At 39.8% G+C, this 68125-nt stretch overlaps 1 pseudogene; it reads right to left on the minus strand.

Moving 5' to 3' along the window:
* Nucleotides 1–15218: 15218 nt before the first annotated feature.
* On the minus strand, nucleotides 15219–31598 carry LOC101009196 (annotated as a pseudogene).
* Nucleotides 31599–68125: the final 36527 nt, after the last annotated feature.

Here is a 68125-nt window from a genome sequence, read left to right on the forward strand (position 1 = left end):
ATAACATAAGACAGAGGATTAGTATGGGAATTAGGAATGAAAGCATCTGCTGTACTACAGACAGCAGCCATACCGGTGGTCTGGGGGTTAAGGGGGCATTAAATTGTTGAACCTCCTTTTTGATTTTGTTTAATGTTTGGACATTGGTGTCAACCAGGCCTGATTCATTTACGTAGTAGCAACACTCCTCTCCTAGGAAGAGGCATGTTCCCCCTCTTTCAGCAGTAAGAAGATCTAATGCCCGTCTATTTTGTGCTGCTACCTGGGCCACTGAGGTGATTTGATGTTGTAAAGAGGCTAAGCTTTCAGCTGAAGCCTCTATGGCTGCCTGGACCTGAGTGGAGAGGGTCTGTGTGGATTGAATCGAGTGGGTGAGGGCCCCTGTTCCAAGTCCTGAGGCTACTAGGGACGATGCTAGGGAAACCCCGATAATTAAGGGAAGAAAAACAGCCCACTTTTGGATGTTATTGCTGGAGCTGAGCTGGGAAGCTAGTTCAGACAATTCTCCTTCACTATATAGGGTTAAGCTAGGCACTAAAGATACCGGAACGCAAAGGGACTGGGTGATGGAGGCATGGTTAAGAGTTTTAGAAAGAGTTTGGTTACACCAAAAGTAGCCTCCAACAGGGGCCGTCTGGGTCCTGCTGGGAGCTTGTGTGCGATCACACCACAAAGAGTTTGGAGTAGAGTAGCAAAAAGGAAGGGTTTGACTCTGTGGATTACGGTATAATGGGACTTGAGGCAAGGATGTTGCTTGAGAGGAGCTGGTAGAGTCGGTGGTGATATTGAAAGCGGTTGGTAGTGGGACTGCCACTACGGGAGCTTTAACGAGTGTAGTGCAAAGGAAGCAGTGGGAGAGGTTCCTTACTCCAGCAGCCTGGGTTAAGTCCCTGGTGAATAAGTGTTAGCCATGAGAATGGGTCCTCATTGTTAAGGGGGTTTGGGGGGCTTAACAGCTTCTGTATTTTCTCTTCATGAGATTTTACAACTGAGGTTAAATTTTGTAGGGCCTGTACACTCTTAGGAGGATATACTTGTTTACTCTTAGGGAGGGGTACTTGTTGTATATATACTCTCTTTATTTGGAGGGTTGCGGTGGGATATGAGGACCAAGATGTTGCATATAGTCCACCTTTAACTCCCTGAGCCCACCAGAGTTCCCAGGGATCCTTAATAGTAGGAATATATCCTCCTGATGTTCTATTTCTTACAAAAGGTCGATCATTGGGGGTGCAAATGCCATTTGCACACATTAAACCTATCTCATGCATGTTGCAATAGTTGTATGGACACCCCAGGTTGGTTTCTTGCCAGTAGTTCTTACAAGTATATTCTGTTTGGTCGTACAAGAAACATATGACTGGGTGGCCTGTGAAGCCATTTGGCTGTGAACTCAGGTGAAAGTTAAGGAGGAGGGCAGCTTGACAGCCCTGAGGGGAGCAATCTGCAAAAATTTTGCATTTATAAGCCTGGTTGGTCATAGGATCAGGTTTCAGTTATAGAAAATCTCCATACAAATTTAGGATTAGTAAGGCTAGCAGGAATAATTACAGTGAACCATAATATTAGTGGTAACAAAGGTGTAGAGGGTAAGTTCAACATTGCTGAAATCATAAAGGGCACCTTACCAAGCTTGTGGCTCCTATAAGAGTAAAAAGTTGGGAAACCTACTGGTCGGGGAAGGGTTGGGAAGGAAGGTTTCTAGAGGGTCTAAGTGAGGGAAATTCAGTTGTTGGAGATGGAGAATAGTGAGAAAGCTGAGAGAATTTCAGAAGAGCGTGAGCTCATTTAGTTTGTATTAAGTCTGGCTATTCTCAGACGTGGTGGTGACAGTTCATGGACTGCCACTGAGTCTGGAAGGGGTGGGGCTCTTTTCAATTGAGTAAGGTGGACCCAAGAACTGTGGCCTAAGAGTTTGGCTGCTGTGGAAGTGGTAAGAATTACTGTGTATGGACCTTCCACTTAGGGTAAGGCCTTTGGCGCAGGTCTTGAGTAAAACCTGGTCGCCTGGGTGAAAGGGCTGAGGGGCTCAACTTCCTTGTGTAGGGTGGGGAAGTGACCTCACGGTTCTCTAAGTAATTGTCTTAAGAGAAAGGTATGGAAGGTAGGGTGAACGGGCGAGGGAGAAGCTAGGAGTTCTTGTGGCAGTGAGAGGGGGCCGCCTCGTATACCACCCACCAGCGACTGAGGCCTGTGGGGCCTCTAGGTAGCCTGTGAGCTGGGTAAGTGCAAGGGGAAGCAAGGTTACCCACGCATTGATGTGTGTCTCTATGGAAAGTTTGGTTAGTAGTTGCTTGGATGAGTCCATTTGTCCTGCTCAACCTTCCAGATGACTGGGGATGGCGGGAATATGTAGCTTCCAGTAATGTTGAGAGCAGAATCTGTCAATAGCTGGATCATCACTTGGAAATAAAAGTCACAAGTATCAGATTGGATTGACCGGGAAGCCCAAAACAAGGAATGATTTGTTCTATGAGAATGGAGGCTACAATGGATGCACTTTCTCCTGTGGTGGGGTAGGCTTCTATCCATCCCTGAAAGGCATCTACCAGGGTGAGTAGGTAACGGCTTTTGTGCCTAGGCATGTGGGTGAAATCAATCTGCCAATCCTCCGGGTTGATGTCCTCTGCTGATGGCTTGATGGGCGTTGCGTATTCCCCCTTGAGCATTTGCCTTTAGGCAGATTAAACACTGTTGGCTAATTCCTCTGAGGTGAGAAAGAAGTGATGCACACTCAATGATGGGGGTTTAAAAGTTGGGGCCTTGGTGTCCAATGTGTAAAGAGTTGTAAATATCTCTCTTTAAGATGTGTTGTGTTTGAGCTCAGGGACGACACGGTTATGGATAAGATCCATTGGTCGGGGTAATAGTTGCATGTGGGTTCTGTGTGCTTGTTTTTTTCTTCTTGAGGAATAAGAAGGGGTATATTGAGGAGTTAAGAAACATAGGGATCGAGGGTTTCTGTAGATAGTGCTATAATTTGCAGTGGTATCAGCCAAGTTGTTGCCTTTGGGCAATGGGTTGGTAGGTTTTGATGTCCTCTACAATGAACTATAGCTACCTCTTTAGGGGAGGTTAGAGCATCTAGCAAACCGCTGATATGTTTCCATTTATGATAGGGTTCCTTTGGTGGTTAAAACCCACGTTCTTGCCAGAGGACGGAGGTGTGTGTGCTCTCATGTATGCATACTTGGAATCAGTATATATATAACTGTTTTCCTCAGAGAGATGGAGTGCCTGCTAAGGCAGTGAGTTCTGCCTTTGTGAGGTTGTGCTCTAATGATAGAGGCTTTAGCTTCTATCACCTGTGTAAGCGAAGTGACTACTGCATATCTCGCCAGGTTCGTTTCCATGGGGTCAACTACAAACCCCGTCCACAAAGAATGTCAGTTGTGGGTCTGGGAAGGGTTGATCCCGTATGGGAGATGGTTGGGAGAGCTTAACTGGATAATCTCTGGGCATGAATGTTCTGGGGTGCATGGCTGGAGTAGGCAGGAGAGTAGCAGGGGTTGAAAGAAGAACAGGTGGCTATTTTAATGTCAGGATTTCAAAAATAGGACATGGAATAACTGTATGTGGGAAGGAGTGAGATGACTGATGCATTTGTGGGAAATTAAGCCTGAAGACATGTGTGGAATGGACCATAAGGAGCCTCCCTAAGGTAAGTTTTATTTTTTTATTTTATTTTTTTATTTATTTTATTTTCTTTTTCTTTTTTATTTTTTTTTTTTATTTATTATTATAATTTTAAGTTGTGGGTACATGTGCATAATGTGCAGGTTTGTTATGGTATACTTGTGCCATGTTGGTGTGCTGCACCCATCAACTTGTCATTTACATCAGGTATAACTCCCAATGCAATTCCTCCACCCTCCCTCCCCCTCCCTCCCCCATGATAGGCCCCAGTGTGTGATGTTCCCCTTCCTGGAGTCCAAGTGATCTCATTGTTCAAAGTTCCCACCTCCATGAGTGAGAAGGCGGTGTTTGGTTTTCTGTTCTGTGATAGTTTGCTAAGAATGATGGATTCCAGCTGCATCCATGTCCCTACAAAGGACACAAACCTCATCCTTTTATGGCTGCATAGTATTCCATGGGTGTATATGTGCCACATTTTCTAATCCAATCTTGTCACTGCATTTTAACATTTGGGTTGGGATTCCAAGTCTTTAATAGAATAGTGTGCCGCAATAAAATTACACGTGCATGTGTCTCTAGAGCAGCATGATTTATAATCCTTTTGGGTATATACCCAGTAATGGGATGGCTGGGTCATATGTGGTACATCTAGTTCTAGATCCTTTGAGGAATCACCATACCTGTTTTCCATAATGGTTGAACTAGTTTTACAGTCCCACCAACAGTGTAAAAAGTGTTCCTATTTCTCCACATCCCTCTCCAGCACCTGTTGTTTCCTGACTTTGAATGATCGCCATTCTAACTGGTGTGAGATGGTATCTCACAGTTTTGACTGCATTTCCATTTGGCCAGTGATGATGAGCATTTTTCATGTGTCTGTTGGCTGTATGAATGTCTTCTTTGGAGAAATGTCTGTTCATATCTCACCCACTTTTGATGGGGGTTGTTTGTTTTTTCTTTGTAAATTTGTTTGAGTTCTTTGTAGGTTCTGGATATTGTATTCCTTTGTCAGATGAGTAGATTGCAAAATTCTCCCATTCTGTAGGCTGGCCTGTTCACTCTGGATGGTATTTTCTTTTGCTGCGCAGAAGCTTGCTTAATGAGATCCCATTTGTCAATTTTGGCTTTGCTGCTGTTGCTTTTGGTGTTTTTAGACATGAAGTCTTGCCCATGTCATATGTCCTGAATGGTACTACTCTAGGTTTTCTCTCTAGGATTTTAAGTGGTATTAGGTCTAACATTTAAGTCTCTAATCCATCTTGAATTAATTTTTCAGATAAGAGTAAGGAAAGTGATCCAGTTTCAGCTTCTACTCTATGGCTAGCCAATTTTCCCAGCACCATTTATTAAATAGGGAATCCTTTCCATTTCTTTGTTTCTCTCAGGTTTGTCAAAGATCAGATGGCTGTAGATGTGTGTGGTATTATTTCTGAGGACTCTGTTCTGTTCCATTGGTCTATATCTCTTGTTTTGGTACTCAGTACCATGCTGCTTGCTTACTGTATTCTGTAGTATAGTTTTGAAGTCAGGTGTTTTTACGCCTCCAGCTTGCCTTTGACTTAGGATTGTCTTGGGATGCGCCTTTTGGTTCCATATGAACTTTAAAGTAGTTTTTCCAATTCTAAATAAACCCTACTGGTAGCTCTGAGGGATGGCATTGAATCTATAAATTACCTTGGGCAGTATGGCCATTTTCACGATATTGATTCTTCCTATCCATGAGCATGGTATGTTCTTCCTTCCATTTGTTTGTGTCCTCTTTTATTTCACTGAGAGCAGGCTTGTAGTTCTCCCTGAAGAGGTCCTTTACATCCCTTGTAAGTCGGATTCTAGGTATTTTATTCTCTTTGAAGCAATTGTGAATGGGTTCATTCCTGATTTGGCTCTCTGTTCGTCTACAGCCACTGGTGCAGGCAACGTTTGTGATTTTGCACATTAATTTTGCATCCTGAGACTTCTGCCAGTTTCTTATCAGCTTAAGGAGATTTTTGGGCTGAGACGATGGGGTTTTCTAAATATACAATCACCTGCAAACAGGGACAATTTGACTTTCTTTTCCTAACTGAATACCCTTGATTTCTTTCTCTTTGCCTGGATTGCCCTAAAGGCCAGAACTTCCAACACTATGTTGAATAGAGTGGTGAGGGCATCCCTGTCTTGTGCCAGTTTTCAAAGGGAATTTTTCCAGTTTTGCCCATTCAGTATGATATTGGCTGTGGGTTTGTCATAAATAGCTCTATTATTTTGAGGTAATGCCCATCAATAATCAATTTATTGAGCTGCTACATGAGTATTGCTGAATTTTGTCAAAGCCTTTTCTGCATCTATTGAGATAATCATGTGGTTCTTGTCTTTGTCTCTGTTTATATGCTGGATTATGTTTATTGATTTGCTAATGTTGAACCAGCCTTTGCATCCTTCCAGGGATGTTTCCCACTTATCTTATGATGCTTGATGTGTTGCTGAACTGGGTTTTCTTGCTAGCATTTTTATTGAGGATTTTTGCATCGATGTTCATCAGGATATTGGTCTAAAATTCTCTTTTTTGTTGTGTCTCTGCCAGGCTGTGGTATCAGGATGATGTTGGCCTCTCATAAAATGAGTTAGGAGGATTCTCCTCTTTTCTATTGATTGGAATAGTTTCAGAAGGAATGGTACCAACTCCTCCTGTACCTCTGGTAGAATTCAGCTGTGAATCCATCTGGTCCTGGACTTTTTTGGTTGGTAGGCTATTAATTATTGCCTCACTCTCAGAGCCTGCTATTGGCTATTCATTCAGGGATCTTCCTGGTTTAGTCTTGGAAGAGTGTAATTGTCCAGGAAATTATCCATTTCTTCTAGATTTTCCAGTTTATTTGCATAGAGGTGTTTATAGTATTCTCTGATGGTAGTTTGTGTTTCTGTGGGGTCGGTGGTGATATCCCTTTATCATTTTTAATTGTGTCGATTTGATTCTTTTTCTCTTTTTCTCTTATTAGTCTGCTTAGTGGTCTGTCAATTTTGTTGATCTTTCAAAAACTTTCAACTCCTGGATTCATTGATTTTTGGAGGGTTTTTATGTCTCTATCTCCCTTCAGTTCTGCTCTGATCTTAGTTATTTCTTGCCTCTGCTAGCTTTCTCAATGTTTGCTCTGTTCTAGTTCTTTAATTACATGTTAGAGGTCAATTTTAGATCTTTCCTGCTTTCTCTTGTGGGCATTTAGTGCTATAAATTTCCTCACACACTGCTTTTAAATGTGTCCCAGATTCTGGTATGTTGTATCTTTGTTCTCATTGGTTTCCAAAGAACATCTTTTATTTCTGCCTTCTCATTTCGCTATGTAACCCAGTAGTCATTCAGGAGCAGGTTGTTCAGTTTCCATGTAGTTGAGCCGGTTTTGATTGAGTTTTAGTCGCGGAGTTCTAGCTCTGATTGAGTAATTGTGGTCTGAGAGACAGTTTGTTATAATTCTGTTCTTGTACATTTAAGGAGGAGTGCATTACTCCACCACGCGGGTCAATTTTGGAATAAGTAATGCATGTGGTGCTGAGAAGAATGTATATTCTGTTGATTTGGGGTGGAGAGTTCTATAGATGTTCATTAGGTCTGCTTGCTGTAGAGATGAGTTCAATTCCTGGATATCCTTGCTAACTTTCTGTCTCGTTGATCTGTCTAATGTTGACAGTGGAGCGTTGAAGCTCCCATTATTGTATGGGAGTCTAAGTCTCTTTGTAGTCTCTATGACTTGCTTTATGAATCTGGGTGCTCCTGTATTGGGTGCATATATATTTATAGGGATAGTTAGCTCTTCCTGTTGAATTGATCCCTTGACCATTATGTAATGGCCTTCTTTGTCTCTTTTGATCTTGATGGTTTAAAGTCTGTTTTATCAGAGACTAGTATTGCAACCCCGCTTTTTTTGTTCTCCATTTGCTTGCAAATCTTCCTCCACCCCCTTTTATTTTGAGCCTATGTGGTCTCTCATGTGAGATGCTGCCTCCTGAATACAGCAGACTGATGTGTCTTGACTCTTTATCCAGTTTTGCCAGTCTGTGTCTTTTTTTAATTGAGCATTTAGTCCATTTACATTTAAGGTTAAGATTGTTATGTGAACTTTGATCCTGCCATTATGAGAATAATCCGGTTATTTTGCTCATTAGTTGATGCAGTTTCTTCCCTTAGCCCCCTGGCTTTTGGTCTTTACATTTTGGTGCATTGCTGTTTTTGCAATGGCTGGTACCTGAAGTTGTTCCTTTCCATGTTTAGTGCTTCCTTCAGGGTCTCTTGTAAGGCAGGCCTAGTGGTGACAAAAATCTCTAAGCATTTGTTTATCTGTAAAGGATTTTATTTCTCCTTCCACTTATGAAACTTAGTTTAGCTGGATATGAAATTCTGGGTTTAAAATTCTTTAACAATGTTGAATATTGGCCCCCACTCTTCTGGCTTGGAGAGTTTCTGGCCGAGATCTGCTGTGAGTCTGATGGGCTTCCCTTGTGGGTAACCCGACCTTTCTCTGGCTGCCCTTAAGATTTTTTTCCTTCATTCTTCACTTTTGGTGAATCTGGTACTATGTGTCTTGGAGTTGCTCTTCTCGAGGAGTATCTTTGTATGCTCTCTGTATTTCCTGGATTTGAATGTTGGCCTGCCCTACTTCAGGGTTGGGAAGTTCTCCTGATGCATATCCTGAAGAGTAAGCTCAACTTGTCTCACTTTTCAGGTACCCTTAACCAGACGATTTGTCTTTACATAATCCCATACTTCTTTATGGTGGCTTTCGACCTTATTTTCCGCTTCATTTCATTCATTTGATCCCTCAACGCTGATAATTTTTCTTCCAGTTGATCGAAGTCGGTTACTGGCTTGTGCATTTGTCACCGCATTTTCGTGGTTCAGCGTTTCTCATCTTTCATTTCGCTAGGACCTTTCTCTGTATTACCACCATCGAGCCATCAATTTCCACTTTTTTCAAGATTTTAGTTTTGCGCTTGGTACGTAATTCTTTTAGTTTGAGAAATTTGATGGACTGGTTTCTCTCATCCTCGCTGCTTCATTCTCCGTCCAGTTGACCTGCTGTTGACGATGAGCTGCGCCCTTTGTCGGGGAGATGCTTCTTATTTTTGAATTTCCCGCTTTCTGCCCTGCTTTTTCCCCCATCTTTGTGGTTTTATCTGCCTCTGGTCTTTGATGATGGTGATGTACTGATGGGGTTTTAGTGTAGGTGTCCCTTCCTGTTTGATAGTTTTCCTTCTAACAGTCAGGACCCTCAGCTGTAGGTCTGTTGGAGATTGCTTGAGGTCCACCTGGTGACCCCTCTGTTTTCCTATCAGCAGCAGAGGCTGCAGAAGATAGAATATTTCTGAACAGCAAGTGTACCTGTCTGATTCTTGCTTTTGAAGCTTCCCTCTTGTGGGTGTACTCCACCCTGTGAGGTATGGGGTGTCAGACTGCCCCTAGTGGGGATACATTCCCAGTTAGCTACCAGGGGTCAGGGACCCACTTGAGCAGGGGAGTCTGTCCTTCTCAGATCTCAACCTCCGTAGCTGGGAGATCCACTGCTCTCTTCAAAGCTGTCAGACAGAGTCGCTTTGTGTTCCGCAGAGGTTTCTGCTGGGTTTGTTATCAGCATTGTGCCCTGACCCCAGAGGTGGAGTCTACAGAGACAGGCAGGTTTCCTTGAGCTGCTGTGAGCTCCACCTAGTTCGAGCTTCCCAGCAGCTTTGTTTACCTACTTAAGCCTGAGCAATGGTGGGCGCCCCCTCTCCCCAGCCTCGGCTGCTGCCTGTCGGTAGATCACAGACTGCTGTGCTAGCAATGAGGGAGGTCTGTGGGTGTGGGACCCCTCCGCCAGGTGTGGGATATGATCTCCTGGTGTGCCTGTTTGCTTAAAGCGCAGTATTGGGGTGGAGTTAACCCATTTTCCAGGTGTTGTGTGTCTCAGTTCCTGGCTAGGAAGGGATTCCCTTCCCCCCTTGCACTTCCCAGGTGAGGCAATGCCTCGCTTCTGCTTCAGCCTCGCTGGTCGGGCTGCAGCAGCTGACCAGCACCGGTCAGTCCGCTCTCCCCAGTGAGATGAACCCAGTACCTCAGTTGAAAATGCAGGAAAATCACTGGTCTTCTGTGCCGCCTGCTGGGAGTTGGAGACTGGGAGCTGTTCCTATTCGGCCATCTTGCTCCGCCCCCCCTAAGGTAAGTTTTAAAGCTTCTTTGGTTAGTTCTGCCGCTGCAGCAAGAGCACGTAGGCAGGGCTGCCATCCCTGTACTGTGGTGTCTAGTTGTTTGGAGAGATAAGCGACCGGTCTGAAGGTTGTGCCTATTGGCTGGGCCAGGAGACCTGTAGCTGTCTTGTGACGTTCATCAGTGAAGAGGTAGAATGGGTACAGGGGGTTGGGTAAGGAGAGAGTAGGGGCGGACAGGAGACATGATTTAAGGCGTGTGAAGTGTGTAGCTATTAATTTTGGGTCTGATAGGGGTCCTGTTGGGGATTCCTTGGCAGCTTGGTAGAGGGGTTTGGCCAAGACCCCAAAATTTGGGATCCAATGTTGGAAGAATCCTACAAGACCTAAGAAAGATAGGATTTCTTCTCCGTTAGATGGGGGGGTGAGACTCTGAATGAGACTTAATCTATCTGTAGTCAGCGATTTGGACATTGGGGTAAGTTCTATGCCTAGGTATATAACCTTGGGAAGGCAAAGTTGGGCCTTTTGTTTGGTAATCCTATAGCCCAGCCTACCTAAGAAGTTAAGTAGGATGGCAGTATCCTGTAAGGAAATGTCATGTGAGGGGCTACATAGAAGTAAATCATCAACATACTGGATAATGGTGCTGGAGTGGAATGGGCACTGGGCTAGGTCTTTAGCCAATGCCTGCCCAAAGAAGTGGGGGCTGTCTCAGAAACCTTGGGGAAGAACCGTCCAAGTGAGTTGAGTAGACACATGGGTTTTGAGATCTTCCCAAGTGAAAGCAAAGATAAAGTAGCAATCAGGATGTAAAGGAATAGAAAAGAATGCATCTTTTAGATCAAGGACCGTGAAGTGGGAGGTCTCAGGAGGTATGCGTGAAAGAAGGGTATAGGGGTTAGGGACTACTGGGTGTGTTGGGATTACTGCCTCATTAATGATACGTAAGTCTTGAACTAGTCTGTAAGCTCCTGAGGGTTTCTTAACAGGGAGGATGGGGGTGTTGCATGGAGAATGGGTGGGGATTAAAATCTGCTGTTGAAGTAGACGGTCGATGATGGGTTTAATTCCTTGCCGGTGACGCAGTGGGAGAGGGAACTGAGGGTGAGACGGGAAGTGGGTAGAGTCCTTCAGGTGGATAAGGACTGGTAAGTGATGTCGAGCAACAACTGGGGTAGATGTATCCCACACCTGAGAGTCAACTGGCACCGGGAACACCGGGGAAGGTGGATTGGGGCCCTGATTATGGGTACACAAAGGCATTATTAGGGTAATGTTGGAGCTGGGGAGAGGATGAGAGGGCAGGTTAATGGAAGCCTTGAGCTTGGTTAAGATATCTCGTCCTAAGAGAGGGGTGGGACAGGAGGGCATGATGAGGAAACAGTGGGCAAAATATGCATAGTCCAGGCAACAGTTTAACATTGGGGTCTGGTGAGGGTTAGATGGCTTACCATCTACCCCCACTACTGAAATAGTGGAGGGTTGGCTAGGTCCACTATAGGATGGCAAAACTGAGTAGGTAGCCCCTGTATCGATGAGAAAAGAAATTGGCTTACCCGCTACCTGTAGCGTTACCCTGGGCTCGGCGAGGGTGACTGGGGTCTCTGAGTGAGGGCACCGTCAATCGTCGTCGAGGTGTAGGAGCTGGAAGGAGCCTTCCGACCTTTGAGGAGAGGCACCATGTTGAGGTGCAGGGCCTGTCCTGACAGCGGGGCAATCAGACTTCCAATGCGCTTCTTGATGGCATACCGGACATGGCGCAGTAGGTGAGCGAGGATTTGGGCACTTACTGGCCCAATGCCCAGTTGTGCCACACTTGAAACAAGGATTGGACGGTAGATTCCCCTTTGTCTGAGGGCACTTATCAGCCCAATGCTTGGGGTCTCCGCATCTGAAGCAAGCGCCCTTAGGAGACTTGCCCTGTGTCTTCCCTGCTGGCAGAGTGGGCAACGCTGGTTGGAGGGCAGCCAGCAGAGCTTGCGCCTGAAGCACAGCCCTTCTTTTCTCCTTGTCTAGCTCTGCAGCCTCAGCTGCTGCTTCTCTGGAGTTAAAAACTTTAAAGGCCAATTTTACTAAGTCCTGTATGGGGGTTTGAGGCCCATCTTCAACCTTTTTTAGCTTTTTTTGAATATCTGAGGCTGACTGGGAGATAAAATAGGAGGCTAGGACAGCTGCTCCGGCTGGGGAGGTGGGGTCTAGCCGAGTAAATTGGGCTAGTGCCTCTGTAAGGCGATTTAGGAAGGAAGCCGGGTTCTCATCTGAGTGCTGGATGATTTCCTTTAGTTTATCAAAATTGACCACTTTGTTAGAGGCTGCCTGCATACCGGCCAAGAGACATTGAACCATAATGTCTCTCCTATGGCGGCCGGGCTGCTGTGGTTGGTAGTCCCAATCTGGTTCTATGGACGGGACAGCCATCTCTCCTAATGGGACAGTGGTGTCAGTTAAATGCCATTGATCTGCATGTTGCCTGGCAGCTGCAAGAATACACTCTCTTTCCTCTGGGTTAAGGGAGGAGGACAAAATGACCTGTAAGTCATGCCAGGTTAGATCATATGCCTGACATAGGTATCGAAACTCCTTGGAATATAGGGTGGGGTTAGCAGAGAAATCACCGAGCCATTTTTCAATCTTGGAAAGATCTGCCAAGGAAAAAGGGACATGGACTCTAACTAGTCCTTCGGCTCCGGCAACCTCTTGGAAGGGGGCCAACAAACTAACAGGGGAGGTTGAAACAGACTGACCAGTCGGGTAGGTTGAGACCAGCTGACCAGTAGAGGGGGTTGAGGCAGGCTGACTGGTAGAGGGGGTTGGGGCAGGCTGACTGGTAGAGGGCTGACTAGTGGGGGCCGCTACCATGGTCTTGGAGCGAGTGTGGGCGGAAATGGGAGAGGTAAGAGGAGTGGCTGAGGGAGGGGCGGTAGGAGGAGCATAGGGAGGGGGGTTGGTAGGTCGGGAGGGAGGTGGCCCGCCGTCGGCCTCGTCTGAGATGGAAGTAGAATCTTCTTCTGCTTGTGGTGTGGGGGCCGAGGGCTGGGTTTTAACTAACAAGACCTGGGCCATTGAACACTGGGCGCACAGGTCTGGGCGAGAGCGCAAGTCCCAAAAGCCTTGGACATAGATAATCTCTGACCACTTTCCAAGCCTTTGGCAGAAATTAGAGAGATCTAATAGAATGTTATAGTCAAGTGTGCCGTCTGGTGGCCATTGAGACTGGTTGTCTAATTTATATTGCGGCCATGCCACAGTGGAGAGGAAGATTAGCCGCTTTCATTTTAAATCTTGAGCTAAATGTAAGGCTTCCAAGTTTTGGAGGAGACACCCTAAGGGGGTGTTCCTAGGGATTTTGGATTGTGAGGTTCCCATTGTTTAACCACCAGAAATGGAAACCGACCTCACGCAGTGGCAAAGCGTCCTTTGCCGCTGCTAGAGACCGGGGGCTCCTGGAGCCACTAACGGAGAATTGAGGAACTTCAAGACGGACGTCTCCGGGTTGAAGGCCTCACTGCACCACAGGGTGGCTACGTCCTTGGGTGTACGTACGACTCTAGGCCAAGGACATGGAAACGGACGGAGATGGTTAACAAAGGGGAGTACTCACCAAAGAAGAAATTCTCAGAGCGGCACCAGTGGAAAGCTGGAACACTTGTTCGGTGTTGGTGGCTGGTTGGGTTGGGAGCCGGTTCGCTGGGGAGGAGGTTCCTCAGACCCCTAGGGGATGTTGAAGAAGGGTCTCCTCCCAGGTCAGGTTTTGGCACCAGCTGTTTTGTTTCTCTATTACTACTATTAATAGATGCAAAGACTAAATATCAATAAAGGCCAAAATGAGCGAAGAAAGTGGCAGCCTTTTATTTGCAAATATGCATACACTCTCGGATGAGGTTCTCTGGTCCTCAGGTGTGGGGGGCCAGGGAAGTCGCGCCGGTGCTCTCGGGTGATGTTCTCTGGTCCACGAATGTGGGGGGCCGAAGAAGTCACGCTGGCTCCTGCCGGCGGTGGACTTTTATGCCTGGGAGCTGGAAGGGGAGGAGTTTGAGGCGTGTGTGTAGGAGTGGCTTCTTGAATTTCGGTGTCCCTGGCTTGACATCATTCTGCGCAGGCTCAGTTGATTTGGTTCTTTTCCCGGGCGTGGGAATTTTTCCCGGGCACGGGAAAATCTGTGATGAAGAACCCAGAAACAACAGGGACTGCTCCATCTTGTTCACCTTCCTCCATCTTGTCCCTTTTCCCTCACCCAAACACCAATACTATATTGAATAGGAGTGGTGAGAGAGGGGATCCTTGTCTTGTGCCAGTTTTCAAAGGGAATGCTTCCAGCTTTTGCCTATTCAGTATGATTTGGCTGTGGGTCTGTTATAAATGGCTATTATTTTGAAATATGTTCCATCAATACCTAGTTTATGGAGAGTTTTTAGCATGAAGGATGTTGAATTTTATTGAAGGCCTTTTCTGCATCTATTGAGATAATGTTTTTTTTTTTTTGAAAGTATTGAACATTTTATTAATATTAAGTTTTAAAAGCTTTATATTTGGGGTACACTAAGATATAGGACTGCTGCTGCTTAAAGAAGTTATCCTTTAGCATTAGGTTGTTGTTGTGGGAAGTCAGGGACCCCAAACGGAGGGACCTGCTGGAGCCGCGGCAAAGGAACATAAATTTTGAAGATTTCATTTTAATATGGACATTTACCAGTTCCCAAATAATACCTTTATAATTTCTTATGCCTGTCCTTACTTTAATCTCTTAATCCTGTTATCTTCATAAACTGAGGATGTACGTCACCTCATGACCACTGTGATAATTGTGTTAACTGTACAAATTGATTGTAAAACATGTGTGTTTGAACAATATGAAATCAGTGCACCTTGAAAAAGAACAGAATAACAGCGATTTTTAGGGAACAAGGGAAGACAACGATAAGGTCTGACTGCCTATGGGGTTGGGCAAAAAGAGCCATATATTTCTTCTTGCTGAGAGCCTATAAATGGATGTGCAAGTAGGAGAGATATCGCTAAATTCTTTTCCTAGCAAGGAATAGTAATATTAATACCCTGGGAAAGGAATTCATTCCTTGGGAGAGGTCTATAAATGGCCTCTCTGGGAGTGTCTGTCTTATGCAATTGAGATAAGGACTGAGATATGCCCTGGTCTCCTGCAGTACCCTCAGGCTTATTAGGGTGGGGAAAAACTCCGCCCTGGTAAATTTGTGGTCAGACGGGTTCTCTACTCTCAAACCTGTTTTCTGTTGTTTAAGATGTTTATCAAGACAATATGTGCACCGCTGAACATAGACCCTTATCAGTAGTTCTGCTTTTGCCCTTTATCCTGTTCCCTCAGAAGCATGTGATCTTTGTTCTGCTTTTTGCCCTTTGAAGCATGTGATCTTTGTACCTACTCCCTGTTTTCCACCCACTCCCCTTTTGAAACCCTTAATAAAAAACTGCTGGTTTGAGGCTCAGGTGGGCATCATGGTCCTACCGATATGTGATGTCACCCCCGGCAGCCCAGCTATAAAGTTCCTCTCCTTGAACTGTCTCTCTTTATTTTTCAGCCGGCTGACACTTATGGAAAATAGAAAGAACCTATGTTGAAATATTGGGGGTGGGTTCCCCCAGTGGGTTGTTGGTTTAGGAGTTATGGAACTTGGCTATTTTTTGCTAAGCATTCATAATCTATAAATTCGCAATCTTGGTTTAGGACTTGGCTCAGTAAAGTTAGGCTCTCATCTTCTTCCTCACCAAAGTGCTTCTCAATGATGTTCAAAGCAGACTGGCCAATCTAACAGTTCTCATGCAGTTGTAAAGCCTCAATTCTATTGATCCCACTGAGTTCTTCTATCAGAAAACATAGGATTTCCATCTCAGACCATTTCTCTGCCACCTGGAGGATGCAAGAGAGGACATCGAGGATGATGAGAACAATTTTAACATCTGGGGCAATGAGCAGATTCACCAGTGGCTCCGGGACCCCAGAGTGGAGGATCAGCTAAACCATGGTGACCCACATTGCAAAGTTAGCCACCGCCTACACAGCCTCTTTCTGGACTTTAAATTCTCCACTTTTTTTTTTTTTTTTTTTTTAACAGAGCCACCAAGAGAGGCAAGATGTTGTAGCAAGCAGCTGCTGGATGTGGTGAGAGGGCCCTGCCACCATATTGCTCAAGGCCTAGGTCACCTCCTTCTGGATGAAGGGCCTGTTGTGCTGCAGGAGCTGGGGCAGCATGTTCAGCATGCCCGTGTCAGTGGCCATATGTTTCTGCTCATCTGTGCCTGTGATAATGTTCCCCACAGTACAGAGAGAAGGGGTCAAGACATTGAGGTCTGAGCTGGTCATGAGTGCTACAAGCCTGGGCAGGACCCCCGTGTCAACTACTTGGCTGATGCACTCTTTGTAGCCATTGGTGAGGTAGGACAGCACCCAGCAGGCTTGAGAGAACCTTGCCATGGTTGTGCTGCGGGAGTGAGAGGGCCAGCAGCATCTGCTTCACTGCAGTTTCGCAAGGGCATGGGGTCTTCTTTTGGCACAGGTTCGACAAGGTCCAAGTGATGTTCCGCAGAAATGTGATTGGTAGGGTGGGTGAAATCAGGGCCGGCAGATGTGGGATGGCATTGCTTGAGATGATGTTATCTCTGAACTCTGGGCTGTCACAGGGTATACTATCAAGAGCCCACTTTGCCTGTTCACACACAGCCACACTGGGGGAATACAGGAGCTTGATCAAGGGCTGGATGGGTCCCCCTTCTACCATGGTTCAAATCTGCTCGGAAGTCCCTGAAGCAATGTTGGTCAGGGCCTAGGCAGCCTCAAACTGCAAGCAGGGGTAAAGTGATGACTTCAGGAACTCCACCATCCTGGGAACAAGGAGTGCTTCAATGATCAATTTCAGAGGGGGGTTCTTTTCCTGGGATAGCATTTTCCTGGCTGTCTGGGTGGCCTGGAAACAAAGAACTGAATCTGAGCTATTCACACCTTTGATTATTTCACCCAGAGTGAGGCCAACTGCCACCCCTTTGGCTGGTTTTTTGGAAGCTGTGTCAGGGAAGAAGCTGGTGATATTCCTTCTCTTTAAGGTCTGTTCATCTTTCTTGGCCTTTCAGTCCTCCAGGCTGACTGCCATCCTCTGCTGTCACCTCAGAGATGTATCTTTTCCTCAGTACTTAAATTTTCTCAGCCTCTTTTCTGGAGCATCTAAGGTTGCTTTTTATCATTGGTTCTGTTTAGGTGATAAATTATGTTTATTGATTGGTGTATGTTGAACCAGCCTTACATCCTAGAGATGAAGTCAACTTGATTGTGATGCATAAGCTTTTTGATGTGCTGCTGGATTTGGTTTGCCCAGTATTTTATTAAAGATTTTTGCATCAGTGTTCCTCAGGAATATTGGCCTTAAGTTTCCTTTTTTTTATTGTATCTCCACCAGGTTTTGGTATCAGGATGATGCTGGCCTTAAAAAGAGTTAGGGAGAAGTCCCTCCTTTTCAATTATATGGAATAGTTTCAGAAGGAATGGTAGCAGCTCCTCTGTACCTCAGGTAGAATTTGGCTGTGAATCCATCTGGTCCTGGGCTTGTTTTGGTTCATAGGCTATTAACTACTGCCACAGTTTCAGAACTTGTTATTGGTTTATTCGGGGATTCAATTTCTTCCTAGTTCACTCTTGGGAAGGTACATTTGTCCAGCAATTTCTCCATTTCTTCAGATTTTCTAGTTTATTTGTATAGAAGTATTTATAGTATTCTCTGGTGGTTATTTGTATTTCTGTGGGGTCAGACAAATAGACCAATGGAACAGAATAGAGATCTTAGAAATAAGAGCACACATATACATCATCTGATCTTTGACAAACTTGACAAAAACAAGCAATGGGAAAAGGATTCCCTATTCAATAAATGGTCCTGGGAAAACTGGTTATCTATATGCAGAAAATTGAAACTGAACCCCTTCCTTACACCTTATACAAAAATTAACTCAAGATGGATGAAAGACTTAAATGTAAAACCCAAAACTATAAAAACCCTAGGAGGAAAGCTAGGCAGTACCATTCAGGACATAGGCATGGGCAAAGATTTCATGACAAAAGCATCAAAAGCAATTGCAACAAAAGTGAAAATTGACAAATGGGATCTAATTAAACTAAAGAGCTTCTGCATAGCAAAAGAAACTATCATCAGAGTGAACAGACAACCCACAGAATGGGAGAAAATTTTTGCAATCTATCCGTTTGACAAACATCTAATATCCAGAACCTACAAGGAACTCAAACAAATTTATGAGAAAAAACAAACAGCCCTATCAGGAAGTGGGAAAAGAATATGAAAGACACTTCTCAAAAGAAGATATTTATGCAGCCAACAAACATACGAAAAAAAAACCTCAACAGCACTGATCATTAGAGAAATTCAAACCAAAGCTACAATGAGATACCATCTCACACTATTCAGAATGGCAGTTATTAAAAAGTCAAGAAACAACAGATGTTGGCAAGGCTGTGGAGAAACAGGAACACTTTTACACTGTTGATGGGAATGTAAATTAGTTCAACCATTGTGGAAGACAATGTGACGATTCCTCAAAGACCTGCAACTAGAAATACCATTTGACCCAGCAATCCCATTACTGGTTATCTACCCAAATGAAAATAAATTATTATATTATAAAGATACATGCATGTGTATGTTCATTGCAGCATTATTCACAATAACAAAGACATGGAATCAACCCAAATGCCCATCAATGACAGACTGGATGAAGGAAATGTGGGACATATATACCATGGAATACTATGCAGCCATACAAAGGAATGAGATCATGTCCTTTGCATGGATGTGAATGGAGCTGGAAGCCATTATCTTCAGCAAACTAACACAGGAACAGAAAACCAGACACCTCATGTTCTCACCTATAAGTGGGAGCTGAGCAATGAGAACACATGGACACAGCGAGGGGAACAACACACACTGGGGTCTGTCAGGGGAGCGAGGGGAGGGAGAGCATCAGGATAAATAGCTAGTGAATACAGGGCTTAATATTTAGGTGATGGGTTGATAGGTGCAACAAACCACCATGGCACACGTTTACCTGTGTAGCAAACCTGCACATCTTGTATATGTATCCTGGAACTTAGAATTAAATAAAATTAAATTAAAGCAGAATTTTAAAATTTTGATGAAGTCTAATTTGTTAATTGTTTAAATGGTTCGTGCTTCTTTCTCACCTAGGAATTTTTGCTATATCTAGAGTGTAAAGGTTTTCTTCCATGTTTTCTCCTGGAAATTTTGTAATTTTTGCTTGTTTAGATCTTCTCTAATATGAGTACTTAAGGCTATACATTATGCTCTAAGCTCTGCTTTAGTTTTATCCCACACATTTTGATGTTACCATTATCATTCCATTTAAAATATTTTATAATTTTCTTTCTGATGTGTTCTTTGACCCATGCATTATTAAGAGGTATATTGTTTAATTTCTAAATGTTTGGGAATTTTCCTTATATCTTCCTGTTATTGATTTCTAATTTAATTATCTTGTAACAGAACATACTCTATATGATTTCAATCTGATTAAATTTCCTTGTGGCCCAGAAAATGGTCTATTTTGGTGACTGTTGTGAATGTACTTGAAAAGGATGTTTATTCTTTTTTTGAATGGTATATTCTATACATTTATCAATTGGGTCCAGTTGGTTGTATTTTTCAAGTCTTCTGTGTCTGTACTGATTTTTTTGTGTGTACTCGTTTTATTAACTAATGAGAAAAACTGTTGAAGCTCCCAATTGTATTTGTGGATTTGTTTACTTTCCTTTCAGTTCTATCAGCCTTTTCCTTGGATATTTTGAATCTCTGTTACAGGATACACACACATTTAGGACTGTTATATCTTTTTGATATGTTTACCCCTTTATCATTATGAAATTTACCTCCTATTCTTGGTAATATTCCTTGTTCCGAACTATACTTTGTCTGATGTTATCCATTCCAATTTTTTTTTACAATGAATTTTTGCAGAGTGTATCTTATTTTGTCCTTTTATCTGTAATCTACTTCTTGTAGTCTACTCTGATAATCTGTTTTAATTAGAAAGTTCAGACCATTTACATTTAATGTGATTATTGATATGGTTGAATTTAAAACTACTATTTTGATACCTGTTTTTTATTTGCCCCATCTGTTCTTTGTTCCTTTTTTCCTCTTATTTTTTTTTTTGGGGGGGGGGTCAGTTGAGCATTTTATAATATTTCAGTTTATCTCCACTATTGCTTATTAGTTATACTTAGGTTTTTGCTTTTGTGTTTTAAAGGTTATTTTTGATTCTTGAATGCGCATCCTTTGCTTATCAACTTCTACTGTGGGTGACAGGGTTTGCTACCTTTACCCGAGTGACTTAAGGCCTTTGTTCCACAGAAGAGGAGGAGCCAGATGGGTTTTGTGCCTTTTTCACTTTACTGATGGAGGCCCTCTTCTCCTGCCCTGCCCCAAATATTTCTCATGTCCACTTGTCGTTCTTCTCCACACACCCCCATTGGAGGTATGTGGAGAAGAACTGCAAGTGGGCATAAACCTCCTTCATGTCTGAAACTCCCGGGGCTCTATGATGTCCTACTAGCCCAAACGAGGCCTAGCAACTTAAAATTTTAAACTGAATTCGTCTTACCCACTTCTATGATGTTCAGTATCTCTTCCCCCATTTGTGGCTTAATCTCTGCCACAATTAAGCCAGTGCTTGTATCACCTTGGAGGCTCTTATCTTTCCTTGGCTTTCAGTCTATTTGGTTGCTCTTTACATCAGCTCTCTAATGAGATTAAGAAATATTCTGATTCTATAGTTCATACATTTTTCTTGTACTTGGGGCAGGAATGATACCTTCCCAGCTAAACACTATGCAGAAACAAAACTCTTGCAATAAGCTTTTATGCAGGCATTAGTCATGGAAAAGCTGAGAAGCCAAACAGGGGTTGGTGAGCAACTCAGAGACTAGCAACATTAGATAGATTAGGCTGGAGAGAAAAAGAGAAGAGGTGCTGGTAAGCCCAGTAGCTAGGTTAATCCTGCAGAACCTAGGACCATGGAAGCTTGTCTGTCAGGAGCTGGAGCCATGGAAGAAACATAGACATCACTTAAGATGTCACCTGAGGCATAGAAGGAAGGAGGAAAATATTCTGTCTTTTCCTCTTCACGTTCAGTTTCCTGACAGTGTTTTCCATTAGTCAAACTAGCTATCTCCAACAGACATGGAAACTTGGAGAATATAGCATGCAGACAACAGATAACACCCTTATTAGAAGAGAGCAGGAAAAGAATAAAACATAGAGCTGAGGCCAATCACAGGTGTTTATCCTTTATTTCTGAATGATGTGTTTATGTTTCCCCATATTGATTTTCCAATTTTAGACATTATCTGTTATTGACTTCCTGACATAGAAAATTTGGTTCTCTTCCACTACTCCTCTCTTCCCCAACCCTAAACTTCCACTATCTTGCAAATATTATTTATATTGCAAATTTTTGTCTAAAAATAATGAGTGCTACATTATTATAAGTACATATGTAGATGTTGTCCACTGCTGAATAATGTAATATAGTATATTAAAATGTTGTTTTAGCTAGGTGCAGTGGCTCATGCCTGTAATCCCATTATTTTGGGAGGCCAAGGCAGGAGGCCTGCTTATGCCTGAAAGTTTGAGACCAGCCTGGGCAACATAGTGAGATCTTGTTTCTACAAATAATAATAATGATAATAAATTAGCCAGGCATGGTGACATGTGCCTGTGGTCCCAGCTACTTGAGAGGCTGACATGGGAGGATCGCATGAGCCTGGGAGGTCAAGGCTGCAGTGAGCTGTGATCATGCCACTTGTACTTCAGCGTGGGTGACAGAGTGAGACCCTGTCTCGAAATAAAAGTTGCTTTAATGTGGTAAAATGCACATAATATAAAACTTACCATCTTAATAATTTTTAAGTGTACACTTCAGTAGGGTAAGTATATTCAGTTTGTTGTCCAACCAATCTCCAGAATTTTTTCATACCTGTTAAACGACTTTCCATTTTCCCCTCACCCGAGCCCCTGGGAACAACCATTCTACTTTCTATTTTTTTGAATTTCACTTCCCTACAGATACCTCATATAAGTTGAGTCATATGATTTTTGCCTTTTTGTGACTGACTTGTTTCACTTAATTAATGTCTCAAAATTCATCCAGGTTGTAGCATGTGTCAGAATTTCCTTCCTCTCTAAGGCTTGATAATATTTCATTGTATTACATACCATATTTTGTTTATCCATTCATCCATCAATGGATGTTTGGGTTGCTTTTACTTTTGGTTATCGTGAATAATGCTGTTATGAACATGGGTGTATAAATATCCCTGAGACCCTAACTGCAAATCTTTTCACTAAATATCCAGAAGTAGAGTTTTTGATTCATATGGTATTTCTATTTTTAATTTTTTGAGGAACCATCATACTGTTTTTCATAGCAGCTGTACCATTTTACCACCAAAAGTTCATAAGAGTGCAGATGTCTCCACATCCTCACCAATATCTATTTTCTTTCTTTCTTTATTTTTCAATAGCAGCCATTCTAATGGCTGGGAGGCAATACCTCACTGTGGCTTTGATTTTCGTTTCCAAAATTATTAATAACATTGAGCATATTTTCATATGCTTATTGGCCATTTGTATATCTTATTTGGAGAAATATCTATTCAATTCCTTTGCTGGGCTTTTCTATTTCTGCAAAAAAACATCATTGGGATTTTGATAGGAATTGTGTTGAATCTGTAGATCACTTTGTAGAGTATTGACATCTTATTATATTAAGTCTTCCAATCTATAAACACAGGATATCTTTCCATTTATTTGTGTCTGCCTTAATTTCTTTCAGTGACATTTTGTAATTTTCAGTGTGCAAGTCTTTTGGCTTGCTTATTCTGAATATTTTATTCTTTTTGATTCTACCATAAATGGAATTATTTTCTTAATTTCCTTTTCAGATTATTCATTGTTAGTGTGTAGAAATATAGCTTTTTTGTGTGTTTTGATTTTGAATCCTGTAACTTTGTTGAACTTGTTTATTATTTCTAACAGGTTTTTTTTGTGGCATCCTTAAGGTTTTCTACATACAAGATTCTGTTGTTTATGAATAGAGATAATTTTAATTCTTCTTTTTGGATGCTTTTAATTTCTTTTTCTTGACTAATTGTTCTGGCTAAGACTTCTAGCACTATGTTGAATAGAAGTGTTGAAAGTGAGCATTCTTGTCTAGTTCCTGATCTTGTGGGAAAGCTTTCAGTCTTTCACCTTGACTATGATAGCCGTGGACTTTTCCTAAGTGGCCTTTATTGTGTTGAGGTAGTTTTGTTGAGTGATTTTTTTCATTCTTAAAGGTTATTGAATTTCACTAAATACACATTCCAATATTTTAAAGACAATTTTTTTTTACTCTGAAGTTTAAAATTGTTTGCTTGATTTTCTATGTACCTATCACCAATTTTTAATCCCAAAATGCTCCAACAGATCAATGAATTACTTATCAAAACAGTCAAACACATCAGGTAATCTATCAATTAATTTTTTCCCCTGATGACTTTGCCTCTGATGCCCTCTATTCTATAGGCAGAACTGGTTGCTCTGAAGGCTGAGCCCTCTCAGCTGTTATACTGGGACTTCACTTTAGCACCATCCAGGGAATTCTTTTTGCCTGTCACCTATTTGAATCTCCTGTTTCCTCTATCCCCTATCTTATTCTTTATTTTGATAGAGCATAATTTATAGTAACTTTCTTTATTATTATCCATGATGGGTAGTTTGGTTGGGCACAGAATTTCAGGTTGAAAATATTTTTCCCTTAATATTTTGAAGACATCAGTCTCTTCTAGTTTCCAAAGACGAGTCTTAGACATTGTCCAATGTTTGGGCAGTTTATTCTGGAAGTGCTCTTACAAGACAGATAGCGGGAGCAGACTGGTGGCATGGGCCAGAGAGCGTCAGAAGTCAGATGACTGGGAGAGTCTCCATCTAGGGACCATTCTCAGAGTTTGGGGGAATTCTTTCTCCTTTTTCATACCTGTATTCAGTCCAGGTCAGTTGCCAGGTATTCCTTTTATAAAGGAAGTATTAGTTATTCTTGTGAGGGTAAGCATTGTTTTAAGGTTGCGTCTATGTTGAGTGGTCTTGTCCCCAGGGCAACCAGCATTTTTAGGTCTCATTGTCATAGAAACCCAGTAATTACCAGGCCATGGTTGGAAATGTTAGGCCAGGTTGCACCATACTGCTAAGTGAACATATAGTGTAGACCCTGTGAGGTACTTGAGAGGGCCTTTTGGCCATCATTAATCTTATAGCAACAATATGTCTCTTATAGTATACACACAATGTAATTTTGAGATGTTTAATGATACACTGATGCAAATCATTTTCTTCTATCCAAAAACTTTAGGTCTTTTCTTTCTCCCCTGCCTACTGAAGTATTACCATAACATGCCTTGGTGAGAGTCATTTTTATTCATTTTGCTGTGTAGTGTGTGGACCTTTTCAAACTGGCACTCACGTCCTTCAGGTCTGGGATTTTTTGACATGCATGCTATTTTTTGAAAATATTCTCTTGCCCATTTCTTCTGTTTTCTTTTTCTGGAACTCTTACTAATTAAATTGGATGCAAAACTTCCTCTAACTTTCTTTTTTTCCTACCACTATTTTCCACTTCTTTGTCTTTTTTGCTTTTACTTTCTAGGAGGTTTCCTTAACTTTATCTTCTAATTGTGGGATTTAATTTAAAAAGTATATATCTATAATTTAATTTTAAAGAGCTCCTTTTCTTGAAATGTCCCTTTTTAACAGACTTCTGTTTTTATGAAGGTAATGCTTTATTATCTCACTGATTTTTGCCCCCAGTCTAATGCCTTAAATTTATTTTTCTTGTATTTATACTGACTAGGCCTGCCAATACAATATTATTATTATTATTATTAATTTTAAATTAAATAAAATTATATATATTTATGTATACAATATGTTTTGAAATATGTGTACATTGTGGAATGGCTAAATTTAGATAATTAACATGCATTTATCACATGCATTTTTGTGTGCAATGAGAACACTTAAAATTAGCAATCAAGTATACAATATATTGTTATTTATTATAGTCACAATGTTGTACAATAGAGCTCTTGAACTCATTCTTCCTGTCTAACTGAATTTTATATTCTTTGACCAACACCTCTGTAAACCCTCATCTCTCCACATTCCCAGCCCCTCGTAACTACTACTCTACTTTCTGCTTCTATGAGCTCAACTTTTTAGATTCCTGTAAGTGAAAAAATGTGGTATTTGTCATTCTGTGCCTGATTTAGCATCGTGCCCTCCAGATTTGTCTGTATTCAGGTACCTGTTCTTCTTCAGACTCTGACTGAATGGGCTGGTGGAGTTCATTGGGGTCCTGTCTATTCCTTATGAAGATTGTCAGACAATCCTCTTGGTTTCAGACCAACTTAAACTATTGGACTCAGTGATATCTGGTTTATTCAATTCTTGAGAATTTTCAAGATTCTGTAACTTCTTAACCTTTTGGCATATAATTAGCTTACTTCTTATTAGAGATCCTATTATAGATTCAAGCTTCATTTGTCTTTGGTCTATTAGGCTGCTTCTCATTTATTGCTTTTCAGTTTCTAGATTTTGTTGAGATCTCTCATATGCTGTCATTATTTCTCTTTTTTGTGGATTTATAGTTTTAAATTCCTTTTCCTTTTATTTTAGTGGGATTTCAGAAGGTTATAAGGAAAAAACAATTATACTCAGTCTACCAAGCTTACCCATAAATTTGTGTTAATTAATAATTCTATTTTAATTGAGAAAAATAGAAATAAAAGAAATGATTAGTGAAGTTATAACTGGGTTAATTTATTTGCTGGGTAATTCAACTTAAAAATAATTTTTTTATTAATAGTAAAGTGATGAACAAAAATGAACATATTGCTTAAGCTATTAGATATTTCACTTTACATTTTCTTTTCATGATTTTAAAGATCATAATGACAACAAAAATTATAGTACAAAGGAAAAATGCAGACTACAAATTTGTAAATACTGCTTGATCACAAATATGTAAATCCTGAGTTTCAGGATGAAAAGACAGATTTTATTTTCCCTTTGTACACCAATAAAAATAGTTATTATAAATATTCTTTACTTTTCATTTGTTGTATTCAGGGTGCTTTGATGTTTACCAGTGATCATTTTGAGCCCATAAAATGGTAAGAAATAACTCTGAATGGGAGCATGGAAAAAGGAGAACAAAGAAACAGACTAGACACCACAGAAAACTCTGGACTCCGAGATAGGCAAGCAGCTTTTGAAGTGGTCCTTGACATTTTTCCAGGCCATGTTGGGAGTGGGCATCTCTGGAACTGTGTATGTGGGAGGAAGGGTATTTTTTTCTCCTTGTAGTTTTTTGTGTTCTCCAAATTTCCTATAAAAATCATCTATTAACTGCCAGTGGGGAGTTCAAGAGATGTTCAATAGATGGGGTCAACAGGTTGCAGATGTGTGTAGGACATAAAGAAGAGGAAGAAGGACCCTGAGTTCTGGGCAGGCAAGGGATGTAGTGCTCTGAACTGGCCAATGTAGTTCCTTCTAAGGGAGCTATCCCTGCTTCCAGTCCCTAACAGAAGAGAGGCCATAGGTGCACCTATGATCCCACTAGCCTTCGGCGTAGTTGATTAGAATAGGTATGAGCTTTGGCCCAGGACTGAACTTTGACAAATTTCTTTGACACTCCTCTCTTTGAAAAGTGAATCTATCTCCCCCAACTCCTTGATTCTAAGCTGAGTTTATGAGCAGCTGACTGGTAAGAGTATGGTGGAAATGATGCCAAGTGACTTACAAGACTAGGTCAAAAAAGGCAATGCATCTTTCGCTTGGCTCATTGGAACAGTCACGTTGGAACCTTGAGCCACCATGTAAGAATTTCTGTCATCTGAGGCCATCATCCTGAGATGAAGCCCAAAGTAGTATACATGGAGAGACCCTGAAGAGAGCCCTTGAAACCTCAGAGGAAAGGGAGGTGCCTAGCCAGCCCCCAGCTGCTTCAGCAGTTATAGTCTTCCAGCTCCAGGCTTTGACTACAGCTATGTGGCAGACTCTGAACCAAAACTACCTGGCTGAATGCCTCTCAAATCCTTGACTCCTAGAAACAGGAAAAAAAAAAAAAAAAAGAAGATCATTGTTTTAAACCACTGAAGTGTGTAGTTTTGTGACACAGCTATAGGTAATTGACTTACAGTACCAAAATATTTTCCAGCTGTCTACTACTATATAACCAACTATCCCAGAACTTAGGGTATAAAGCATGCATTTTATTATGCTCACATATGCTGTATGACAAGAATTCAGATAGGTACAATCAGCATGGCTTGTCGCTGCTCCACAATATCTGATGCATCAGCTGGAAAGACTCAAAGGCTGGGAGTGATCGACTGGGGACTAGGTCCTCTGCAGATAGCTTTACTCACACATTTCTGGTGGTTGATGCTGGCTGTTTTCTGGGACCTCCACTGGAACAGTCAGCCACAGCCCCTACCTGGCCTCTTTGTGTGACCTGGGCTTCTTCACAGCTGGTGGTCAGATTCCAAGAGCAAGCTGCTGGTGTCTTAAGGCCTAATCCTGGAAATCTGCCCACTGCCACTTCTATTGTATTCACATAGTCCAGATTCAAGGGGAGGAGACATGAACCCTGTCTCTGGATGGGAGAAATGTCAAAGATTTTTGTGTATATTTTAAAAACTGTCACACAGCCCATAGGCTAGGCAGTGATCTGAAACATGGTCTGGCTCAGAAAGATGAACTGGGTTAATTTTCTTTTTCAAAAATTTGAACTAATGAATACAAAGGAACAATTTAGTTAGAAGTGGTGGGTGGAGATGAAAAAATATCATGAAGTATTTTTTCAAGGCCATGGTAAGTCCAGGTTATAAAGATTCAGGAACTATGAGAAAGCAAAACAGCTATGGAGTAGAAATACAATGAAGAGAAAAGGAGAAATGGAATGAAAGAAAATTCACGTAGTCCTGGAGAGAGATCATGACAAGGCAGGGAGCCTCTAGAATGCCTAACTCCTTCTGACAGTTCCTATTCAGTTCCCATTCATTTGTTGTTTTTGACACTGATCTTACTTTTCTTACCCATTTTTCTAGGTCACAGTCAATACCAATGACCTATATGGCAATAGGACATGCTGAAATGAGCGGGGCTAGGCAGCAGGTTTCTTCAGTCCTCAGAATTTTTACTGACATGGTGAGAGCCACATTAGAGAGAAAGAGAAATAACTGTGTGAAGCGGTTGCTGCTGAGTAGTAAGAAAGAGCCACTGTGTGCTTATTACGGCCTCTGAGCTTGATTATTACAGGCTGGGAAGAGGTGTAGGAAGTGGGAGCAAGAAGAGAAAATAACTTCACTATTTCCAAAGATGTATTGTTTTATAATGCACATTGAAATGGAAATGGATAACAGTAGAGATATGGTTTTATCCAACTGTAGGAATTATTTTCATAAATAAGAGAATGAACAAAATTTCAAAATACGTTTGGCCAATAGATTTCCTCTGAAATTTGAGAACCCTTATCTGGTGGACATTTGCCACATGATTACTAAATTTAGTGGCATACTTTTTTTTTTTTTTTTTTTTTTTGTGAGACGGAGTCTCGCTCTGTTACCCAGGTGGAGTGCAGTGGTGCAATCTTGGCTCACTGCAACCTCTGCCTCCCGGGTTCAAGCGATTCTCCAGCCTTGGTCTCTTGAGTAGCTGGGACTACAGGCATGCATAGTGGCATACTCTTTTAATAGAAACATTTGTTTTCCTAGAAACTAGGGCCAAGCATGGTGGCTTATGGTTGTAATCCTAGCACTTTGGGAGGCACAGGCAGAAGGATTACTAGAGCACGAAGGTTGAGACTGTAGTGAGCTGTGATTGCAGCACTGCACTCCAGACTGGATGACAGAGCGAGACCTGACTCAAGAAGAGGAAAAAAAAAAAAAAAAAAAAAAGGAAGGAAGGAAGAAAAAAAGAAAGAAACTAGCTGTTTTCCTGATGTCTTAAATAGGGGCATTTTGATTTTATCTACTGCTATATACTGATTTTTCTCTTCTAAATAAATAGTAGGCAGTCATTAAAGTACCACTATCAAAAAAGTGTTGACACCAAAGATATCATTATTTTATTAGAATGGAGAATTCTGGGGCCGGGCGCGGTGGCTCAAGCCTGTAATCCCAGCACTTTGGGTGGCCGAGACGGGTGGATCAGGAGGTCAGGAGATCGAGACCATCCTGGCTAACACGGTGAAACCCCGTCTCTACCAAAAAATACAAAAAACTAGCCGGGCGAAGTGGCGGGCGCCTGTAGTCCCAGCTACTCGGGAGGCTGAGGCAGGAGAATGGCGTGAACCCCGGAGGCAGAGCTTGCAGTGAGCTGAGATCTGGCCACTACACTCCAGCCTGGGCGACAGAGCGAGACTCCGTCTCAAAAAAAAAAAAAAAAAAAAAAAGAATGGAGAATTCTGGGTTGTGAATAATACTGATATGTATATTTTTCTTATAGGGCTTGCTCGCCCTTTCCTTTCCTTTCCTTTCCTTTCCTTTCCTTTCCTTTCCTTTCCTTTCCTTTCCTTTCCTTTCCTTTCCTTTCTTTCTCTTCTTCTTTTTTTTTTTCCTTTTACCAAAGACTCACTTAAAATTCTGCCAATAAAGTAGTGTTTCGAGCTGCTCTTGCTATGACAGAGAGGATACAATGTGAAGTCAAGTCAGGGGAAGGTTATACCTACTTACAAGGGTCATTCTTTGAAAAACACTTGGGTTTTTACTCTTTTATACCATAACACACTAACATTTAATACCTATTGTAGTTATTTAACCTAATAACAGTACCAAATATATAATGGATCTTTCTCCCGTAGGAGGAACATAGAATAATAATGCTTTAATTTTGTATGTCTCTGTTCTCTAATGGCAGGCTGTCATTTTCTATAATTTACCAGAGATTATGAACAATGTGTGTAGGCTGAGTGTAGTTGCTTAGTAACCACTTTTTAAAACTTTCTTAAATGTAATTGCCTCTCTGTCAGGGAAACATTGATTCAACAAATTTGCATTGAACCACTTCCTAAGCAACTCAACATATTAAATATCCCTGTGCTTTTTATTTCAAATTATTTGCCTTTTAAATTCTGTTAAGGTAAGCCACCTTTGTTATGATCATTATTTCTCTTTGAACAAAGTGAGACTTCCAAATGATTATCTGTACATTGTCATATTCCCTACTGTTTTTCTGTATCTCTGTTCTTATTGCTTTTTTAGAGTTGAGGATAGAAACTTGCAAAAAATCATGAAAATCCCCAGTTTCTCTCTGAATAATTCTAAATGCTTTCAAATACCACCAGTCTGGGGTTTGTTTAAACCTGTATATCAAAATTTGCATCATATGAATGTTCTCTTGGCTTCTGTCTCTGATTTCACCTCTTTCTGTCAATCAAGCATCTATATTGCTCTTAAGAAAATGTGAACTGCATGAGGACACCTTACCCATAACTTCACTTTTTATGGTTGTGTCTACCCATGCACACTGACTTGCAGGGGGAAAGGGTTAAAAGGCAAACTTCAGTGGAATGTCTATTGTTGATATTTCAAATCATTAATTGCTTTGCCATTTCAAGTCCAACTTGTATAGCTGCCCACATTTTCTCGTTTGGCAGAAAGTTCTGTTGATATAGGAATAGTTCACAGCAGATAACAAAGTTGACTTCCTCTTTGATTCTAAGTTTGAGGTAAGTGTAAGATAGAAGAGACCAGAAATAGGTTTGAGGAACTGAAAAGCATGTTTGTATTTCTGTCCCCAATCCCCAGACTTAGTAAATGACCTCCAAGCTAGAGGAGAGGAGATTTTAGAGAAAGAAAAAAAGGAAATGAGAAGCAATGTAATGATCGCACTCTCTGAACTCCACCTATATACCTGTCTCCACCCTATAAAATCTTCCTTAAGTCTTAGGATCTTAGAGAGGAAAGTCCCAGGTACGATCTAGAACAACAGCAAGACGGAGAGAAAAGCCCTGCTCCATGCCAGCTTAGCAAAATGGGAGGTGGTATATATGAAAAAAAGTGAACCAGATAAAACACCCTCTCCTCAGCTTTTCCCATGGATCTGGAATCCAATTTTTCCTGGGGATCCAGCATGGGGACACAGAAGTTGTCTAAGAGTAGTAGCTGGAAAGCCTCCCAGGAGGTCGCCCATTGGTCTGAGAAGGTCTTCACTGAAAGAATGCTGCATGCACTTCTAGTCATGGTCCAGACAGAGTGTGGAACTGAATCCAGAGGACTGGCAGCACCAGAAGGCAAAGAAGAGCCTGTGGCCAAGAGCTCTGAGCCCTGCTCAAGGTCACATATACCACTTGAACCAAGAGGGCAGGCAAGTTATATCAGTAGTAGACACTAGCAGAGACAGGACCTTAGAGCCTTAGAGTAGCTACGTATATTCTACCAAGGCCACAATGCTCCCAAAGGCTTCCCTGGAACTCAGAAACTGCCCTGGGAAGAAGGATGAAGGAAGACAGAACATTCAGCTCACTAAAATTTAAGCTGGTAAGTGACTTAATTACAAGTCAGAATTGATTGAGATGAGAATCACTGCTGGACTGAGAAATCTCAAAAGTACTTGTTTTAAGTCATCTGCCATTAGAAAGTCCACAGAAACAACTCTGTGTTATACGAATAAAGCAATTGAACATGTTTGCACTGTTTAATTCATACCTGTGTGGGTCATTCTGGTTGTGTCTCAAGACAGGAGGGGTTGGGGGGTGTGCATGGGAGGGTACAGAGGAGCTGGTAAGTCTGACTGTATTGGAGTATATATCCTATATGGGTCAGTCTGGTGATGGGATCAAGAATAGGCTACCTGGACATAGGCAGCTGTGGTTTGAATCCCAGCTCTATCAATGACCAGTTTTGTGTTTTAGGGCAAATTCTTCAATCTGCTGAATCTAACTTTCCTCATCTGTAGAAATATGATAATATTCAACTCCATATGGTTGTGAGGTTTTGAGATAATATACATTAAATATTTGGCACATAGTGCCTAGAATATAATGACAATGTATCATATCCTTGACCTCCAGTGCTCTTCCCTCCTCCCCACCCCTACCAGCTCCTTCTACCTGCCTGTATGCAGGAAAGAAGTCTCTGAGTGGGTAGAACTGTATCTTATTCACTTCTGTTTTCATAGTGTCTGGCACGTAGTAGGTTCCCAATAAATAGTTGTTGAGTGAATAAGTTGGGGTGGAACTCTAGGAAGACAGCTGGGAGTATTAAAGCAGGTTCTACATGTGAGGTAAGTCCCAGATGTAAGGATAAGGCTTAGTGGAGTGAACAGAAGAGTAGGTAGTTACAAATGCTAGGCTTCAGGCAAGCAGGTTTTGATCAGGGTGAGATAAACAGAACACAATTACACATACACCTATTTACAATAGAGAAGGAACAGAAATCTATGGTCTGTATACACAAAAAACCCTGCGCTATAAAGGAATACCTTTATAGACCACTGGTTGTGTTTTCCAACAGTGTGGTATACATTTGTGGGGAAGTGCCCATGTGTATGTTAGTGTGTATTTCTGAATGTGTATAAAATACTTGGCCTAGATTTTTCAATCTTACCTGAGTTCTTTGATCAACCTTTCTATCATCTATCTTATGCAAACTGAGTTTTTTCTGTATTAAAAATGTAAATAGAATTTAACTACATCACAAGGTCAGTATTAATGCTTTATGATTCTCTAAGAGCTTGTGAAGATGAAGAAAGTGTTAAACGATTTGAATTTGAAATTTCAAGATCACCGTAGGTTTTTAGAATACAATAAACCCTTAGACCTGGCTTGTTTATAAAATGAGTAACAGACTTGACCTTGGAATAAGAGCAAACTCTTAAAGATAATGGGATTAGGACATAGTATGCCTTTCCTCTTTTTTTTCTTTTCTATTTTTTTAAAATAAGAAACTTTTAAAATCTCATGTTTATAGTTTTTATTATTTTTATCATAACTGCTTAGCATGATGGCTAATGGTTTTCTGAAGGAAGAATTTTGTATTTCTAATTTTTGAAGAGATTTACTGTCTTCAACATGGTAAATGATGCTGTTTAATTCTGTTTTCCTTGAAACTCTTCATTTGATTTCATAGTTTTAGGTATAAAAGGAATGTCCTACATACAAAATTATCTTCCTTAATATTATGACATTCTCATCAAGCTGTTCATAAGCAGATTTAACAGAGAAAAATTAGATGTTAGACCAACAAATGACTATTAGGTACTTATTTCTGTGCAGAATGATTTACTAAATCACATATGCTCTGAATTAAAATGTATACACACACCGTTCCTGTGATTGGTGTGATCATGTTTTTCACTTCTGAGGCAAGTTAATTTTCTATCAATTTGTGTTACATATTTGCAAAGAAAAATCACAAAATGTTCTTATTAGGATTTTAAGCTTTGAAACTATGGCTTCTTTTTCTTTCTAATAAACAACATGAAATTAGATTTGTGAGTGGACTATTGCTTTTCATTTTTAAGAACAAAATGACCGATTTGTTACTATGACTACCTAATGTCATAGGTAGGTTGTGACTATCTAGGTCAGTGGCATGGGTGGTAAGAAGAATTTGCCAAGACAGTTTTAGGTTAGGAAAGGATAACTTATTAGAGAAGATATGAAAATACATTGTAAGGGTGCAACAAACAGGTCAGCAAGAAAGGAGCTGACTGCATGGAGAAAAAGGCTTGCTGGGGATTTTATAGAATGGTGCTATGCTGTGTGCTGAAGAGGGCTTTGTACTAATAATGCCAGTGTTGCAGTGAGCTAACTTGGATTTTTCTGTCAGCCGAGGGGCTGGTGATAAGTCGGGCACAGGAAGATTGTGAGTTATTTGCACAGGAGGGCTATGTGTCCTGGATCATGAAGAAAGGCAGACTCATAGCTTATCTGCTTTCTCCTTTTGCTTTGCCCTGTTCCCACCAGCCTAACTCCTTTTCCCTAAATAGGACTCCACATCTAATACTGGTCAGAATTTAATTGTTAAATCCCAGGATGGCACACAAATTGGTATTCAGTTTTGATGGAGTCATTGGCTCCAGTTTCAGCTACACAGGATGACCCAGCAAAATTCAGCAGAAATTATCATCTAACAGTAGCTCATTCTTTTTTAGTGGAATCTCTTAAAAGATTTTCATCAGCTAGATGATATTTTCAATATTAGCCACTAGCAGAACTGTTCTGCTAGTAAGTACAGTTCTGCTATGTGCATAGCTGAACTATGTTCTGCTAGTAAATACAGAGTCCAGTTTTTGAGTTTATGTATGTCTGAATCCAAAAGACCATATTCTTTTCTTAAGGCTACTTTAGGAAATAGCTGGTATAGGCAGTTCCACTTCAGGCTAGGATGTGAAAAGTTGTGGATGGCTTTTTCTCCCATGGTAACACCATGAAAAATCCGGACAACATACAACTTACATGTACCTGTGGGATTTTTGAAGACTGTTGGATGTAGATAAGCCTTTACAAAGTGATTACAAGAAAGAAAAGTCCTTCATAAGTGAGCAGTATGCTGTGGCAACTTCTGGGTGGAAACATTGGATCTTAATACAGGCAGGAGGAGGAGAAAGTGCCAAAACTCAAGAGACTTGACTGATTTCAACAGAAGCACTGGTGAAGGAATGGCAAGTAAAAGTCAATTTACCACTGCGTGTTCTCACTCATACGTGGGAGTTGATCAATGAGAACACATGGACACAGGGAGGGGACCATCACACACACCAGGGCCTGTCATGAGATGGGGGGCTAGGGGAGGGATAGCATTAGGAGAACTATCTAATATAGATGACGAGTTGATGGGTGCAGCAAACCACCATGGCACATGTATATACCTATGTAACAAACCTGCACATTCTGCACATGTACCCCAGAACTTAAAGTATAATAATTTAAAAAGTCAATTTACCCCAAGTTAAATAAATACACAAAAATTTATAAACTGATAAGAAGAAAGATGAATAAAAAGTCCTAAAGGTTGCCAGAGGGGGAAAAAAGATGTAGCACATACAGATGAGAATTATGACTGACTTAACACAGGAAACAATGCAAGGTAAAAAGATAATGGAATGACATATTTAAAACACTACAAAAAACACTTTTCGATCTATAATTTCAATATGTAAAAATATTCTTCAAACATAAAGGCAAAATGAAGACATTTTCAGAAAAATGAAAGCTGAGAGAATATTTCACCTATAGATCTTCACTATAAGAACTGCCTAAGGCAAATTTTCAGTTGAAGAGCACTGGTATCAGTAGAAAGCTTGGATCTACAATAATAAGTGAGGAGTGCCATAAAAATAAAACAAATAATAAATACACAACAATTTAAAAACTTACCTTAGTTTTCAAAAGACATTTGACTAAGACAAAATTAGCATAAATACATAATAAATATATCAAAAAGAGAGGAAGTGATAAATAGAAATATACATACTGTCACAAGTTCTTAATGCTATATGTGAAGAGATGTAATATTAATTCCATGTAAACTGTGATAAGTATGCACACAGCAACAACTAGAAATAAACCAAAGAGATACAGGCAAAAAGTCAAAAAAGGGCATAACACTGAATACTAGAAATTTTTTGAATATGAAGTAAACATTCCTACCTAAACTATCAAGAATTTAAAAATTGATACATGTATTAAAGAAAAAGTTATTTTTCTATTTTTTAAAATATTGCAAATTAATTGTCAAATGAAGAGGCAATCAATAATCAAGTCGTTGAAAATGTAGGGCAAAAGTATTATAGAAGTGTGTCAGCAAATTAATTTACATTAAGTTCTTTTCCTAAATTTTCTAAAGACTAAGTCTTTGAGACCATTTGTCAGTCTTTAAAAAATTTTTTTAAAACTCTATTCAGGTAAAATGTAAATAAAATAAAAACAAACTCTTAAAATTGCATGTTTTAAATGTGCAGTTTGATGAGCTTTTACAGATATATATATATATACTACCACAATTAAAATATAGAATGCATCTACCACCAAAAAAAAAAAAAAAAAGAAAAAAACCTCCTCTTTTTCCTTTGGAGTCAGTCCCCACCCAACCTTGCAACTGTAGATCTACATCCTTTCTCAATAGGTTTGATTCTCCTTTTAAAAATTTGGTATAAATCAAAGAATGGTGTATTTACTCTTTTTTTCTGAATTCTTTCATTCAGCACAATGTTTTGAGATTCATAGACATTTTTACGCTTGTATGTACTTCATTTCTTTTTATTGTTGAGTAGTATTCTATGATATGAACATACCACTTATTTATATCAATTCACCTATTTATGGATATTTGGGTTGTTTCCTGTTTGGGGATCTTGTAGATGAAGCTGCAAAGAACATTCATATACAAGTCATTTTGTGGACAAATGTTTTCACTATTTAAAGGTAAAATACCTAGGACTGAAATGTCTGGGTTGTATGGTAAATGTATGTTTTTGTATAAAAACTATCAAACTGTTTCATTGTATATTTCTTTAAATTTGCATTTCCCTGGTGACATCTTTTCATATTGGTCATTCAAGTATCTTCTTTTGTGATGTGCCTCTTTAAATATTTTGCCCATCTTTCCTTGATTTATATCTCTTCTAACTTTTGAGTTGTGACAGTTTTTATATATTCTGCACATAAGTCCTTTGTCAGATATATATGTATTACTCATATTTTCTTTCAATTTTTGCTGTGTTTTTTTAACATTTTCATAATGGTATCTTTTGAAGAGAAGTTTTTTCTTCTGATGAACTTCCATGTGTTATTTCTTTCTTTTATTGTTTGTGCCTATTGCATCCTAAGAAGGCTTTGGTTACTCAAAGTGGCAAGGATGTTTTTCCTATGCTCTCTCCTAGATGTTTTATAGTTTTAGCTTTTGTGTTTAGCAGTATCATTGATTATGAATTAATTTTTAGTATGATGAGAAGTAAGGATTGAGGTTCTTCTTCCCCAGCCCCCAGTTGCATTGCAAGTTGTTCCAGAACTATTTCTTTATTCCATTCCACTGATCTATATGTCGATGCTTAAACCAGCTCCACTCTGTCTTTATTCTTGTAGATTTATAGAAAGTTTTGAAATTAGGTGTCCTAAGTCCTTTAACTTTGTTTTTCTTTTAAAAAATGGACTCTTCTATATATTTTGCATTTTTAAATAATTTTAGGGCTCACCTCAATTTCTAGAAAAAATCCTGCTGGAATTTTGAATTGCGTTGAATCTACAGATAGATTTGATTTGGGCATTTTTTGATCTTACACACATTTTGATAGATTAATCCCTAAACACCTAATGATTTTTTTCCTAGTATAATGGCATTGGATTTTTAATTTCAATTTCCAAGTTTTAATTCCTAGAAGAGAGAAATACAATTCATTGTTACACAGTGACTATTATCCTATGATCTTGCTGAGTTAACAAGTTAGTTCTACTGATTTTTGTTGTAGATTCCGAAGGATTTTCTACATACACGTATACCTCATTTGTGCTTTGCAGATATATATATATATATATATTTTTTTTTTTTTTTAACTAAAGGTTTGTGGCAACCCTGCATTAAACAAGTGCATCGATACCATTTTTCCAACAGCCTGTGCTCCCTTAGTGCCTCTGTGTCACATCTTGGTAATTCTTGCAATATTTCAAACTTTATTATTATTATACCTGTTATGATGATCTGTCATCAGTGATCTTTTTAAAGTTTTAACTTTAATTTTTGTGGGTACATAGTAGGTGTATATATTTATGGGGTACATGAGATATTTTGATACAGGCAGGCAATGCATTATAATCACATCATACAAAATGAGATATCCATCCCCTCAAGCATTTATCCTTTGAATTACAAATCCAATTATACTCTTTTAGTTATTGTAACATGGACAATTAAATTATTATTCACTATTGTCACTCTGCTGTGCTATTAAATAGTAGGTCTTATTCATTCTAAGCATATTTTTGGTGCCATTAACCATCCCCATTTCTCCCCCTCCCCACTACCCTTCCTAGCCCCAGATCATTGTACTGTCTATCTCCATGAGTTCAATTGCTTTAATTTTTAGCTCCCACAAATGAGTGTGAGCGTGTAAGTTTATCTTCCTGTGCTTAGTTTATTTTACTTAACATAATGACCTCCAGTTCCATCCACGTTGTTGCAAATAACAGGAACTCATTCTTTTTTGGGCTGAATAGTAGTACTCTATTGTGTATATGTATCACATTTTCCTTATCCTTTCATCTGTTGATGGAACTTGGGTTGCTTCCAAATCTTAGCTAGTGTAAACAGCGCTGCAACAGACATAGGAGTGCAGAGATCTCTTCCATATACTGATTTCCTTTCTTTTCAGTATATACCCAGAAGTAGGATTGCTGGATCATATGGTAACTCAATTTTTAGTTTTTTGAGGAAGCTGCAAACTCTTCTTCATCGTGGTTGTACTAATTCACATTCCCACCAACAGTGTACAAGGATTTCCTGTTCTCCACATCTTCACCAGCATTTGTTACATAATGCTGTCTTTTGCATATAAGCCATTTTAACTGGAGTGAGATAACATGTCATTGTAGTTTTGATTTGCATTTCTCTGATGATCCATGATGTTGAGTAGCTTTTCATATGCCTGTTTGCCATTTGTATGTCTTCTTTTGAAAAGTATCTATTCAGATCTTTAGTTTATTTTAACATCAGATTATTACATTTTTTTCCCTAGAGAGTTGTTTGAGCGCCTTACATATTCTAGGTATTAATCCCTTGTCAAATGGACAGTTTGCAAACATTTCCTCCCATTCTGTGTGTTGTCTCTTTATTTTGTTGATTGTTTCCTTTGCTGTACAGAAGCTTTTTAACTGGATATGATCCCATTTATCAATTTTTGCTTTTGTTGCCTGTGCTTGTGGAACATTACTCAAAAAGTATTTTCCCAGATCAATATCCTGGAGAGGTTTTCCCAGTGTTTTCTTGTAGCAGTTTCATAGTTTGAGGTCTTTGACTTAACTCTTTAATCCTTTTTTATTTATTTATTTATTTATTTATTTATTTATTTATTTATTTTTGAGACAGAGTCTTGCTCTGTCACCCAGGCTGGAGGGCAGTGGCGTGATATTGGCTAACTGCAGCCTCCACCTCCCAGATTCAAGCCGATTCTCCTGCCTCAGCCTCCTGAGTAGCTGGGACTACAGGTGCCCACCACCACGCCTGGCTAATTTTTTATATTTTTAGTAGAGACGGGGTTTCACTGTGTTAGCCAGGATGGCCTCGATTTCCTGACCTTGTGATCCACCCACCTCGGCCTCCCAAAGTGCTGGGATTATAGGTGTGAGTCACTGCGCCCGGCCATCTTTAATCCATTTTGATTTGATTTTTTTAAGGTGAGAGGGACCTAGTTTCTTTCTTCTGCATATGGATATCCAGTTTTTCCTGCACCATTTGTTGAAGAGATATTCCTCTCCCCATTGTTTGTTCTTGGCATTTTTGTCAAAAATGAGTTCACTGTAAATGTTTGGTTTTATTTCTGGGTTCTATTTTCTGTTCCATTGGTCTATGTGTCTGTTTATATGCCAGTATCATGTTGCTTTTGTTACCATAGCTCTGTATTATTATTTGAAGTCAGGTAACATGATTCTTCCAGTTTTGTTCTTTTTGCTCAGGATGGCTTTGGTTATTCTGGGTCTTTTGTGGTTCCTAAAGTTTAGAATTATTTTTCCTGTTTCTGTGAAGGATGTCATTGATATTTTGGTGGGGATTGCACTGAGACTGTAGATTGCTTTGGGTAGTATGAACATTTTAACAATATTGATTCTTCTAATCCATTAGCATGAAATATCTTTCCATTTTTTTTGTGTCCTCTTCAATTTCTTGCATCTGGGTTTTATAGTTGTTATTGTAGAAGTCTTTCACTTATTTGCCTTAGTTAATTCCTTGGAATCTTATTTTATTTGCAGCTATTACAAATGTGATTGTTTTCTTGATTTCTTTTCCTAATTGTTCACTGTTGGCATATAGAAATGCTACTCATTTTTGTATGTTGATTTTGTATCCTGCAACTTTACTGATTTTTAATTAGTTCTAATAATTCTTTGGTGAATTCTTTAGGTTTTTCCAAATATAAGATCGAATCATCTGCAAACAAGGATAATTTGACTTCTTCCTTTCCAGTGTGGATACCCTTTATTTCTTTATCTTGTCTGATTGCTCTAGCTAGGATTCCCAGTCCTACACTGAATAACAGTGGCAGAAGTGGGCATCCTTGACTTAATTCCAGGTCTTACTGGAAAAGCTTTTGGTTTCTCCCATTCAGCATGATAGTAGCTGTGGGTCTGTTGTATATGGCTTTTTGTGTTGAGGAATGTTCCTTATATACCCAGTTTTTTGAGGGTTTTCATCAAGAAAACATGTTGAATTTTATCAAATGACTGTTCAGTGTCAATTGAAATAATCATATGGTTTTTGTCCTTCATTCTGTTGATATTAATGATCACTTTGGTTGATTTGTGTATGTTGAACCATCCTTGCATCCCAGGGATAAATCCCACTTGGTCATGATGAATGACCTTTTTAATGTGTTCATGAATTTGGTTTGCTAGTTTCCTGTTGAGGATCTTTGCATCAAAGTTCTTCAGGGATATTGGGCTATGTTGTCTTTTTTTCTTATGTGTCTTTGGTTTTGGTATCAAGGTAATACTCAGCTCATAGAATGAGTTTGGAAGTATTTTCTCTTCCTCTAATTTTTGAGATGGTTTGAGTAGAATCGGTATTAGTTCTTCTTTAAATGTTTGGTAGAATTCAGAAGTGAAACCATTGGGTCCCAACTTTTCTCTGTGGGGAGACCTTTTATTATGGCTTCAATCTTGTTACTTGTTATTGGTCTTTCAGGTTTTGGATTTCCTTTTTTTTTTTTTTTTTTTGAGACAGAGTCTCACTCTGTCGCCCAGGCTGGAGTGCAGTGGCTGGATCTCAGCTCACTGCAAGCTCTGCCTCCCGGGTTCACGCCATTCTCCTGCCTCAGCCTCCTGAGTAGCTGGGACTACAGGCGCCCGCCACCATGCCCGGCTAGTTTTTTGTATTTTTTAGTAGAGACGGGGTTTCACTGTGTTAGCCAGGATGGTCTCGATCTCCTGACCTCGTGATCCGCCCGTCTCGGCCTCCCAAAGTGCTGGGATTACAGGCTTGAGCCACCGTGCCTGGCCATCAGGTTTTGGATTTCTTCATAGTTCACTCTTGGTAGGTCGTATGTGTCTAGGAATCTATTTTTTCTGTTCCCAATTTTTGGCACGTAGTTGCTCATAGTAGTCTCTAATGATCCTCTGAATTTCTGTGGTAGCACTTGTAACGTCTTCTTTTTCATCCCTGATTTTATTTATTTGTGTTTTCTCTCTTTTTTTTAGTCTGGCTAAAGGTTTGTCAATTTTGTTTATCTTTCCAAAGAACCAATTTTTCTTTTCATTGATCGTTTGTATCATTATTTTGTTTCAATTTTATTTCTTCCCTGATTTTTATAATTTTTTTCTACTAATTTTGGCTTTGGTTTGCTCTTGATCTGATTTTTTTCTATGTTTGCTAAAGGGAAAATAGCAATTTATTGACTGAGCTCATAAAACTAAGGATATAAGAGTCACTTACATTGCATCGATGAAGTTATTATCTATCATTTGAATGAATCCAGATTAAATAATTAGGATCTTGATATCTCTCAACTTCTGTCTCTTGCCTCTTCACACGTGAGGGCATTTGCTTTCTGAAAGTTTAAAGTCTGTGGAAGAAAAACCAAAACATTCTCTTCAGAATAATCTGAAGGTGCTCATAAATTCTTTTAAAGTGGGCTCTGGGAAGTCCTAGCCAGAACAATCGAGCAAGAGAAAGAAGTAAATAGAAACCAAATAGGAAAATAAGAAGTTTAACTATCTCTCTTTATTGATGTGGGAAAGAGAGTTTCTGGAGCGCCAGATGAGTTGGTCTCCCCTGTGTGAGACACCCTTGGGGAGCCATGGGCAGCCGCTGAGGAGAAAGCTCTCCTTATTGCCTTCATGTCTTTATGCCCCAAAAGCATCACCACTCCCCGGCAGGTTGCTCAGGGAAATAACACTCCCTTGAAGCACTGGAGTATAATCATACATCTTGGCTCCTCGAAACCCTCTCCCACCCATTTCAGTCCCGATAAGTTAAAGATCTTAAGTAGTTTAGAAACACGCCTTTGCTCAAGAAAATTCACAGAAACCGCCACTGCTCTACATCTTATTGAATGACTCACTAGTTCTCCTTCACTGATTAATCCTTTTCCTCATCCCTTCCTACCCCTCCCATTTGCCCTAAGAACAAAGAGCTTGTAAACAAATAAATTAGGCTGAACGGAAGAGCTCTGGGCCTTAAGCAAGCCTCCAACTCTCTGGTCCCCTGGACCCACCTTTTAAACTCTTTTTGTGTCTCTTTCTCCTTTGTCTCCAGCGGACTCGGGTTACCCGCCGGGTGGTGTAGGGCTGGTTTCCTTAACGGTTGATGATATTATTCTATACCTAGAAAATCCTAAGGACTCTGTCAAAAGGCTCCTGGAACTGACAAATGAGTTCAGGAAAGTTTTGGGATACAAAATCAACATACAAAAATCAGTTGCAGTTCTATACACCAGTAATATTCAAGCTGAGAATCAAATGAAGAACACAATCCCACTTACAATAGCCACACACAAACAATACCTGTTAGGTTGGTGCAAAAGTAATTGCGGTTTTTGCCATTTTTTTTTTTTTTAAAGTAATGGCAAAAGCTGCAACTACTTTTGCACCAAACTAATAGGAATGTATATGACAAAGAAGGTGAAAGATTGCTGCAGTGAGAACTACAGAATACTGCTAAAAATATCATAAATGACACAAACAAATGGCAAAACATTTTGTGCTGTGACAGATTGGAAGAATCAGTATCATTAAAGTGGCCATAGTGCCCAAAGCAATCTGTAGATTCAATGCTATTCCGAGTCAACTACCAATGACATTTTTCACAGAACTAGAAAAAAGCTATTCTAAAATTTATATGGAACCATAAAAGAGCCTAAATAACCAAAGCAATCCTAAGCAAAAAGAACAAAGCTGGAGGGATCACATTACCTGACTTCAAACTATATAATAAGGCCACAGTAACCAAAACAAAAGCACATAGACAACTGGAACAGAATAGAGAATGCAGAAATAAAACCACACACCTACAGCCATCTTTTCTTTGACAAAGCTGACAGAAGTAAGCAATGGGGAAAGGACTCCCTCTTCAATAAATGGTGCTGGGATAGCTGGCTAGCCATATGCAGAAGACTGAAACTGAACCCCTACCTTTCACTATACATAAAAATTAACTCATGATGGATTAAAGATTTAAAAGTAAGACTTCAAACTATAAGAATCTTAGAAGAAAACTTAGGAAACACCATTCTGGACATTGGCCTTGGCAGAGAGCAGACAACCTACAGAATGGGAGAAAATATTCACAAACTATGCATCTGACAAAGGTATAATGTCCAGAATCTGCAAGGAACATAGACAAATTAACAAGTAAAAACAAATAACCCCATTAAAAAGTAGACAAGAAACATGAACGTGAACAGGGACTTCTCAAAAGAAGACATATAAGTGGCTAACAAACATAAAAAAATGCTCAACATCATCAGAGACATTCAAATAAAAACACTATGATATAGTATATCCCACCAATCAGTATAGCTATTATTAAAAAGGCAAAAAACAACACATGCCGGTGAGGCTATGGAGAAAAGGAAATGCTGATACACTGTTGATTGGAATGTAAATTAGTTCAGCCACTGTGGAAAGCAGTTTGGAGATTGCTCAAAGAACTTAAAACAGAACTACCATTCAACTCAGCAATCCCATTACTGGGTATATATCCAAAGGAAAATAAATAATTCTACGAAAAAGACACATGCACTCATATATTCAGCACAGCACTATCCACAATAGCAAATACATGGAATCAACCTAGGTGCCCATCAGTGGTGGACTGGATAAAGAAAACATGGTACATACACACCATAGAATACCACACAGCCATAAAAAGAATAAAATTATGTCCTTTCCAGCAACACGGATGCAGCTGGATGCCATTATCCTAAGTGAATTAATGTAGGAACAGAAAACCAAATACTGCATGTTCTCACTTATAAGTGAGAGCTAAACATTGGGTACTCACGGACACAAAGTCGGGAACAATAGACACTGAGGACTACTAGAAGGGGTAGAGAGACAGGAGGGCAAGTATAGAAAAACTACCTATTGGGTACTATGCTCACTATCCACACCCCAAACCTCAGCATCATGCAGTATACCTGTGTAAGAAACCTGTACATGTATTTTCTGAACCTAAAATGAAAGTTGAAATTAATTTTAAAAACAGAGTGGGATTGAGTAATTTTTATTTACTTCCATCTCTCATAGAACTTGTATACATTTTGTCTATTACATCATAAATAAGTTCCCATTACTTGAAGCAACATGATCATTTCCCAGTTCGTGATATCTGAAAGAACCTACTTACATCTAAAATTAGCATCCAGAATAAAATTACTAATTTCAGACTCCTTCCTCTGACAAGGAACTTCATGCACTTTATATACTTCTGCTCTCCTTTCTTTGCCCCAGCCATTCCCTTAACCACCATTGTTCATTTAACATGAGGCTACAGGCCTGTCTTGCTGGTGGAAAGAACTGAACTAGTCATCAGTTGTATTGGGAAGACAGCTTGGGTTTAGATAGAAATTATGTGGACCTGATGCCATTTGCCTAGAACCTACATTGAAGCCCAGGTAACTTTAGAAAAAACATAACGATTTAATGTGGAGAATTTTGGAATGAGAAAAAATACATCTAAAATACAGATCAGGAAAGAGCTGAATGTCCTTTAGCCTATTAAGGCAGGGAGATTATTCGGCAAATAGTAAAATAAAATGAGCCTTCCACAAACCAGGGCATTTTTCATGCAGTCTGAACCAGCTGGACTTCACGAGGAAAAAAAAAAATTCCCTTGCAGTGGCAAATTCTTGCCTTTGGGTATTTTCAGGACTAGCTACTTACTGCTGGAGAAGATGGAACTGTGGCTGAGGCATCCTGTACTCATCCTTTCTCTGCCCTTTCTTAGAGGACTAATCTTCCCAAGATGAAAGACATCTTTATCCATCCCTCTGCTTCTTCTCATGTTGCACAGTGGTATCCAAATCTCAGTAGACACAGAAAGAGAAGATATGTGATAATAGGAGTAGGGTGTGGCACAAAACTGGTTCTTGTTGATCAGAACAATTTCCATGCTGTGCGATGGTGGTACAGTGCAGTGCTTGGCTTCAGGAATCATGAAACGGGGAGCATATCTAACACTATTGGTGTGAACTCAGGCATCATCTGTTACCTGGTGTGGATTCCAAAATATTTACTATTTTGGTCCTTGGTCAGGGAGGACCAACAGCTTTCTCAGATGTTTACAGGCAGAAAGAGTGTTGCCAGGGGAAACTGGTAAATGTTTAATGACAAGGTCTTTGAACAAAGAAAAAGCCTTGATATATAGCATTTGCCAACTTCTCCCAGTATGGCTGATTTCAAGCTACCAAGGTGATGTCCCTGAACTTGGGCTTGGGAAAAGATACGCTTACCCTGCTGAGGTGATGGGTGCACCAAAATCTCAGAAATTACCACTAAAGAACTTATTCATGTAACACAAAAACCACCTGTTCCCCAAAAACTGTTGAAATAAAAAAAACTAAAGAGGATCCATTTTACCAAATATCATATAACATTTCTACCATACAAAGACAACAAATACAATCTAAAGACCGCAGAGATAATAGTAAATTTTTGTAAAATTAGAAAGTGATGAGTTTTGAGAATTTATTACCTTTGCTTTGAATATTGGAAATGTAGAGGTAAATATCTTGTTACTTGCAAATAATCTGATTATCCACATGGAACAATTAAGGGGTTTCTTTGGCAGTTTTTCCTCCCTTGTGGCTTTTCCACATGGCCTTTTTACGTTCAGCTGCTCTGGTTCAGAAGGGTTTGTATGCAGTGGCTTGGCTTCAGATTTTGTTGTTTTGCTCAACTATTTGGTTCTGACTCGCTTTGTGACATTAATTGCCTGAGATATTTTTAAAGACTGACGTTCTGATAGTGAAACATTTACCAAACAAGATTTTGTGTCCAAATATCATTTTGAGGAGATTAAATGTCACTCTTTCCTGCTGTTTTCCATAGCCCCAACCTATATTTTTCTGTTGATTTATTCGCTGAGTAAGTTTGTTTACTAAGATATCTTTAAGACACATGAAGCTTTCAATTTTCAATAAGTGACAAATATAAATGTGAGGCATATTCAACTTTCTGCTTATTATATAAAGGAAGCAGCTTATAACTAGCCATGTAACTTTGAATCTGTCCATTATTTCATTTTATGCAAAATAATTTTAGTGTAATATTCTATACATCATGGTTATAGTTTCTTGTTTTATAAAAGATATGAGAAACAACATAAATGTTTCATTGAATAATTCATGGTTATGATTTATTGGATGAAGAGACACAGTAAAGGGCAAAGAAGTTTCTTATAGAAAAACTGAGCCTGGTTTTCTCTTATCTTTTCATCTATATTTCCTACCTTATTCAGAAATAATATAAAACTAAGATTTTAAAATAAGTTCTATGCTTTTCCAAACCACTGCTTGTCCAGTGCCACTGCATCCATCCATCCATCCATCCATCCATCCATCCATCCATCCAACCATCCATTCATCCATCCATCCGCTTAATAAATCGTACCTAATATGTACCAGGCCCCTATCTCCTGCAGTGAAAAGCTGACATAGCCAAGGGGTAGACACAGAGCTTGATAGAATCACAGATCCCCAGAGACAGAAATTTTCTGCTGAGATAGACTTGTTACATCTGTTATACTCCTTTTCCCTGACTGGGCAACCTGGGTCCCTGAAACAAGGATAAGGACATCCGGGTAGATATTCCTGCAAAATCTGGCTCTGTGGTGTACCATGAAGCCTGAAAGCTGCAGGGGCTACATCCATGACCCTATTGAGAGCTGGTACTTCCCCATGCGTGGAGATGCTATGGGCTGGTACTTCCCCATGCATGGAGATGCTATGGGGGTCCCTCCCAGCATGGGAGCAAGTATTCAGAGGTGTGCCAGAATAATTTATTCAAAGTAAAAGTAACCTTGCTGCATTCTGCATCACTACTACAAAGAAGTAGGCAGATTGGCTGATAGCCTTTTGGATTCTGAGGCAACAGATTTCACACCAAGAAAAAATTCTCCAGCACATGTGATGAGTGACATGGAAAGCTACTGGCTTTGAGTGGGAGTAGAGCAGCAGGTCCAGACTGCTATGCAAGCAACCCTACCACTGAAGAGTTGGAGGTATTGGTGGTGGGAAAAGATTCATTGTAAAGTTTACACAAAACTCCAGAGGGAGAATCGCAGCACTGGCCCTGGGGTTCTGGAGCAAGGCTGTGCCATCTGCAGCAGAGACTTACACACTTTCTGGGAAACAGCTCCTGGCATGTTACTGGGCTCCTGTAGAAAAGCAACAATTGAGCATGGGACACTGAATGACCACATCCTGGACTTGCCTATTATAAGCTGGATCTATCAGAGCACCTGAGGAATGCAGTCAGAAAGGCTGGCAGCATTCAAAAGGTAGAACAGTCCATCTGGGATTATGTCTGAGTAGGGCCGGAGCTATGATAACGTTAATTAGCAGATCAGTCCAGATCTCCCCATGTGGTCCTCCATGGGTGCGTCAGTGTCACTCATGTCGATGGTCATATAAAGGGTCCCATGTGACCAGCAGGAGAAGGAAAAAACTCATGCTTGGTTTATAGATGGCCTACCTTGGTATGTGGAAATAGGGTCGAAAAGGACATCAGTTGCATTAGAGCCACATCCAGAAGTGGCCTTGAAAGATGGTGTAGAAGAAGAGTCTTCTCCGTGGGAGAGCTGTGAGCAGTACATCTGGTTATCTACTTTGCTTGGAAGGAGAAGTGACCTGATGTGAGAATATATTCAGATTTCTAGGCAGTGGCCAATAGCCTTGCCATCTGTTCAGGAGCCTAGGAAGAAAGGATTGGAAGATCAGAGACAAGGATGTCTGGGGAGAAACATGTGGAGCAACATATGGGAGTCAGTCAAAATGTGAAGATTTCTGTAGCCACGTTAATGCCCCATAGAAAGCATCTTCTATGGAAGAGGCCCTGGTTAACCAAGTAGACAGATAACGTGGGTTAGCCACCCTTTGTCACTCTGGAACTGGCACAATGGGCACATGAACGGAGTGGCCTCGGAGACAGAAATGGAGCCTACACATGTGCCCTGCAGGTCGGACTCCCACTGACCAAACCTGTTGTAACTCCTGCCATTGGGAGGAGTTTCCTGCGTCTAGAAATTATCAAAAATGCATTCCCTGCAGTAAGTTCTCTCCTGGAGGGAGTTCTGAGTCACACCCTTCCCTGGCTGCCACTTATGGGGGATTCAGTGAAGGTGAGAATGGAAAGAAAGAGAAGATCACTTTTTTACCTATTTTTTATAACACATTTACTTTAACTGCCATGTCCACATGCATCAGTTCATCTCCAATGCTTTTTTTTTCATTTTAAAAGACTCAATTTGAGCTTTTCTTATGCTAAATAGGTAGTCAGTATTATGTAGTTTTATTATTCTTAAAAGTTAACTGTTATGCAATTTGATCCTGATGTTAGTTGTAAGGGATTCCTATGCATTGGGTACTTACAGTGTTCTGGGCACTGTATCGATGTGGCAAAGCTATTACTTTTAATAACTATTCACAATAAACCTGTGGCTGAGGCACAACTCTCCCCTATTTTATCAATGAGGAAACTGAAGCTCAAAGAAGATAGTGAATATTTCCGGAATCACAGAGTTAGAAGTGTTATCACTGAAACTGGGGTCTACCCTGCTGACTTTGCAGCATTATCATTGGCCAAGGCTGAAGCTTATTTTCCTAGTGAAGATAAAACATCTAAGAATCCAGTATGAAATGAAGCCTCAAACTCATATCTCCAGAATCCATACCAGGTAACGTGATGGCAGGTGAATAACTTGGAGAGAGAAAAGATTTCTCTGAGAGAGGTTATGGTACGAATTCACAGCCTAGAATTTATACCATAAACAGTAAGGCTCCAAGACAGAGAGAAAAGTTAGGTTAGTTTCTAGGCTGAGGGAGGGGCTTAGAGAGAACTTAGAGAGGGAAATAAGACAGTGAGTCATTAGTGAGGGTCCCTGAGAAAAGGGCTTTCTACCTATCCCCTCTTAGGGTGCAGTGGAGGAAATGACAGGGCCTCCTGGGTGAATTTAAGTATCTGGCAGCTGAGCAAATGTGTTTTCATCTTTCTTGCTGGAATGCTGAGAGAAGAAAGTCTTGCTGATTTCTCTGTGTCAACGCAGGGCAGCCACAGTGGGAAAAACATGGTAGCAAGGTAGATATAGGCAGAGACAGAACCTAAGATAGCTTCTCCACACCCTAGGCTCCTGTGCCTTGAGGAATTTTCCAAGGTTCGTAAGTCTCCTTGAGAGGAGACTAAGGATTGACTAAGAGTAGGAAAGCTACCTGATGTTTGGCTGATCATGGATAGTTTGGCAGAGGAAGACTTAGAATACACGGACTTATCAACCACAGGGCATGGTGGGATGTGTGTTCTTCAATAGATGCAACAGGGGTCAGAGCCAATACCCAACACAAGACGGATCAAGCCTCCTTGGAAAGGGCTGGCTGGGACAGAGGACAGTAGGGGGACTGCAAGCTCCTTCTCCAAAGCCAGGACAATATGCTGGGAGAACTTAGACCACCCTGAGAGTGAAAGAGAGAAGGAAAGGAGAAGGGGAAGAATCTTGAAAAATGGCGAAAATTCCTGAACTGGACTGAGGAAAGCTGTAGAATTGTTGATTAAATTGTCTGCCATTAGGTCAGAGATAAAAATGCATAATAGAAATAAAGTTACATTTTGCATACTGAGTTTTGTGATTGTAAAGCATGCATCTGTTATATTTGATTCCTGTATGTTTCTTACATAAGATGAATTTCCATAGAACATAGCTCTTTGGAATGTTTCCTTCCTGTTGATGGTGAAGATTTCCTGTCTTTCCCCTCGTTGTCTCTTCTCAATCTTAACAACTTCTCATCTTGGGAGATCTTTCTCTTTCAAGGTCCTGTTTTTACCTCTCTCAACAAAAGCTGTGGGCTGAGGGTGAGATCTGCGATTCATTTATTCAGAAAACTTTAGCTGAGTGCATACTATGTGCCAGGCACATGCTAAGTACTGATGATGAAGGCATAAACTACACAGTGCCTACATTCAAGGGGGTGCATAGTCTGTTGAGAGAGAGAGAGATGAGGAAACAGATAGTTACAATGAAGAGGGATGAGAGTTATGACAGCAATAAGCACAGGATATGTGAGGAACATTTATGAAGGGCCAGGACATCAAGGAAAGCTCAGAAGTGACATTTCAACTGAATTTTGAAGAATAACTGGACTGCTCTTAAGGGACTAAGAGAGGAAATATAAACGTTTGCAAAGGCATAGAAATTCAAGAGAAACAAAGAAGGACCAAGTATTTTGGTATATTTGGAATTTAAGATATAGGAAGGAGAGTGATAAGATTGGAGAAAGATTGAGGCCAAATCAAACTCTTTATGGAATGGCTTTTTTCCCCTGACCATTTATGAAGGGTATTTAACAAACAAAACCAAACAAACTTTGGAAGAGTAATGCAAACAGATTTATTCTCTTAAATGAGCACTTGGGCTACTATGTGTGGATGGGTTGGAGGAGAGTGAGACTAGAGGGAAAGGGTCACTGTGTTAAACAGTACTGGGACTAGACCAAACAAACAAGCAAAAACAAAGCCAAAAAAAAAAAACTTGGCTGCTTGCTTTAGGAAGTACTTGCTCCTGGAAGACAGGAAGTACTTCCAATAATAAACTAAGAAAACCCCAAAGCACAGTAAAACCTTCATTTTACCATATCCACCAATCCAAAGCTATTAAGTCATAAGCTGAGGGTGGCGACATATAATGCTGAGAGTTGAGAAAGGAATTGGAGCTGAGGGCAGAGTCCCAGGGCTGAGTGTCAGTGGAGTTAAAGGGAAGTCAGACTCAAAGCCAAACCCCTTCCTGCCACTCCAGAGCCCCCTGCCCACAATTCTTCCTTCCCAACGTGTCTCTGTAACTATGTCCTCTACCAAGAAGCTTTCCCTGGTTCCCTGACATGAATTGCAGGGTGTAGGCTTTGCTTGAGAGATTAACATCATAAGCATGAGTTTTTCCTTCTTTACTTACCAGAAACAATTTTTTAAACAATAAAACCTAAGAAAGAGTAAACAATAAAGTACATAATTGTTTTCTTGCAAGTTTTAGCTAAAATACGTTTGGTTACATTGCTCTTAAGACTCCATATTTCCTTAATAATCTTATCCTTGAACTAATTTCATATTGTATCTTCCTAATTCACTTTGAATTCTATCAATGGGTCAAAAATCAAAGGCTGTGTATACTTTTAATACCTGGTGGCAACCTTCTGCCTCAAGTCAGAGGAAATATGCTCTACCTGCTTAGGCTGAAGAAATGGACTAAAGTTGGATCTTCAGCAACTCAGCAAGTTAAAAAGGTCTGTGCAGTTCCCACTATAGCCTTTATCTGAGTCTCTCTGCTTTATTTATCCCAGTCAAGAAAAAGAGAAAAAAAATAGCTTATGATTTCCATACCAACAGTGGAAAAATTCTGCAGATAAGTTTCCTTTCCTTTATGTTGTTGTTGTTCTTCTTCTTCTTCCTTCTTCCTTCTTTCTTCCTCCTCCTCCTCCTCCTCCTCCTCCTCCTCCTTCTTCTTCTTCTCCTTCTCCTTTTCCTTCTCCTTCTCCTTCTCCTTCTCCTTCTCCTTCTTCTTCTTCAATAGAGACAGGGTCTCACTCTGTTGCCCATGTTGGAGTGCAGTGGTGCGATCATGGCTGACTGCAGCCTCAAATTCCCTGGGCTCAAGTGATCCTCCTACCTCAGCCTCCCAGGTAGTTAGGACTACAGGTGCTCACTACCATGTCTGGATAATTTTTGTATTTTTTGTAGAGATGAGGTCTCACCATGTTGCCCAGGCTGGTCTTGAACTCCTGGACTCAAGCAGTCTACCCACCTCAGCCTCCCAAAGTGCTGGGATTATAGTTGTGAGCCACTCTGCCCAGCCTTCTTTTATGTTCTGAAAGAAGATTGAAGTGGCTTTCTCTCCATCTCATTAGTAATGGAAAATAGCATTTCCCTAAGCACAGGTTAAAAAGGAATTAAGAAATTCCTGGAGCAACTAATGAAATACAAGAAATCCACCACTTCCCTAGATTTTCATTTAATGACTGTAAAATAGACAAAGGAAATTACAGAAACTAAGAGAAAATATAAATGGGTGGCACCCATATTTTCAGAAACTTTGTCAGTTATGGTGCAGAAGGGACTGAATTGCACAGACTAATATGAATCAAGACTCTCCACTTGAAGACTGAGAAATTGTGGAGCATAATTATTGGTAGGACCACCTCCTCATTCCCCATTTGGGGGTTTAGTGGTGTGATGGCCTGGCAAAGGATGACAAGGTAAAGAGCATGTGCCCCGGGACATCCCATACTTAATGGGGCAAAAGATGATTTTATTCATGGCTTACACTAAACACAGACATCTGTTGCAGACAGAGCCTTATCTGGCTCCTTATGAGGACACACATGCTGAACAAAGAATTGGGGCATTGCTGCAGCTAATTTCTGACTACTGCTCAAGAAACACAAGAGCTCAGCTCCAGCCCGAGGACCATTCTTTTTGTGGTCCCCACTCTGGCTTTAGCTCTGGCTTAGAGACCTAGGCTGTTTGATCATCGCATGGTATCTGTGAAAGATTGGTTCCAGGACCCCCACAGATATTAAAATCCATAGATGCTCAAGTCCCTGATATATAATGGCATAGTATTTGCATATAACCTACACATATCCTCCTGTATACTTTAAGTCATCTCTAAATTACTTATGATAGCTAATACAATATAAAGCCTATGTAAATAGTTGTTACACATACTGTATTTTTTTACTTGTATTATTTTTATTGTTGTGTTGGTTTTCTTTATTATTTTTTTTCCTGGTTATTTTCTATCTGTATTTGGTTGCATCTGTGGATGTGGAAGGCATGGATACAGAGGGCTGATTGTACTTTGAATGGAAAATTACACCAGATCCAAGCCATTCACTTCACTTTTTAGCTTGGTTTAAAAGATTTGGACAAAGATCCAAATATTCTTTGTCAGAATCCCACACCTGAAAAAGTATAGATTCCTCTTTAAGGATGAGCAAACCAACAAAACCCATTAGACATGTGGAAAGATATTGCTGTTTAAAAAGAAGGGGTCATGATGAAGAATCAGAGCAAATGCCTTCTTATGAACTATAGCTACTGTTAAGAATCTATTTCAAATGTTTGTTTTAAAATTTGTGATCTTAACAATATAGAGAAAAGGTTATCAAGTCTCCAGAAATAAACAAAGTGGTCATGAAGAACAACCTGAGGTCAGAAAATAAAAAGTAAAAGAAAAACAATTGATTACCGTATTTAAAACCTAAATGAGAGGCAGAGCAAAATAGCAGAATAAAGGCTTCCCTGACTGCCCATCCTACAAGGACACCAATTTGACAACTATATTTTACACACACAGAAATCACCTTCATAAGAACCAAAAATCAGGTGAGCACCCACAGTACCTGGTTTTAACTTCATATAGCTGAAAGAGGCACTGAAGAGGTAGGAAAAACAGTCTTGAATCAGATGCCACCCCTCCCGCCCCCTCCCTGGAGTCCATGTGGTGTGGTATGAAGAGACAATCCGAGTGCTTGGGAGAGCGAGGGTGCAGCAATTGTGACACTGCATTGAACTCAGTGCTGCCCTGTTATAGCAGAAAACAAAACAGGAATGAACTCAGCTGATACCCAAGCATGGAGAAAGCATGTAGCCCAGCCCTAGTCAGAGGGGAATTGCCCATCACAGTGGTTGGAACTTGAGTTCCTGCAAGCCTTGTCATCATGGACTAAAGTGCTCTGGGACCCTTAAAAAACCTTGAAAGGCAGTTTAGGCCACAAAGACTGCAACTCCTAGGTGAATCCTGGTGCTGAACTGGGCTCAAAGCCAGGGGACTTGGGAAGCACATGACCTATTGAGACACAAGCCAGGGTGGCTAAAGGAGAGCTGGCATCACCCCTCCCCTAACCCCAGACTGCACAATTTGTGGCTTCAAAAGAGACCACTTCCTTCAGCCTGAGGAGAGGAGGGGGAAGAGTAAGGAGAACTTTGTCTTGTGTCTCGAATGCCAGCTCAGCCACAGCAGATAGGGCACTAATCAGAGTCATGAGACCCCCTTTCAAGGCCCTAGCTCCCAGATGACATTTCTGTACACACCCTGGGCCAGAAGGGAACTCACTGCCTTGAAGGGAGAACTCAACCCTGGAAGAATTTATCGTCTGCTAATTGAAAAGCCTTTGGGCCCTGAATAACCAGCAATGATACCCAGGTAGTATGTTGTGGACCTTGGATGAGACTTGCTGGCTTCAGGTGAGACTCAGCACATTCCCAAATGTGGTGTGTGGTGTCTGTGGGGAGAAACTCCTGCTTGAGAAAAGCAGATGAAAAAGTAAATAAAGGGGACTTTGTCTTGTACTTCAGGTACCCGCTTGGCCACAGGGGGGATACAGCACCAAGTGGGCTGTTGGGGTCCCTGATTCTACCAACCAGGCTCTTGGGGTCTTGCACTTTAGGTACCCACCTGGCCCCAGGGGGATATAGCACCAAGTGTGCTCTTGGGGTCCTGATTGGCTCTTGGATGGCATTTCTGGGCCTACCCTGGGCCAGAGGGGAGCCCACTTCCGTGAAGGGCGAGTCCAAGGTAAGGCAGCATTCACCATAAGCTAACTGAAGAGCCCTTGGGCCTTAAGGGAATATCAGTGGCAGTCTGGCAGTATTCCTGGTAGGCCTGTGATGGTAATGGCCACAGGGTGAGGCTCATCTGCTATTGGAAAGGGGAGAGAAGACTGGGAAGGACTGCATCTTGTAGTTTAAATGCCAACACAGCTGCAGTAAAATAGAACACCATGTAGACCTCTAAGGTCTTTGACTCTAGCGCCTGGCTCCTGGATGGTACCTCTGGACCTGCCCTGGCCCTGGGAGGACTCACCACCCTGAAGAGAAGGACAAAGGCCTGGCTGACTTTGTCACCTGGTGATTGTAGATTCTCAGGGCCTTGAGTAAACATAGGTGATAGCTGGAGATTGGTTACAGCAGGTCTTGGGTGAGACCCAGTGCTGGGCTGGCTTCAGATCTGACCTGCCACAGTCCTAGCATTGGTGGCCACAGGGGTGCTTGTGTCACTCCAGCCCAGGTTCAGGCAGCTCAGAACAGAGAGAGAGAGACTCCGTTTGTTTGGGAGAAATAAGGGGAAAGAGCAAGAGTCTCTGCCTGGTAATCCAGAGAATTATGCCAGATCTTGTCCAAGACCATCAAGGTCTTTGCAGACATCTAGTCTGCAAAACCACAATGTTTCTGGGCTTGGGATGCCTTCTAAATGCAGATACAGCCTATATTACAACACCCAAGTCCTTTCAAATACCTGGAAAGCCTTTCCAAGAAGAACGGGTACAAACAAGCCCGGACTGTGAAGACTGCAATAAATATATAACTCTTCCATGCACAGACATAGATGAACATCCACAACTATCAACACCATCCAGGAAAACATGACATCACCAAATGAAGTAAATAAGGCACAAGGGACCAATTCCAGAAAAACAAAGATGTGTGAACTTTCAGACGGAGAATTCAAAATTGCTGTTTTGGGAAACTCAAAGAAATGCAACATAATACAGAGAAGGAATTCAGAATTCTACCAGATGAATTTAACAAAAAGATTGAAATAATTCCAAGGCTTTGCTATTGTGAATAGTGCCGCAATAAACATACGTGTGCATGTGTCTTTATAGCAGCATGACTTATAATCCTTTGGGTATATCCCCAGTAATGGGATGGCTGGGTCAAATGGTATTTCTAGTTCTAGATCCTTGAGGAATCGCCACACTGTTTTCCACAATGGTTGAACTAGTTTACAGTCCCACCAACAGTGTAAAAGTGTTCCTATTTCTCCACATCCTCTCCAGCACCTGTTGTTTCCTGATTTTTTTTTTTTTTTTGACTTGGAATCAACCCAAATGTCCATCAGTGACAGACTGGATTAAGAAAATGTGGCACATATATACCATGGAATACTATGCAGCCATAAAAAAGGATGAGTTTGTGGCCTTTGTAGGGACATGGATGCAGCTGGAAACCATCATTCTCAGCAAACTATCACAAGAACAGAAAACCAAATACCGCATGTTCTCACTCATAGGTGGGAATTGAACAATGAGATCACTTGGACACAGGAAGGGTAACATCACACACCAGGTTCCATTGTGGGGAGTAGGGGAGGGGAGGGATAGCATTAGGAGATATACCTAATGTAAATGACGAGTTAATGGGTGCAGCACACCAACATGGCACATGTATACATATGTAACAAACCTACACATTGTGCACATGTACCCTAGAACTTAAAGTATAATTAAAGAAAGAGAAATAATTAAAAAGAATCAAGCAGAAATCTGGAGCTTCGGAATGCATTTGACATACTAAAGAAAGCATCAGAGTCTTTTAATAGAAGAATTGATCAAACAGAAGAAAGAATTTATGAGCTTGAAGACATGCTATTTGAAAATACACAGTCAGAGGAGACAAAAGTAAAAATAATTAAAAAAATAAAGCATGCCTACAGGATCTAGAAAATCATCTCAAAAGGGCAAATTTAAGAGTTATTGGCCTTAAAGGGGCAGTAGAAAAATAAATAGGGGAAAGAAGTTTATTCAAAAGGATAATAATGGAGAACTTCCCAAAAGTAGAGAAAAATATCAGTATCTTAGTACAAGAAAGTTATATAGAACACTAAGCAGTTTTAGCTCAGAGAAAACTACCTCGAGGCATTTAATAATCAAACTCCAAAATGGTCAAGGGTAAAGTAAGGATCTTAAAAGCAGCAAGAGAACAGAAACAGGTAACACACAATGAGGCTCCAATACATCCGGCAGCAGTCTTTTTAGTGGAAACCTTACAGGCCAGGAGAGAGTGGCATGACGTATTTGAACTGCTAAAGAAATATTTTCCATTTATTTAAACAAGGTTAGTGTGAGCCTAATGCAAAATCTGATGGAAGCAACAAAAGAAATGACAGAATAACTTCACATAAATAGAGATTTAGAAATCTGAGTAAAATATTCAGTAAATTGTTTCAGTACATAATATGAGAACAATATGCCAAAATTAGATGAGGTTTATTTCAGAATTGAAATAATGGTTTAATATTAGGAAACCTATTTATATAACATGGCAATAGATGCCAAAAGGAAAAAAGGTATATGATCATCTAGATAGATGCAAGAAAGACATGTCACATAATTCAATGCCTATTTCTGGTTTAAAAATGTTTTTAATTGAAGTAGAAATAAATGAGGCTTTTTCAAAAATCAAAACACCCAAAGCGAACATTGTGCCCAATAGTTAAGCAATGAAAGGACTGCAATCAGTGAGAACAAGACATATAACCACTGATGATTTTGGGAAATATTTGTTACTATACTTAGATGGGAAAAAGAATTGAGAAGTATAAATACTGGAAAATAAAAATAAAAATTATTTTCATTTGAAAGTGATAAGACTGTTTATGTAGAAAACTCCTAAAAGTAAGGAAAAACTATTTTAAAAACTATTTAAGTTTGCCAGTTAAAAAATAAATATAGGCCAGGCGCAGTGGCTCACGCCTGTAATCCCAGCACTTTGGGAAGCCAAGGGGGGCGGATCACAAGATCAGGAGATCGAGACCATCCAGGCCAACATGGTGAAACCCTGTCTTTACTAAAAATACAAAAATTAGGTGCGCATGGTGGCATGTGCCTGTAATCCCAACTATTAGGGAGGCTGAGGCAGGAGAATTGCTTGAACCAGGGAGTCAGAGGTTGCAGTGAGCCGAGATCGTGCCACTGCACTCCAGCCTGGTGACAGAGCGAGACTCTGTCTCAAATATATGTATGTGTGTGTGTGTGTGTATATATGTTTGTATATTTAACAAAGATATATAACAAAATATATATTTTATATAATATATTAACAATATATAACAAAACTATCATATATGTGAATATTCATTTAATAATCAAACTCACATATATTCACATATATGATAGTTTTGTTATATATTGGCAACAAGCAATTAGAAATTACAATGGAAAAACATCACCAATGACAGGATAAAAACACCACATAACTTGGAAAAATCTTAACAAGAAATATATAGGGCCAACATGAGAAAAATTGCTAAATTTATTAGGTAATACGAAAAAAGGCCCTGAATAAATAAAAAGATTTACCAATGTTTAGTACTGAGGAAAATAAAAATTATAGAAATTCTTTCCAAATAAATTTATACCTTCTTGAAATTAATTCCAATTTAAATTCCAATTTGTTTCTTCTTACACCAGATAAAATGATTCTAAAATTCCCTGGAATGGTATTTTTTGGGAAAAACAGAAGAAACAACATAGTTGTGAAAGAAACAGATATTAAAATACAGTTTTAAGATACAATAATTAAAACAGTAAGATATTGGCACAAGAAGGTATAGAGAGATTAATAGGACTAACAGAGAGGAATTGACAAACTAGAAAAAGATCCTACTGAACAGAAGATTATCATATTTTATACAAGTATTGGAAAAGCATGCTTATTAGAGAAAATATACTTATTAGAGAAATGTAAATAACTGGCTGTTTAGAAAGAAAAATGATCATATTAGGTTCTTTATAATTTATCATGAAATAAATTCCAGACCGTTTGAATATTTAAACATGAATATTTAAATATGAAAAATAATAGTCATTTAAAAAGCAGAAAAACATAAATATGTAGAAATATATAACATCTCTAGGTAAGGCCTTTTAAAGCCTAGTACCAAAGCCAGAAACCAAAGGAGAGCATTGATAGATTATATACATAAAATTTAAAATATCTGTACATCAGAATCATTATGTACAAAACATAAAAGCAAATGAAAAAGAGATATGTTGGTAATCTATGTAGTAAAGTATGTGTTAATAGGTATTTGTTTAATACAATGAATTCATGAATACATGAATCAATCGGTGAAATTAAAAGCACTGTTATGAAACAATGATAAAGACATTTAAGCCCCAGTGAAAATGTAGAAAAAGGTCATGAATAGGGAATTCACAAAAAAGATACAAATTTTCAATATACATATAAGAATTCAATGTCATTAGACTAAAACACATCTAATAAATATGAGTCACCATTTTTTTAACTAATTGGCAAAGTTTAGAAAAAATTGTAATAATTTAATTCTACAGATTTACATGTTCTCCTATCTTGGATACGAATGTAAGTAGCATATTCTTTCTGGACATCAATTTGGAAATTTACATTAAAAGTCTCAAAATATTTACATTATTTGAACAAGCCATTTTGCTTTTGGAATTTTAACTAAGGGGAAAAATATCAGAAGACTACAAAATCATTTATTTATGAGAACATTCATTGTAGAATACTTAAAATTTTAAAAAAATTGCAGGAAACATTAAGTCTTTGATATACTTTAAAAATTGTTTTTGTGCAACTAGAAATGATGAAGTAAATGCTACCATTGACCCCACAGAAATTAAAAAAAAAAATCAGAAACTACTACAAGCACCTGTATGCACATAAACTAGAAGGAAGAGATGGATAAATTTCTGGACACATACACCCTCTTGAGACTGAGCCAGGAAGAAACTGATTCCCTGGAGAGACCAATATCAAGCTCTGAAAATGAATCAGTAATAAATAGCCTACTAACCAAAAAAAGCCCAAGACCTAATGGATTCACACTGAATTCTACCAGACATGCAAAGAAGGGCTGGTACCATCCCTACTGAAAGTATTCCAAAAAATTGAGGATCAGGGACTCCTCCCTAATTCATTCTATGAGGTCAGCATCATCCAGATACCAAAGCCTGGCAGAGATACAACAAAAAAAGAAAACTTCAGGTCAATATCCTTGACGAACATCATGCAAAAATCCTTAACAAAATACTTGCAAACTGAATTCAGCAGCCCATCAAAAAGCTAATTCTCTATGATCAAGTAGGCTTCATACCTGGGATGCAAGGTTGGTTCAACATATGTAAATCAATAAATGTGATTCATCACAATAAAAGAACTAAAGACAAAAACCACGTGATTATCTCAATAGACACGGAAAAGGCTTTTGATAATATTCAACACTGTGTCATGTTAAAAACTCTCAATATACTAGGTATCAAAGGAACATACCTCAAAATAATAACAGCATCCATGACAGACCCACAGCCAACATTACACTGAATGGGCAAAAGATGGAAGCATTCATCTTGAAGAACCGCACAGGGCTAGGATGCCCTCTCTCACCACTTCTATTCAACACAAGGTTGGAAGTCCCAGCCAGAGCAGTCAGGCAAGGGAAACAAATAAAGCACATCCAAATAGGAAGAGAGGAAGTCAAACAATCTCTGTTTGCAGATGGCATGATTCTATATCTAGAAAACCCCATAGTCTCGGCCCAAAAGCTCCTCCAGCTGATAAACAACTGCAGCAAAGTTACAGGATACAAAATCAATTTCCAAAATCACTCGCGTTCTCATACACCAACAACAGCCAAACCAAGAGCCAAATCAGAAAGGCAATCCCATTCACAATTGCCACAAAAAAGAATAAAACACCTAAGAATACAGCTAACCAGAAAGGTGAAAGATCTCTACAATGAGAATTACAAAACACTGCTCAAAGAAATCAGAGAAGACACAACCAGATGGAAAAACATTCCATGCTCATGGATAGGAAGAGTCAATATTGTTAAAATGGCTATACTGCCCAAAGCAATTTACAGATCCAATGCTATTCCTATTAAACTACCAATAACATTCTTCAAGTAACAAACCAAAGCAACAACAACAACAACAACACTATTTTAAAATTCATGTGGAACCAAAAAAGAGCCTGAATAACCAAGGAAATCCTACACTAAAAGAACATAGCTGGAGCCATCGCATTAACTGATTTCAAACTATACTACAAGCTAACAGTAATCAAAACGGCACAGTACTGGTACAAAAACAGGCACATAGACCAATAAAGGGGCTGCCTCAGAGATATCTGAAAAATGCCTTCAGTACCTTTTTTTCATTTTCTTGGCTACTAGCACCTGACTTCCTTTTAGATATGCAAATATCTCTACCAAGATCTGCTTGGATTCTTTCCCTGAAAATGGGCTTTTCTTTAATAGCACTTGGCTAGACTGCACATTTTCCAAACTTTCACACTCTACTTCCTTTTTAAATCTGAGTTCCAACTTTGAGTCATTTCTTTGCTCCCACATCTAAGCATAGGTTGTTAGAAGCAGCCAGGTCACATCTTGAATGCTTTGCTGCTTAGAAATATCTTCACCAGATTCTGTAAATCATCACTCTTAAATTTAAATTTCCAGATCCCTAGAGCATGAACACAATGCAGCCAAGTTCTTTGCTATGGCATAACAAGGATGACCTTTACTCCAGTTCCCAGTAAGTTCCTCATTTCCATCTGAAACCTCATCAGCCTGGACTTCACTGTCATATCACTACCAGCATTTTGGTCAAAACTATTTAACCAGTCTCTAAGACTGTCTTAGCATCTCACATGGTGAGAATGGGAGCAAACTGTCCCTCATCTTCTTTTCTTCTGAAACCGCCAAACTCTTCCAACCTGTGCCCATTATCCAGTTCAAAAGTTGCTTTATAGCAATGCCCCACTTCTCAGTACCAATTATCCATATTAGACCATTTTTGCATTGCTATAAAGAAATACCTGAGGCTGGGTAATTTATAAAGAACAGAGGTTTAGTTGGCTCATGGTTCTGCAAGATGTACAAGCATGGCTCCAGCATCTGCTTCTGGTGAAGATCTCAGGAAGCTTAAATTCATGGCAGAAGGTGAAGGGGAAGCAGATCTCACATGGTGAGAGAAGGAGCAAAAGAGATAAGTGGAGAGGTGCCACACACTTTTAAACAACCAGATCCACATGAACTCAGAGCAAGTACTCTCATCACCAAGGGGATGGCGCTAAGCCATTCATGAGGAATCTGCCCCCATGATCCAATCACCACCCACCAGGCCCCATGTCCAATACTGGGGATTATGTTTCAACATGAAATTTGGAATGGACAAATATTCAAACCATATCACCATTCATTTCACCTAATTTCTCAATCTGAGGAAATTAATAATTTTGTCAGTAAAATGAAGAGAAAAATAGTAGCTACCTCCTTGGTTTGCTGTGAAGATTAAATAAGTTAATATATATATAAAGAGAGTGACTGACCCCTGGCAAGTAATCCATAGTGTTAGCTATTATTTTTACTGGGATACTTATTAAATCTTTAAAGTACATTATATGTTTATAAAGGTTTTTTAACAAACATTCCTTTCAGGTATATTTCTGGTTTATCCTGTTAACTGGGAAATAGAACTAACTGGAGCAGATAATAGTCTGAGCACTCTATTTAATGGAATTTTCACAATGGTATCATTTATTAGTCTGATAATTGAAGGATATGCAAGAAATTGCAAATTCTGATTAATAAAAATTAATAAAGACTGGGTATCAACAAAAGTGATTTTGGATGCTATTGAACTTCAGGAAGATAAACCCTAGTCTTGGGAGATTTTCTTCAGGAGGGTAAACTGAAAAATAACCCTGTGAATTAATCATGCTCCCGGGGTGTGAGCATCAACTTTTGAGAAACACCAAAGGGGACCATGCAAATGGACTATTTGATTGGCTTTGCAGTAACACTCATAAATGCTTGACTTTTGCCAATGTGATAATCTGGGAATATTAAGTGGAACCTGCCAACAATGCCATTTTGCTTGATTGCACCATGATTGCTTTTATATCATTGATATCAAACTGTGCATAATTGAGACTATTTTAACTCCAATAACAAATAATATACTTTTTTACATAGCTAAATAATATCCTACAGAAGCAACATCATTATATCATAGGATAATGGCTCAATATGTCCATTAAAGGAAGACTTGCCTTTTCTAACTATTGGGTATTGCTCATAGTGTTGATGGACTTGGTCATTTTTACTTTACAATGTAAAACTGGGTTGATATATGCTTGTTGACTGTGCTGCAAACTTACCTAAATGATGAACTTAAAAAACATATTGTACAAGAAGAGGAGGTTTTGAATGCTGTCACCATACATAACTAATAAATGTTTAAAGGGATGGATATTGTAATTACCCAGATTTGATCCTTATATAATGTATACATGTACTGAAACATCACACTGTACTCCATAAGTATGTTCAACTATTATGTGTCAATTATAAATAAAAAATTAATAATGAAACATTAAAATAGAAAAAGAACCATATTGTACAGAACTTAGCAACAATGTACTTCATTCTAGTGTGCAAAAATATTGAATCTTCATAGTACAATTAATAATGATAAAAAATGATAAAATAAATCTTTGCAGCATTTAAGATGTGAAATAACACTTGAAACTCAAGGAAACAAAAGACACTTAGCAATAGAATAAAGGCTATTTTGAGCATCTGTTAATGCATTCATGACTCAACAAGTGAAAATTATTACATAACCAGCTTAAGCTGTTACACATACAAGAAATTTAATGCTGATTGTTCTAAAGTGTGGCTCTTTGTGCAAAAGAAATTCTAGATTTCCAAGTAAATACTCCCCCTATTGTCCCCTCCCATCCCCAAACCCTAATTAGAGTCCAGGGATGTCTAATATTTTGTGCTGATGGTACATTTATCAATTTGTGTGTCAGCTTACTCAACTATAACATAATATTTTATTAGCCTCTGTACTGAACTATTTATTTAAGAACGTGTATATGGCAAAGAGGTGTAGGAAATAGAGACAGTATCTGCCTCCAAGACCAATTTCCGGACCAGTACAATAAGTGTCATGTCTCACTCTGGGGCAAAGGATAGGCAGATTTGTTAGCAGTCCTCTTTAAAAGATTGAGATTTCCTAAGCTCAGGGTTTCCCAGCTGTGATGCAAACCCATTGTGAAATCTGCATCACCTGTGGGATTTGAGAAGCAAGGAAAATCAATTTAAGCAGAAGTTCATGTTAGCTACTATGCTATGAGTAATAACATTATTTTAAAAAAATATTCACAGTCAAAAATCATAGTGCACTACAGCCTGGAACTCCTAGGCACATCCTGGAACTCCTAGGCTCAAGAAATCCTCCCACCTCATCCTCCCAAGTAGCTGGGACCACAGGGTTGTGCCACCGTGTCAGCTAACATTCTTTCTTCTTGAATCAGGAGTCTTGTGTCTTCTGCTGGCATCTATGAACTTGTTAGCTTACAAGTAGGGTAAACATCTCAGACCCTTCCCAGTTTTTGACACTAAGAAGCAGACTCCGAGAAGGAGATTTGCATGTCCCAAATCAATGGGAAATGCTCTTGGATCAACACCATTGTGGCAATGAGGAAAAGAGAGCTGCTGCAGGACAAGAAGCTATTGGACTTCAGTACAGTCAAACAAAAGCTTTACTCAGTTCTGTGGGGAGCCCTGAAGCCAAGATGGCCTTTCAGAGCTGCCCCTAGTGGAACTGAGGGGCTTGGGCTTCTATACTCTTTGCATGGACAAACCTTTGAATACAAGCTTCTCCCAGGATTGAGGCTTGACCTTGGGTGAGTCAGCCCCTTTTAGCTGAGGGCAAGCCCATGAGAGCTGTCATTTGCCATCACTCCTGGGAGCGCATCATTCCTGTGAGTACAGATAAGACAGCCTCTAGTTTCCTTTGATTCAGCTCTTTAATTCTTACTAAGAAAGTTACCAGAAATCATGTTCTTTCTCTTTTTGCTAAGGAAAATCTCTTGCGGCTGTCTTTTACATTCCCCTTCCCCATCTCCTCCCTAGCACAGACTCCTAAGTGGCACACTGCCTTCCCTTCTGAGCCACCAGAGGAGGCTAGAGTCCTCTTCAGAGTCTGTTTCTCTGACCATGCCTGGGGCAGCTTCCTCCTTGTCCATTTGAGCAGAAAGATTATTCCAGAACTTTAGTTTTACTGAACTAGTTTTTCTCATTTTCAGCCTTCCGTCTGGACTCCTAAAATTTCCCTTTTGCTTCCTAAGATCCTGAAGCCATTCTGGCTTTAAGCTGATATTTGCCAAATACCATCTATAGTCTAGGGATTGTGCTAGACACTTAGGATATAACTGACAGAGATGCCCTTCTTTTAACTCAGTAACAACTAATTCAACTCAGAGCTCAATTAAATCTGCAGACATTTACAGAGTTATTACTTGGTGTTGGGGGGTGGTGGGGAGGGGTTCTCTTTGAGACTTTGAAATAGTATGAGTCAGAATGTTTTCAGCTGCAAGAAACAGATACTTGACTGTAAGTGGCTTTAAAAAAATAAGATGTTTCTAGGATGACTAACCAGACAAGTTTTCCTGGAACTGTTCCAGCTTTAGCACTGGAAATCCTGAGTCCCAGAAATTCCCCTGACCTAGGCAAACTGGGATGGTTGTTCAACCTAAGCCTACTAGGCATTGCAGTTCCTTCTTAGCGGTAGGAGATGCAAGATGTAGTAATTTGTCCTTCACTTTATTTTTTTAATTTTTAAAATATTTAACATTTATTTCTTTTTTTTTTCTTTTTTTTTTTTTTTTGAGATGGAGTCTCGCTCTGTAGCCCAGGCTGGAGTGCAGTGGCTGGATCTCAGCTCACTGCAAGCTCCGCCTCCCGGGTCCACGCCATTCTCCTGCCTCAGCCTCCCGAGTAGCTGGGACTACAGGCGCCTGCCACCTCGCCCAGCTAGTTTTTTTTTTTTTTTTTTTTTGTATTTTTTAGTAGAGACAGGGTTTCACCGTGTTAGCCAGGATGGTCTCAATCTCCTGACCTCGTGATCCACCCATCTCGGCCTCCCAAAGTGCTGGGATTACAGGCTTGAGCCACCGCACCCGGCCTAAATAGTTAACATTTATTTCTTAATTGACTAATACAATTATATGTATTTATGAGGTATAATATGTTTTGATTATATGTATAAATTGTGAAATGGCTAAATTGAGCTAAATTATCATATGCATTACCTCACAGCTTTATCATTTTTTTGTGTTGAGAACACTTAAAATCTACTCTTTTGGCTATTTTCGAGCGTACAATATATTGTTGTTAGTTATGGTTACGATGTTGTATAATAGATTGCCTGGACTTATTCCTCCTGTTTAACTGAAATTTTGAACCCTTTGACTAATATCTCCCCAGCACCCTGCCCCAGTCCCCTGTAACCAGGTTTCTACTCTCTGCCTCTATGAGCTCAGCTTTTTTAGATTCCACATATAAGTGAGATCTTGTAGTATTTGTCTTATCCTCCACTTTAAAGATGTCCTCGCATTACCTCAGACCACTGGATCCTTAAAATCCTTCAGGATGAGGTAAGACCTTGAGTTTCCTCGGGGTTTATCTTCCATCCTCTGGAATGCAGGTACCTTAAGGCGGCTTCCAGTAGACTTCCTGCTTCTTGCTCATTCAGCCAAATTAATTTGTTTTAATTTAATTTAATTATTAATGATAATATATATCATTAATATAGTGCACAAATATGATGCTCTGGACAATGTATATATGGTGGGGCTTAGAGCATTCCTACAACGTTCTCCAAAAATTCTGAAAAAACAAAAACAAAACAAACAAAAACCAAGCAACAACAACAAAAACAAGAATAAGCCATCTTTTAAAATCTCGAAATCCTGATTCTACATACTTAGTGTAGGAGCAGGTCTTAGGTGTCCTTGAAGCAGTTTTTAAAATACCCCTTTGAAATATCAGCATGGGCCTAATTTCATGAAATGGTGTCTATTGTCTTTCTGCTGCAGCCAAAGCTGAGACTGCAAGAACCTTATTTTACTTTCCATTACACATAAATATCAATTTCCCGCTTAAAAGTGTTCAATTGTGTTTTTAAAAATGAGAGTAAATTTTATTCAATCATTAGCGAAAATAGGATCTTATAATTTATGTTCAAGTTTAAAAAATTTTAAAAGTAACCTTCTGTTCATCTCAGTCCGTTGTGTGAATTTTAAACCTGACAAAAGGGGCTTCTGTACCTCTCAAAAGAACGAAAGATGGTGTGGTGCACTGCAACCAGGTGGGGCGATGCTTTGGCCACAACCTTGTGATTTAAATAAAAAGATGGTACTGTTAGACATGGTTTGTCTGAAGCCGAGCTTAAAGTCTCTTTGCTTTTTTTAAAAAAAAATTTTTTTGAAATAAAATCCAAACTCTTTACCATGGATTTCAACAGACTGGCCCCTTACCCACTTACCCAACCTCATTTCACGTCACTCCCTTCATCACTCACTCCATTTTGGCCACAGAGGTACTTCACTTCCCCAAATACACATATTTTCTTTTTACCTTGGGCCTTTGCCTCTCCTGCTTCTCTGAGTGGAAGGCTCTTCCTTTCGCTGTTACATGGCTGTCTCATTGTCAGCCTTTAGGTCTCAACGTAACAGCTTTTAATAAATATCACTTCTTCAGAGAGTCCTTCTCTACCGACCTCATCTAACGTAAGCCAAGTACTACCTGTCTTGGTATTCTCTGTTATAGCACCTTGTATTAAATGTTCCTGTGGCTTAGCATAATTTGTAATTTTTTCTTATCTGACTCTTCCTAAACTGTAAATTCCATGGGGGTGACCTGTTTCCATGTTTTGTCCTGTGCTACACCCAGAATCTTGCGTATTATCCTTTATATTAGTTTGCTAGGGCTACCTTAACAAAGTGTCACAGACTGGGTGGCTTAAACGACAGAAATTTCTCTCCTCACAATTCTAGAGGCCAGAAGTCTGAGATCAGGATGTCAGCAGGGTTGTTTTCTTCTGAGGCCTCTCTCCTTAGCTGTCTTCTCCCTATGTCTTCACATGACCATCCTTTGTATAATTTTCTCTTCTTATAAGAACACAAGTTGTATTAAATTAGTTCCACCCTAGTG

This window comes from Papio anubis, chromosome 5 (assembly GCF_008728515.1).
Source record: "Papio anubis isolate 15944 chromosome 5, Panubis1.0, whole genome shotgun sequence".
In the NCBI taxonomy this organism is placed as follows: domain Eukaryota; kingdom Metazoa; phylum Chordata; class Mammalia; order Primates; family Cercopithecidae; genus Papio; species Papio anubis.